This window comes from Typha latifolia, chromosome 7 (assembly GCF_019914945.1).
Source record: "Typha latifolia isolate L0001 chromosome 7, TyphaL0001v2, whole genome shotgun sequence".
Classification (NCBI taxonomy): domain Eukaryota; kingdom Viridiplantae; phylum Streptophyta; class Magnoliopsida; order Poales; family Typhaceae; genus Typha; species Typha latifolia.
Window position 1 is genome coordinate 3,326,524 of NC_133092.1, and position 64,636 is coordinate 3,391,159.

The 64,636-nt window shown below is 35.0% G+C and overlaps 7 protein-coding genes and 1 long non-coding RNA gene across 16 annotated transcripts in view; all 8 read left to right on the forward strand.

Moving 5' to 3' along the window:
• The first annotated feature begins 494 nt into the window (after positions 1–494).
• Positions 495–1,831, forward strand: LOC140792793 (uncharacterized). The gene is made up of 2 exons (XM_073143997.1): positions 495–789; positions 1,290–1,831. The coding sequence occupies exons 1-2, from the start codon at positions 595–597 to the stop codon at positions 1,716–1,718; spliced, it is 624 nt and encodes a 207-aa protein (XP_073000098.1). The 5' UTR covers positions 495–594; the 3' UTR covers positions 1,719–1,831.
• A 4,709-nt stretch (positions 1,832–6,540) lies between these two features.
• Positions 6,541–9,236, forward strand: LOC140792573 (WAT1-related protein At1g25270-like). The gene is made up of 7 exons (XM_073143648.1): positions 6,541–6,804; positions 6,917–6,979; positions 7,664–7,780; positions 7,877–8,129; positions 8,243–8,401; positions 8,497–8,648; positions 8,853–9,236. The coding sequence occupies exons 1-7, from the start codon at positions 6,608–6,610 to the stop codon at positions 9,046–9,048; spliced, it is 1,137 nt and encodes a 378-aa protein (XP_072999749.1). The 5' UTR covers positions 6,541–6,607; the 3' UTR covers positions 9,049–9,236.
• A 6,927-nt stretch (positions 9,237–16,163) lies between these two features.
• LOC140791839 (tubby-like F-box protein 8) lies at positions 16,164–19,899 on the forward strand. 3 transcript variants are annotated; one of them, XM_073142506.1, is made up of 6 exons: positions 16,164–16,352; positions 17,483–17,537; positions 17,631–18,093; positions 18,301–18,388; positions 18,743–18,875; positions 18,975–19,899. In XM_073142506.1, exons 3-6 carry the CDS (start codon positions 17,737–17,739, stop codon positions 19,699–19,701), a joined length of 1,305 nt encoding a protein of 434 aa, XP_072998607.1. In that variant the 5' UTR covers positions 16,164–16,352; positions 17,483–17,537; positions 17,631–17,736; the 3' UTR covers positions 19,702–19,899. The 3 variants fall into 3 exon arrangements, with proteins under 3 accessions (XP_072998607.1, XP_072998608.1, XP_072998609.1); XM_073142507.1 differs by having other exon boundaries at positions 16,227–16,496; XM_073142508.1 differs by lacking the exon at positions 16,164–16,352 and adding an exon at positions 17,152–17,286.
• Positions 19,900–22,251: 2,352 nt separating this feature from the next.
• LOC140792887 (uncharacterized) lies at positions 22,252–26,217 on the forward strand. Its single transcript, XR_012109839.1, has 2 exons — positions 22,252–23,283; positions 25,900–26,217. It is a non-coding gene; the product is annotated as an uncharacterized lncRNA (long non-coding RNA).
• Positions 26,218–26,779: 562 nt separating this feature from the next.
• On the forward strand, positions 26,780–32,564 carry LOC140791692 (uncharacterized). Its single transcript, XM_073142305.1, has 13 exons — positions 26,780–26,978; positions 27,108–27,173; positions 27,594–27,659; positions 27,771–27,846; positions 28,061–28,138; positions 28,700–28,797; positions 30,090–30,163; positions 30,410–30,500; positions 30,577–30,734; positions 30,930–30,972; positions 31,127–31,192; positions 31,783–31,860; positions 32,189–32,564. The coding sequence occupies exons 1-13, from the start codon at positions 26,880–26,882 to the stop codon at positions 32,267–32,269; spliced, it is 1,074 nt and encodes a 357-aa protein (XP_072998406.1). The 5' UTR covers positions 26,780–26,879; the 3' UTR covers positions 32,270–32,564.
• A 2,025-nt stretch (positions 32,565–34,589) lies between these two features.
• LOC140791840 (sterol 3-beta-glucosyltransferase UGT80B1) lies at positions 34,590–47,651 on the forward strand. Of its 7 annotated transcripts, none has more exons than XM_073142509.1 (15): positions 34,590–34,876; positions 34,964–35,236; positions 36,544–36,695; positions 37,066–37,308; positions 38,509–38,620; positions 39,082–39,252; positions 40,109–40,172; positions 41,044–41,101; positions 41,192–41,369; positions 42,760–42,890; positions 44,716–44,818; positions 45,355–45,431; positions 46,340–46,387; positions 46,870–47,019; positions 47,149–47,651. In XM_073142509.1, the coding sequence occupies exons 2-15, from the start codon at positions 35,005–35,007 to the stop codon at positions 47,341–47,343; spliced, it is 1,914 nt and encodes a 637-aa protein (XP_072998610.1). In that variant the 5' UTR covers positions 34,590–34,876; positions 34,964–35,004; the 3' UTR covers positions 47,344–47,651. The 7 variants fall into 7 exon arrangements, 6 of the variants coding, with proteins under 6 accessions (XP_072998610.1, XP_072998615.1, XP_072998616.1 ...); XM_073142510.1 differs by having other exon boundaries at positions 34,635–34,876; positions 34,997–35,236; XM_073142512.1 differs by having other exon boundaries at positions 34,642–34,876; positions 38,509–38,596.
• A 5,793-nt stretch (positions 47,652–53,444) lies between these two features.
• On the forward strand, positions 53,445–60,850 carry LOC140792697 (cellulose synthase A catalytic subunit 5 [UDP-forming]-like). The gene is made up of 14 exons (XM_073143848.1): positions 53,445–53,978; positions 54,390–54,585; positions 54,691–54,914; positions 54,984–55,068; positions 55,206–55,389; positions 56,051–56,317; positions 56,406–56,751; positions 57,237–57,374; positions 58,323–58,448; positions 58,576–58,788; positions 58,892–59,168; positions 59,255–59,448; positions 59,543–59,893; positions 60,001–60,850. The coding sequence occupies exons 1-14, from the start codon at positions 53,898–53,900 to the stop codon at positions 60,583–60,585; spliced, it is 3,267 nt and encodes a 1,088-aa protein (XP_072999949.1). The 5' UTR covers positions 53,445–53,897; the 3' UTR covers positions 60,586–60,850.
• Positions 60,851–61,855: 1,005 nt separating this feature from the next.
• LOC140792652 (protein YIP4b-like) overlaps positions 61,856–64,636 on the forward strand; it is a 4,029-nt gene continuing 1,248 nt past the window's right edge. The window contains exon 1 of the mRNA XM_073143770.1: positions 61,856–62,495. Coding sequence (XP_072999871.1) covers positions 62,004–62,495 — 492 coding nt within the window. The 5' untranslated portion in view covers positions 61,856–62,003. The remainder of the gene's footprint in view (positions 62,496–64,636) is intronic.

The window sequence follows — 64,636 nt, forward strand, 5'->3', positions numbered from 1 at the left end:
CAGCTGGCCCACTATTTCCAAAATAATAATAATAATAACGACGCTACTAATTAGATATAAACTAATCACTTCGCTTCCACATCATAACATCAACAATTCCAACTCGCTATTAGATTAGACTTGTAATCGCTGGCTCAAATGCCCCAGCTATTATTCCTTGCTTAAAGATATTCCAGTTCTAAATACTGGCGACAGTACATCACTTGACAGCATAATATTCTAAAATAAAATAAAATAATCCTTAGTTAATGTCAGCCCACCTAGCAATTAATTGCTTAAGATATAACCCATACTTGTATCCTACCTTCAGAAGCCAAATGTGAATCCCACGAAGTTATCCCACTGTATTCCAAAAATCCTCATATCTTTCTTTTTATCTACTATGTATACTTATAAATTAAAGGTCGCATTCCATTACGTCGATCACCGCATCAACTTGTATATATCTATTTCATCTTTCAAGCTTCCTCTCCTACCTTCTTTCTCGGCTTGTCTCTTCTTCTTCTTCTTCTTCTTCTTCTTCTTCTTCTTCTTCTTCTTCTTCTTCTTTTCATATCCTTTGAAAAGAAAAGAGAGGGCTAGAGAGAGAGAGAGATGGGAACGTGTGCAACAAAGCCAAGAGAAGTGAAAGAGAGTGATGCTCCTCCACCCATGGAGAAGAGAGAGAATAAGACATGCACAGAGAGGAAGGATAAGGAGGTGGTGGTGGCCAGGGAAGAAGAAGATGACGGTGAGCATGCGGAGAGCAGCCAAGTGTCTCTTGGTGGTCTCTTGGCAAAGGAGATTGAGGTATTAATCTCTGATACATTTGCTCTCAAAAACATTTATTATTACTTGCTCTTATGTAATCGGAAATATTGATATAAGTTGTGTTTTTTGTTCTTATTTTCTTTTCTCAATGGGAAATTATATTTACAGACCAAACAATTAATTGCTACATACTGCGTGATCTTTCCAAAATAACAAAAATACTCGCATACAATTTAATATAATGGATAAGTCTAACGAGATAAGGTATGAGTATATGTAGTATTTTTTTTTCATGGTGATTCTTGTTTATTTCGGCGGGAGATAAGCCACGTATTTTTGCAATTTAGCCCCTCTTTTTCTATAAAATTGGTATAGATGCAACACTATTGGCCCCTCCTCAAATTTCCTGAATTCGGATGATCGATGTGCACAAATTATAAAAAGTTCTCAAGTTGAGAGTCTATAATCTATATTAATATTGACAAAATGCTCACAAATAAGTTGATATTAAATAGAGAAGTATTTTATGATTGCCACAGATGGAAGTCAAAGCAGCGGATCAAGAAAAAGAAGAGCAATCTTCCCAGGAATTAATTGAATCTAAAACAGCCCAAATCGTGGCCGCCGACGAGTCGACTGCAGCAGTAGAAACTACAACCACTGAAACGATCACCACCTCCGAGATCACCGCTGTGGAAGTCGTGAAGGAGAGTGAAGTTGCCATTGAAACAATCACTACTGAGAAAGTCGTGAAGGAGAAAGAAGTTGCCACTGAAACAATCACCACTGAGGAAGTCGCGAAGGAGAAAGAAGTTGCCACTGAAACAATCACCACTGAGAAAGTCGTGAAGGAGAAAGAAGTTGCCACTGAAACAATCACCACTGAAAAAGTCGTGAAGGAGAAAGAAGTTGCTGCAAATAAGAAGGAAGCTATCGAATTGCCAGTCTCGACTTCAGTAGAATCTTGAGTTGAATCCCAAACATGGAAACTATGATCACTTGCTTAATTGAATCCTTTCAGTTTTTTTGTTCTTTTAAATCCTTCTGTGATTGTTTCATTAAGGTTGGGCATGGATCATGGTCTCTAATTTGTTGTCTTAATTGTTGGTTCAATTAATTTGTTCTTTCTACTAAGATTTTTGAGTTGTAAATTTTCCTCATCCTCGTTTTGGGCATGCATGCGTGTAGTGTGTACGTATGTATATAGTTTCAGAGTGCAATATGTGGATGTTTGGAGATCGATTGAAGCAGAAACTAACTGCAGAATGCCTGCATTGGATCATGTGTTTATTTACTATTCAAGCAGCATTATCATGGATATGAACTAGAGAGGTTTGTCTACTTATGTAATTATATCTACTACTACTAGTACCTTTAACTTCATGTAATTAGACCTTCTTTTTTGTTGCTTATCAATACCTACTATTAGCCTTATTCTACAAAACTTTCATCAATCTACCATTCACTACCTTTTAGAATTAATGTGTTTCAAGAAGCTGCGTCATATTGTTACCTAACAAATTAATGTAAGTACCAAAAAAAAAAAAAATCTTAGATCTTCTCTCTTTCCTTCTTAATTGCGTTAGATATAAATATGAGATTTGATTAATTATTTCGTGAGCTCCACATAAATCTGATATGAAATCAATATATGAGATTAGAAGTCTTGGACTAGATGTCATATTCCCCAAATGGAGATATAGCATCCCATCTAGAGGTGGGAGGGATAAAAACATTATTACTATATTGCTCCTATCTAAAATATAATAAATTTAGATATATAAATAACAAAACTAACAATCCTAATTACTCAATTTTTTTATTTTTTATTATTAGTATTTTATGTTTTATATTTACTTAAAGTATTAATATATTAAAAAATCATATTTATATATTTTATTATTAAACATTGTTATATATTTTATTCTATTATTTTGTATTACTTTTGATTTTAATTTTGATTATTTTTAATTGAACGTGATTAATTTTATAATTAATATAGTATAATTTAATGATATTTAATAATATAATTTCAGTTTGAGATAATCAATATTAGTTTAAAATAGAAATTGACCATACTATTTTTCTTTATTGAAGATAGTAATATAATTTTGTTTAGTTACTCCATATATAATATTGTATAAATCAAACAATAGATTAAAATTGTAATATAAGATTAGTAATATTAAGAGATATATTATCTCTTGAAATAAGCCTAAAGATAACTTATCTCCTCTTATTCACTCAGGACAACCAAACACACTCTATGAGTTACCGTGTGTTGTTATTTATATAAGAGCCCATTTTGGCGCTCGAAAAGGATACATGGTGAGATCCATAACCCAAAAATTAAATTGAATATTACACTCAATATGTGTATACTCACTTCTTCTAAATACATAAAATCACATAGCCCTTGAATTGCTCCTTCTTTGCATTTTTTAAAAAAGAAAACATTTTCACCTAAAATGGAAAAGAGAATAGCGAATAGCGAAGGATATTTTTTATGATCGATATGGTATCTACCATACTTTTGGAAGGTTATAATTGAAGAGAAAGTGGTCTTGAAGAAGATGAGAGTACCTACCACCTTTTCTTAATTGATCAACCAAAAGAAAAGAGGGAACAAGTAAACGAACAATTTGGCAACGAGTTTGTCATGAATTTGGAATAAGAATCACATCAAGTAATATTCATTTCAGGTACTACCTAGCGTCGTGTTGCTCACCTTTGTAACTCTTTATAAGCAACTTTTAATTGATGTTTTTTTATTTATTTTATCTCTCACGCGCTTTAGTTAATATATACTTTACATGTGCATGTAAATCAACTAAAGTTTGATAGCAACAAATGCTTAGTTTTGAACTAATTAATACTTTACCTACATATTTCTCTTTCTCTTTCCACGTGGTATAACTCGTGGATGAGCATGTAGAGATTGACCACTCTATGAGAAAAAAAAAGTTATGTATATATATATATATATAGCTACTCAATCTACTCTACTAGAATGGGAAAGAGAGGCCTCAACGTACCTTTAAGAAAAGCTAAGACGCGAGTGATGAAAGAAAGAGATAAAAAGCAAAAAAAACAACAAAGGAACGAGTATCTAGTGTTGCCACGTCTAAAGTTGCTTGTGGAAAGAAAGGAACGGATACAATGGAAAAGGAACTCATCGATCGGAAGTCTAATATTAATGAATGATCGAATTGTCCATGCATACACACACACACATACATACATACATACATGCATGCATTTCTGATGGATCTATCATCATCAACAACATCATCGAATGCATCATCTTCCATTTCAAACGTGCTTCTAATCAACTTTCATTATCTTTTACCAACCAACTCTCAGTAAAGTTGATAGGTAGGTACCTTCCTATAGACTAAAGAGGTCATGAGTTTAACTCTAATCTGAATAAAGTTATGGAGAAATTATTTGGTGGTCGGTGGTTGGTGGTTGGTGGTTTTGTAGCTTTGCTCGATTCGGTTAATGACTCGACAGTGCGGTTAGCTTGGAGGAACAGTTTAGTAATGTAACGGCTAGGAGCAGGTCTCGACAGTATTTAATTCGGAGCAATTGTTCAGTGATGCCTAAATATCTCTATACCTAGAGAGAGTTAGCTCTTTGTCTAGCCCATATTTAGTATTTCGGCTTATGAATGATAAAATATATATATATATATATATATATATATCATTATCTTTTATATACTTCTCATCAACTATTTGAATTATTATCTAAAAGTAATACGTATTTAGAATAATTTTAATAGTTTATGGGTCTAAGTATAATTAATATATAATTATTATACACGAGGGAGGGGGGGGCCAACCACGTGTCGACGCTACTTCCCGTAGTAGCAACAGATAACAGCAGCCGTGTCCCCACGTGTCATCATTTCAACACGTGCGGACACGTGGATGCAGCGGCTCTCGTGACTTCCTCCCCCACACTCATCGCTCTCCTCCTCCTCGTCCTCTCTTTCCCTCCACCTCCCAAATATAATACTTATTTCAGTATTCCGCGGCTAACTTAAATATGGAGCCAAATCTATTTTATGACGACTTTCAAATAGTTTAAGTTTAAGTTATACTCGGCTTTTAAAATTGCATAAGAACTATGGTGGTGTTTGATTATAAATTACTAGTGCTATAATAATTACTATTTTGATGTGATATATGAAAATTAATAAATTTAGGAGATAGTTTTTAACAAATGACTAAAATATTCTTTAGAATAGATTATCAAGAGGATAGAGAAGAGAGAAGTAAGTGTTTATGTTTAAATAAAGCACACAGTATAACTGCCATTATGCTAATTTTTCACAAATATTTATAGAATATTTCTAACAATAATTATTAAGGTAAAAAAAATACATATATAATTTTATCACTGTATTTTTTTCTTTCTTTTTAAAAAATAAAATTTATTTTATATTATCTATAATATTGGTAACATTATGTAGCTTTAGAACCATTTTAAATAATTCATCGAGGGTAAAATAGTCTTTTAACCATGAACAGTTAGATTTAATTGAATAGATAATATTATTTGAAAGGCTTTAATAATTTCGGAGGCAATTATCATATTTTGAAAAATATAGTGGTTATTGTGATATTTGGAACCTTCTCACAATTATGTAAAATTCCTTAGGTAAAAATATCTCAAACCTGAAAATGAGCCATATGATACTACTAAGAACAAGCCACAATTGGCTGAATCCATATATTACTATCATTATTCTGCTTGTTGATCTCCAAATAAAAATTATAGATACAAATCTAATGTAGAATAATATATATATATATATATTTGACCTCATCTGTTTTCATATAATTTACAGTCTTAACATCTTCTATATGGGATGTCAGCAAAATTGCAAAGTGTGGCAAGATATATACCCTAATTAATCAAACATATTTTGGTAATTCTCACATACACCTGTGACATTACAAATTAATTAAGGATAAATTTCTCCTATGGTTTAATTTTTCCATTTCATTTTTTTAACAAAGAAAATCAAATTACCATAATATCCCTAGAATATTAATAATCTGATTGTTTGAGTAAATATAAATTTTATACTCACATAATTTAAGGTGATTAAAAATTTTATTCTATGATTGTATATTTAAAGAGAGGTACATTATAATAGTTGGATAATAATTAAGATTTAAGACTTATTATCTTAGATAAGAAAATGTATAAAGGTTGAAAACAATTTTAATTTAAAATTAGGATACGATAAGTAAATTTAATAAAATGTGAAAGACAGTTGGCATTTTAGTATTTATTATGGATGAAAAAATTTCTCTAATTTTGGATGAAAAATTTAAGAAAAAGTGTGTTAAATTATAAGAATATGATAAATATATTAAATATAATATTATTTAAAATCTGATTGGTATTATTTCAGATGAGTTAAAATATTTATATAATTCTCTGTAATTTTACCTTGAATGCAAATCTTTAAATTTAATCTGTACTGAATTAATATGATGGAAAAAAGATAGTTTATTTTATTTATGACTACGAAAGAAAATTAGTACTTTTAAGTAGCAAGTAGTTAGGGTTTTATGAAATTAACCCAAAAGGTTAACATATGTGACTCCGATATCGTATTCCGATTCAGAACCCAACCCATCCTTGCTCTCCTATAAATATGGTCCCGAGACTTTGCCGGAGTTGCTCATATTCCATTGCAAGACGAGTAGACGACCCAAGTGAGAAGACGAAATTGAGACGTCTTCTTGCTTGTTCTTGAATTAATTCCTCCCTCTCTCTCTCTCTCTCTCTCTCTCTCTCTCTCTCTTTAAGGCTTAAGAGTTACAACTTATACGAAAAGATGGGAGGTAATCTCTGTGGGATGGTGGAAGGATTGAAGCCGGCCGGTGGGATGGTTTTGGTTCAGGTGGTGTTTGCCGGGGTGAATGTCTTCTACAAGCTGGCCATCAACGATGGCATGGACTTGAGGGTGCTGGTTGCTTACAGATTCCTCTTTGCCACTGCTTTCTTGGGTCCTCTTGCTTTCTTCGTAGAGAGGTACATACTTATATCAATCCCGTCATGCTCTCATTTGGAGCACTAACAAGCTTTCGTTGAGATCGACCGACGTTTCTCATGCACATTTGCTAATCCTGATTGATTCCACCAGGAGGAGTCGACCAAAGTTAACATGGAAAGTTTTGATGCTTTCGTTCCTCTGCGGGCTCTTCGGGTATTATGTTCATCTCCTCTAATCATTAATCTCGTCCTCAATTCTCAAAGCTACCTTTGCATACATGAATCCTTGTTTCGTTTTTGGACCTTTTGGTATAAAGAGAATTTAATGTACTTGTTGAGTCAAAAGAGAGAAAGGTCGAAGGGTCACGAGGAACGTCCAACACTAGTCACTTGTACAACCTCGGAGAGCCCTTCTCCTGCCTGGCACGTGGCTTCCACTTTGTTGAGGTTGCTTGGTCTCGATGGAGGTTGTCATTAAAGGGGAGGAAGCATTCAAAATCTTCCAACACCCTCCAACTACTGGAAAAACCCGGGCTCCTTGCCTTTCTTTTCTCCGGCTTGCCAACTAATTATATAATCTATACGTTATTATGGTGTAAATTATTTAATTTATTGCTCTACCACTTTTTTAAGTAACTAGTTATTTAACTGTGAATATTTTTTTTAGATAAAAGTTGACTTAAAAGCAGTCGTGTGTGTGTATGTGTGTGTGACCGATAAATTAGTATTTTAAGTAGATATTTTGAACACACACACACAAAAAAAAAAAAAGAGAAAATTTTAAGTAGATGAGTATTTTAGTTTTCACTTTTTTATCTATGAAATTTCAAGAGAAAAGTTTTGGTGTTAACTTTGGACACCTACAACTTAATCAAAGCTAATTTTGTTGGATTTGCAGGGGTGCCTTAGCACAAAATTTGTACGTCTACAGCTTAAAACTCACATCAGCAACCTTTGCCTCAGCTATGACAAACCTCATCCCTGCAATCACTTTCGTTCTAGCTGTTATATTCAGGTAATTATCTAATGCTTAACTACTTAAGTTTGGAGAATATAATTCAAGCAAAATTTTGTTTTTGTCTAAATTTGATATTAATTTAGACTCTCTCAGATTGGAGACTTTGGCCATGAACACCATTTCCGGGCACGCGAAGGTCTTAGGCACACTGGTAGGAATTGGTGGTGCAATGCTTCTCACTTTCTACAAAGGAGTAGCCATTAATCTTTGGTCTACTGGCATTAACCTTCTCAATACCCATAATGGAGGAGATAATTTACCTCCCAAAGAGCCCGGTAATCACGTTATGGGCTCGTTAATGGCCATCTCTAGTTGCTTCTTCTACGCTGTCTGGCTGATAATTCAGGTAAATCAATTGCGCGTTTATGATCCGATTCCGATAAATTAAGGCTGCTACCATAACCCTAACTATATACTGTGTTTATGTTTTTTTTTTATAAAAAATATATATATCTACAGGCGAAGGTGATGAAAGAATACCCATGTCACTACTCTACCACTGCATTAATGTGCTTCATGGGTACAATTCAATCTATTTGTTTCGCCCTTTGCACACAAAGGGATTGGGCTGAATGGAAGATTGGATTTGATATTAGGCTTCTCTCAGTTGCCTACTCTGTATGATTCTTTCCATCACTAAAAGTTCCCCTTTTTTTAAATCTGTCAACATTGTGCTACTATGCTAAGTGGGTGTACTCTTCTTGGCTTTGTAGGGTATATTGGCATCTGGGTTGATCCTCACAGTCTTGGCTTGGTGCATCAAAAGGAAGGGACCCCTCTATGCTTCTATCTTTAACCCTCTCATGCTTGTCACTGTGACCCTCTTGAGTTCACTGCTACTAAATGAGAAGTTGCACTTAGGAAGGTGAGATTTATTCATCCTTTCCACCTCCAAGTGGAGGCAGGTGTAGAACCCTAAATCCTAAATCCTAAACTCTAAACCTTAAACCCTAAATGCTAAACCACTTTAAGGAGCAATTCTAAAATTTGAAAGATGTTGATAGGTTACTGTTTTGAATAAAATATGAGAGACTCACCAAAGTTTCTGTTGTCAATTCTTTGTGTGCAGTATATTAGGCGCAGCACTAATTGTGGTTGGATTGTACGTTGTGTTGTGGGGGAAAGGAAGAGAAGCTGCAAAGGTGGGGGAGTTGCCAGTGGATGAGTCTATACAAGTCATCATTGATTCAAGGCAAGATGGAGGATTGGAACCTCAAGGTGCAACTGCAGTTGGGTCAAAGAACAAAACTATACCTTCAAATTAGTAATTAGTAGCTCTAATTACTCCTTCATGATCCTTTCTTTTTCTTTTTCTTTTTCAATTATAATGCTGGAAATTGTTGTAGGTAGATGAAATTTTGGAAATAGAGAACCAGGGATGTCCCTGATAAAAGTTTTCACCAGAATGAGGAGCTATTAAAAGAGAGAGAGAGAGAGAGAATAAAAAGGCATATGAATTTGAGAGAAAGATCACCTTCTTCTATTACCATTCACTCAAAGGAAGGAAAGCTCACAGACAGATTGAGCTTTCATTTCAGCTCAAGAAATTATAGATTTAATATAATTTAATTAAGATAAATTTTGAAATAAAATTCTTAAGACGGCCCCCCAACCTAGAAATCAGCATGACATCAAAAGCACAAGCACCTGAATAGAACAGTCAACATTACTAACTAAAGATATCAATCAAAATTAAGCCTTAATTGAGCCGAGCCTCACCTAGATCAAGTCTTAATCAAGCCTATTTTAAGCCTAAGCCTAAACTTTAAATGAGCCCCACTCAATCAAAAATTTAATAGTTATAAATGTATATATAGATCGACTCATTTAATAAACGAGCTATATTTTGATTCAAACTCGGCTCAACTTAAAATGATCCGAGCCAAGCTATCGATTTACTATGGGCTTGAAAAGATTTTAGATCCTACCAAATTTGGTAATCCACAGCCCACAGAAATTACCCGATGAAATTGAAAGAGATTTAGGAAGGAAAAAAAAACAGAAGAAGTAGGGAAAGAATTGGTATTTGGGAAATCTAAATAGCTAGAAAAAACTTTGACACCTATATTACTATGCCTATTAATTGGTTATTTTCTGTGGGCATTTAAGAGAGCTTTCAGTAATCAAGTGTCATGTAATTAGTCCATATTAGATACAGAACCAAATCTAGGGTTTAGCCAAGAAGAGAAGAACCCTAACTTAGTTGTTGAAATATAAAAGATATACTTGGTTAGTGAGATACTAGGCACAAAGATATTGATATGAATTGTACAACTTTTTTTAAGCAAGGCACCAACCAAAAACTTCACAAATATGGTGGACAAAGTTGGTGGGTAGATAATAATCCAGAAGCACCTCTTGATCATTCTGATATATATGTAAAGTATTCCTAACTTTATAATAAGAGATTTACCAATCTTATTTTGGGACAATTATAAAAGTATCTCTACATTTTGCTTTTATAATACTATATGAATTTTTATTTTAATTCACATCCTATCCAGGCCCTTACTATATAAATGAGCTCAATAAAATAATCTTAATACACCGAGTAAATTTTTTTAAAATTAAAGTAAAAGAGTAAAACGGAAACTAAATTTTAAAGTCAAATAAGGAGTATTTTAGTTTACCTTTATTCTTGAAAAGTAATGGAATAATCTTTTTTTTAATCAGCTAATATTAGGTTAAAAGTAACTCTAGGATATTTTAGAGTAAAGTATATGAGTATATGTATATCTATAGGTGGTGCTTTTAATAAAACTTTCCCCTTTTATTCTTAAGAATAAGCATGCATGTCATCTCTGATTAATTTGTTTATTTAGATGGTGGCATGAAACAAAGTGGGAGTAGCTCGGATGGCAATGCAATGCAACCAATGCCACAAACCATCATAATAATTAATATGATGCCCCTCTTATTTTGCTATTATTATTTTCATTTCACCACGACCTAATAATGCAATCTTATCTTAGCCTCGTTACTTGAATGATAACGTAACGTTTCTAGTATATATAATTAATGTCTTATCCTCGTTATTTGAGAGAATCATTAATAATAAAAGTTTAATGTCCTAATTTCATATTTGTTTTTGTGTGGAAACTTTCATATTATTTTTCGCATCTATAAGTTAAAAACTTTAGTGATACTCTTAACTGACATAAATATATACAAATGACAATAAGAATATTCTATATTTTTTATTATTAAATCAGGGTAATTTTAATAGTTAAGTAATAATTAAGTGTCTTAATAGATACACACGCAAGTATATTTATTTTTTAATTAATAATAAGAAGCTCTAGCATATAAATTGACTATAAAAATATGTATCGACCATAACAAATATATACACTTAGTTTTCAAAAATCTAATATTATCAATTAAAAATCCAAACAAAAAAATAAGAGAACCTAATAAAAACTTACATAGTTTAATATATGTATTGCTTTACATGATTTCATGGCATGTAACATGTTGCATTGAATTCTTATTAATAATCCCAACATGTGTTTATTTTAATATGTCAAAAAAAAAAAAAAAAAAAAAAAAAAAAACTTTCAATATTGCATCTATATATATATATATATATAAAATGATACATTCGAGGGCATCTCATTCTCTCCAATATTTTTCTCAATCAGCATATAAAAGCTACGGCCTAATGTTCCTTTTAGATTTATTACTTGTATAAGTAATAATAAATTAATATATTGGAGTTGAACACAAAGCATTGGTTGCAGAGCAAGTTGTAATTATTAAAGATGGACTACTCTGTTACGCTTTATTTGAATGTATGGTGACTCACATGCCAAGGTCTACAAAAAGAAAATGGTCCAAATTTACCAAATTGCTTAAGGGGATTTTCTTTTTTTCTTTTTCATTTTCACACTATTATTATTCATTTGCCTTCGATTTCTCCATTAATATTGTTATATCTTAAAATTGATGCACGTAAAAATTTTGAATACAGTTAGAATCTTGTGCTCGATTTGAGTACGTTATGATGAAACCCACTCTAGTGAGTCTATTTATTTGATTCCGCAACGTGCCTATATTTTAGTTTTATTATCATCGCTCTCTATCATATAAATATTTACTATTTAATTTTTATATATTACTTAAAGTACTTAAAAAATACTAATGGAAATGAGAATATTCTATTATTCTCATCACGTACCTACCAAAAAAATTAAAAAGAAAAATTCACTAAAATACTCGGCAATATAATTGTGAATAGAACATATAATACACATGGAATCTAAATCCATTTATCCAATTAATTGATGTGATGTCCAAGCTATAAATATATATAAGTAGTGGTATGTTGTAATTGAAGTCATCATCATATGATATGAATCACTCGTGCACCTAATCAAAAACTTTCATTGAAATGCTCAAAATATTCGAGTGGAATGGGCCCTCAAATCCCAAATGCTAAATGCTAGAGAGCAATAATGGGGAACAAAGGGACATCTCTTCCAATATTGGGGCCATTTAGAGTTAGTGCTTCCTCATATGCCATAATTCTATCGACATCCACTACCATAACTTTCAGGACAAGTACTCAATATATATATATATATATATATATCTGGTCAGGCACATTTTGATTTTTGGTTACATGTTGGATTCTTTTTATTTTTATTTTTATTTTAAACTCTGCAGAGAAGTGAAGAGATAGATAGACTTTTGATGTGCATCTAATATAATGTAATATTTTTGTACTATTTTTATCAGTAAATATAAAATAAGAATGTCTAATAATAATAAATTATATAATAAAGCTATGAAACTCGTAAATATATATATATATATTTATTTATTTAATAATTATGAATTATGTACAAAAAAAATTATAAAACAAAAAAATATAGGTGTTCAATAACTACAAAAAAATAATAATAGAAAAAGACTTAAGGGACCAAAAAATGAAAATCAAATGTATTTTTTTTATCACCCATTTAAATTTAAAAGAGAATTTTTTTTAAGAACATAGGAAATGGTTCATATAGATCTCTTGATTTTGTTTAACTCTATTGTTACTTTTACTAACTATTCTTAAATATTAATTAAATTTATGAAATATTGAAAAATTCTTTAGAAAAATATAACGATAGTAGTTTAGAAGTTGAGGAAAGAAGAAAAAAAAAGAGTTAGACAAAGGTATTTAAAAAAATAATTTCAGTATCCCTAAGGGAATATTCTGTAAAGTTAACTCAGTATATGATATCAAAATTGTAAGGAAAAAAAAATGTATAGGATAAAATTATAAATAACTGGAAAGCAGGGTGTTGATTACAAAATCACTAAAATATAGGGAGTTATTTAAAAATTTCTTGGCTCATATCTTCCCAATATCGCTCACCTAAATTCTTTTCATGAAATATTTTCGATACTAATCAAAATATTATTAGTGGAAGAGGAATTAATAATAGTAATTATAAACCATCAATGAGACGAGGCAATCTTCTTAATTTACTTCTAACCTCTAACCAAGCTGAGTTTTTATTTATTTATCTTAATTATGTCTTCCATCAGTCACCTAACTCAAGGTTAACGAGCAATTAAGCAAATAAACAACAATATTTTTCATATTTTATTTTCTTCAATAAATATAAGAATAAACTATCACAGTTTTTCCATATCTAAATATAATTCTTTAATTTTTACTTAATTTTTGTTAAAAAAATTAATTTATAGGTCGTGTCTATAGGTTAATTACAAATTATACATCATAAAAACTCTTTTAAAAAATAAACTATAATAGAGTCAAATTATGAGCATATGTAATGTTTTGGAATTGAACGTAACCTCACGGTGAACTACGTGAGACAAAATTTAGCATGAGATCAAGCCCGTGAATTGAGGATCAAATGGGGGACAAATTGATGACCAACAATGTCATCTTCTGATTAATGAGGTAGAGACACTGCCACGTCTATCCATAACGTCGTCACAGGTGTATTAACTCGTAGTTTGTCTCATTTGATATATATATATGCAAGCATTTGTATAATGTCAAGTATTTTCTTGTCTCTTCCTATTGTTTTAATCCATATGTTCCCGTGTCCTCTTTGAGCTTTAAACACTCTATATGCTAATTACTCTTTTATTATGTCTTTGGCTTAGCTCTTCTATTTCAAAGCTTCATTAAATGAGCAATAGCATATTGATTGCGTGTATTTGATGATTGTATCGTACCTAAAATTTATAAAAATAAATAAAAATTAATGCATCCACATTCATCTAATAATATGTTTAGACCGATTAAGAGGGAATTAGCTCGTAGCAAACTCTAATTTGTTTCTTATAGCAACTAAAAAGATATATTTAATTTTTATAGCTCACTACTATAACAACTATATTTTATTATAGTTGGCTCTCAAAAAAAAAAGAAGAAACAATCAATTGAATGTTACAAATCGCTCTGTATTTTACTTATTTTATAATTTATAATTATCTGTGAGTATTTTGTAACTTATCTTTTTTTCTATAATTTTTATGTAATACTTTGATATTATTTCAACTAATTAATATTAATCAACTTATTAAAATACCTTCAACACCAACCACCTCCTCTAATGGTCATCCCCAACGCCACCATCTTCTCCATCATTTTCTTCTTTTTCTTTTGCCCTATTTATTTTCTACTAATCTCAAATAAGAGGCACGCATAATTTGAGTATTTTATAAAAAATTTAGTATATTATAATAAAATATTTTTTTACTAGTATCATTTATGTTAACTTAGGATGATAAATAAAAAGTAAAAAAAAAAAAGAATCTAGTTATAAAAATTTTAAAGACAGACGTGAATTATAAAATATTAGGTATGATTTTATATAATTCCTCTTAAAAAGTAAATATCGTACGAATAAATTATCCTCAGATGGTTAAAGAGATTTATATTGTACGAGTATACTTAATAAACAAAGCCCTTAAGATTAAATATAAGCTCAATATAATTGCACCCAGGGTAACCCTATTAAGAACAACTTATTATGTCTACTTTGTTTAGGTACTAACTACCACCAAACACTAATCTCCATTTAATCCTCAACCAATGGGCTCTCTCAAAGGCCCACTGGCCCACCATATTCTTCTAATTAAAAAAGTTTTCGTCCTCCAAAAGTCCACGTGGCTTCAGATGATGTGATCTACTAATACTCGTAGGGGTATATTAGTCATTTAGGCATCTCTAACTTTCATAATTAGAGCGTGCTCGCCGTCATCACCCGACCCAGTTCATAAATATTGGAAACTACGGGGAGTAATAATACCGAGGACCGGAAAGCAACAGAGACCTTTCTCCGGGTACCAAAGTGCAAAATACGTTTTAAGTTATACCTTGGGGGATTTCCTCTCCTAACAAATCCAGCGCTAGATCGAAGTGATCGCGTCCGTTGGCTTCGTTGGACCAGGATGAGGTAAAGGACGACGAGGGAGCACTTGACAGGAGCTCACGGAACGGAAAAGGCTCGAGGGTCACGCGAGGGGGAGAGGACAAACGGAGCCGTTCCGCGCGCCCGTCTGAAATAAAGACACGATCGTCGAATTACTACCCCAAAACGCGACCGCTGCTTGCTTTTTAGTAGCCTCGACAACTACCCAACAAAAGCTGAAAACTACTTTATTTGCTTCTAGAGTGCTTTTATTTACAAAGCTACCCCTGTAAAGAACCGTTGCAGGTCTTTTATAGTATTTTTATAATGTAGTTAATTTAATTTTCACTCCCTGTATATTGTTTTGAATAAAACTTTGCCCATAAAACAATATTCTATATAAAGGCGATTATGTGTCATCGCTTTGTGTATTGAGTACGAGTCATGTTATGCATGCAAATATTCTACAAATATAAACTACGTGGTAACTATTAATATATAGAATGATGTCATATTCAAAGCGTAGAAGTGTTTATAGAATGTTTGTTAAATGTTTATGAGTATAGCAACGTTTTTTTGCTTTAATAAAAATGACTTATAGTTTCAATATCAAGAGTTTTTTTTTTCATCATTTTTTATTTATAATAATAAAAGTGAGTATTGATATGCACTATATTATAATAAAATGTGCATGTATCGTAGAATATATATATATATATATATATGTCCTTAATTTTTTAAAATCCAATCTTATTTAAAGAAGAATAAGTGTAATTAAATTGTAAAATTCCCTAATCTACTAGTTGGTGATATGTTTTCATATCCACTGTTTAGTTGTTGGGAAGTAATTGGGTTACCATCATTGCTCGCCGCTCCGAAGAAATCCCGGCATTGGTGGCGTACACAGCGTAATTAGTTTGACGCCGTGAGCATCCAAACCGCCGTCACGTTAACGGAACGGAAAAGTCAACTCAGCTCATGAACGGAACGGATTAACTAGTGAGCGCAGCTGCGCAGGCGCAGCTCCTTTTCCCTTTCTCTCTCTCAAACTCCATTTAAACAACCGTCTCAGATCCGTTTTTAGAGAGAGAGATAGAGGGAGTTGAGTGGTGGTTCCTATCGTGTGATCGAATCGAAGGCGGGGATTTTAAAGTACGGGGCTTTGAGGTTGTCTTTGGGGATTCTAGGTTAGATCGCGGATTCTAGTCTTCTCTAGTGAGGATTTCATCTCTTGTTTGGCGTTATGTCTGTTTGCTGAAGAAATCGGAAAGAATCCTTAGTTTCTCCTCCGGTTCTACTGGAAGTTTTTGTGATAAGTTTGCTACACAAAGGTCTGGTCTTGGAGTCGTTTCTCGTTATTTTCTTGCAAATTTCTTGCATTTTTCGAAAAGATCTTTTTTCTGATCAGTGGATTTGATCCGTCATTTCTATTTCTCTTTCTATTTTTAATTTCTCACATTGGGAAGTTTAGGGTTCGAAAAAATCTCCTTTTTTATCCTCTTTGGGTTATTTGGAGAGTAGCCCCTTGATTGCGAAGCCTCTACCTTGCTTCCGAGGTGAAAAGGGTGCAAAAGAGTTTATCTCGACATCTATATTCCAAAAATCTTTCGTTTGCCGTGTTAGTCGTTTCAGACTATGTCTTGTAGGAGATTAGCTTTTGGTTGCGCTTTTGCTTTTTCTTCCTTGGCTTGCTAAATTCTTTCGCGTGCCTTGTGATTCCTTCTTCATTTCCTTACAAAAAAAGAAGAAAAAAATAGGATTTTTTTCTAGAAGAAGTTATTCCAGATGAGTTCCTTTTTTTTTTCATAATCTTTAAGTTTGTCCAAGTAATACAAGCGCTGTTGGATATTTTTTTTGTCAAGCCATCTCTTGCCATGTACAGAAACAGTTTACCAAGTTGTATTTTGTGTGTGTTGTCATTTGCTTTTAGCATGAAAAGCAATCTCCTTTCCGTATTATCACTTTGCAGTATTGTGAACTGTTTCAGGCCCGGTCGTTTTTCTATGCATTTATTTCACTCGGTGTTGTAGATAGACTCATGTCATGGCCTAAGGATAAGCTTGGAGAAGCTTTTAAGTTTCTCAAGTAATATTTGGTTGACATCAATTAAATGATTCCATGGTCGGTTTTTATTTATTTTTATTTCTTTTGCCCTTTGGGTATCTCACTTTATGGATATGTTTGGTGATAATTTTTTTTTGTTTTTTGTGTGCATAATATTGATAAGTTCTGATTGTTAAGGGCTTCTATTACTTTGTCATTTGTTTCTATCTTCCCAACCTTGTATTTATTTTTCTTTGTTTTTCCTGTTCTGTAGGGTGAGCCTTTTGGTATAGACATGTGAATGCTCTCCGGTTGCAACGCAGAACAAGGTATAAATGCTATATTTATGGATCTATTGTATAGAATTGTTCCTACTTTGATCCTCTGACCACTTTCTGTTCATTTTGTGTCATATATCACAGGCTCTGGTTGTTATGTAATGTTGATCTAAAGGGAGTTGACTTTTGTATGCTTGTTGGTGGGCTTGGTCTACCCTGCTTGGATAGGTTTGTAACTTTGATTGGGTAGATGTCATTCCGCAGTATAGTTCGTGATGTTAGAGATAGTTTTGGGAGTTTATCAAGACGGAGCTTTGAGGTGAGGCTAGCGGGCCTTACAGGCCATTACAGAGGAAAATCTCAGAGTTCTGTGCATGAGCTGCAGGACCAACCTCCGGTGGTTCAGCAGAGTTGCTGGGCTAGCCTTCCTCCTGAACTACTACGCGATGTGATTAAAAGGTTGGAAGCTAGTGAAAGTACTTGGCCGGCTCGCAAGCATGTTGTTGCCTGTGCAGCTGTTTGTAGATCATGGAGGGAAATGTGTAAAGAGATTGTTAGAAATCCAGAATTTTGTGGGAAGCTCACTTTTCCGGTTTCTCTGAAGCAGGTAATATTCTTCATTTTCTCCTTTAAGTAACTTGCTGATCTTTCAACTAAGTTTATCTTCTGTTATATTATATGGTGACAGTCATTTTATGCTAGGTGTTTTTTTAGTTTAGAAAAAGAATGAATATTGCTTAACTGGATTTCTAGCTTATTTGGTGCTTCCACAAGCAGTAGATAACTGATAAACTTTAACACATTCTTTTTACAGCCTGGGCCTCGAGACGGAACAATTCAATGTTTCATTAAGAGGGATAAGTCAAAATTAACTTATCATCTCTACTTGTGTCTTAGCTCTGGTGAGTTTGCCTCTCCCTCAATCCTTTAGTGACGCCAATGATTTTATAATTTTTAACTTTTTGCATCAATCATTTTAGATTACCTTAATTCCTGTGAGTCTCATTATCAGTTACAGGTCTCGTAATGTTTCATGTAAGATTTGATGATAAACTATCAATTTGCTCACTGACAGTAGTGGCAGTTATAAGACAAACTTTTCATTGCACTATTTATATGTTGTTGCATTATCAGCTTCGATCTTGGTGTTGAAAAGTTCTCATGAACAGAAGTAATAGTCATGGGCTTGTTTTTGTGGAAACCCATAAAAGTTTTCGTGCACACGACAAACTGACTCATGATTGAATTTTGCACAGCTGTGCTTGTCGAAAATGGGAAGTTCCTCCTATCAGCTAAAAGGAACCGCAGGACAACCAATACTGAGTACATTATTTCTATGGATGCTGACAATATATCAAGATCAAGCAGTTCCTACATTGGAAAGTTGAGGTACTGGAATTTTGGTTGTTAGTGAAATGCTTTGTGAGGTGCACTCTTTAGAAATATAAAGCATGAGATCAAGACCAAGCAATTCCTTTTGTTATGCAGGTCAAATTTCCTAGGTACCAAATTCATAATTTATGACACCCAGCCCTCATACAATGGGACTGCCGTCTGTCAAACTGGTCGGACTAGTCGCAGGTTCTACTCCAAGAAAGTTTCTCCTAAAGTTCCCTCTGGTAGCTATAACATAGCTCAGGTGACATATGAGCTGAATGTCCTCGGTACACGGGGGCCAAGGCGGATGCACTGCATTATGCACTCCATACCTGCATCAGCCCTGGAGCCTGGTGGCACAGTCCCTGGTCAGCCTGACCAGCTTGTTCCCCGTTCACTGGAGGATTCATTTCGCAGCACCTCGTTCTCCAAGTCCTCCATTATGGACCGTTCCATGGACTTCAGCAGCGCCCGCTTCTCTGACATCATTGGACCAACCCATGAGGGGGATGAAGAGGAAGGGGCTAAGGAAATGCCACTGGTGCTCCGCAACAAGGCCCCTAGATGGCATGAGCAGCTGCAGTGCTGGTGCCTCAACTTCCGGGGTCGGGTGACCGTTGCCTCCGTGAAAAATTTCCAGCTGATAGCTGCAACTCAACCAGCAGCTGGTGCCCCAACTCCATCGCAGCCTGCACCAACTGAGCATGATAAAATCATCCTGCAGTTTGGCAAAGTGGCGAAGGACATGTTCACCATGGATTACCGCTACCCGCTCTCCGCCTTCCAGGCTTTTGCAATCTGTTTGAGTAGCTTCGACACTAAGCTGGCCTGTGAATAAAACAGAAATTGCAACCAAGAGAACGGAACAGATAATTACAACATTTCCCACGATAGATTTGTGATTTGTCGTCCTCTATTCTTCTTGGTTGTCAGTGTGCTTGCTGTAACCTGAAACTGGATTACTAAAGTGACTACTTACGGTACAGCTTCTGCATATTGTAATCAAGTCGTAATTCCATTCTGTGTTTTAGTGTCATCTTCATCATCTTTATTCTTCAGGACTCTTCATATCGTATTAAAATTACTCCTCTATAGGAGTAGGAAATCTCTCGCGGTACATTCTGAGAAGCAAATTTCATGTCATTGTCCAGGAATAGTAGTAGTGCTTTCTTAACGGTGGCACGCCGACGTAGATGTTGGCCATAGTAGTGGGACAGGCTGCTGGGGGCTAAGTGGAAGAGTAAGTGGTGTGGATATTGGGGTAGTCATGGGTGATCACAAGTTTAGCATGATTGCATTTGAGTTGGTTGTGTCCTCCTTGTATTCTTATATTGTGCTAAGTGGAGAATAGACTTGTCTATCTACCCCACTTATCATCTTTTATCTTTTTCTTGAGTAAAGTTGTCCATCATCTTTTTGCCAGATCTTCTACATATATAAAGATTAAGACTTATACAGCTGGGGGAATAAAGCTAAAAGGAAAGATGATGCTCCCATGATTAAAGAGACAATTAAAGACATATTAAGATTTGGTACCATCTAAGAGGAAAGGTTCTAAAATGCAGGCCCAGGCTGATGCGGGACCCCGATGGATAAGTCCTTAGGATGAATATTAACTTGTTGATCAAATGCTTGTGAGAAATTGATGAAAGGATTGAAATCGTTGACAAGCTGAAGCGAGAATACATTTTTTTCGATGAATACTAGGAATAATGGAAAATAGAACTCTAATAATTTTATTTAATCTTCAGTAATCCCATATTATAATCTCTCAGTAATATAAAACAACTTAAAAGGGTAAAATTATAAATTAGCAAAATTAGCAAAAATGAGACAAATGTATAAAAAGATGAACTAATCGTGGAGATCCAAAAATATATAACAATCATACAAATTCAAAAAAAATTTCTTCTAAAATAGCATGATTATGATTGAAATAGGACAACAAAGAACATCACTAATTAATTAATTTCTCGCTCCTCTTTCTTTATAAAAAAAAAATAGGACATAAAAGAGCCAGTAGATTATAGTAGGCATGATCTTGGCTGTTCTCATATTTGGAGGTTTTAACCAAAGTTTTGATACCCATAAAGCTTGGCAAAGCATATATTGTTCATAAATAACCAAACTGAATATAATTAGATATTTTCTTTATTCACAAGGGGTCAGAGAGAATGAGCCCTCTAAGATGCAACTGAATCTCATGTTTCGACCCCAATTGGTTAACCAATATGTAGATTTATTAGCATCTTAATAGATATGACTAATATTATAGATCTAATACGAGAAAATTAGAAAAAAAAACAATCATTAATAATTGGAATGATTTTCTTTAGAATATTCACAGGAAGGAAATCTAGCTTGATCTTGAGGTGGGTAATATTCGGAAACTAATGGATACGAAGGGCTTTATATTAAAGATAAAATTTGGTAAGGCAATAAATGTCATCAATCAAATTGTCAATGGCTTGCTTGCTTGCGTAGCTTTGTGAACTCTTTTGAGAATGTTGGCAAGCAATAGAGAATCCATTTCAGTAACGAGGAAAGTTAAATTTTTTTGACGATAATGAGCGTTTCACATATTGCCCAAACTTCTACCTCTAACACCAATCTGAACACCTTGCATCTATTACCTGTAATGATGATATGAGAACTATTAGGCAGTCGGGCTAAGAAGCCAAACCCCTATGATGGATCAACGAAGAATCTATCAGCTTTGATCTTTGGGAGCTCCCACCTAAGAAGGAAGCTGGGGATTGAGCTTCTTTGGCCTAACATAAATCTGCTCAAAATATTCGTAAGTTAAAAACAAAGCTTTCTCCCTAGTATAGACAACGCATCATTTTCTTCTCTTCCAGATAAAGCTTGGGTGACCCCACCAAAGCCCTGAACAAAGCGAGTACGTTTCTTAGGTGGGCCAACGTTAAAATAAAGTCAATTTCGTATGTTTCCATTTAGTTTTTAAAATAATAAAAATGAGATATTATTAGTTGTGCATTTCTTGTGTTATAAAAATGTATGTATTTATTTAGTATCAGAAAATATACACTTAATTCGTTTCAAGACCTCAAATATGTTCATTATTAAAATCTAACAGTCCCCCCCCCCCCCTCCAAAGATGACGCATGTATATAATTCACGAAATGAAAACCGATAATGGCAGTAATGAGAATTAATCGAAAGAAACGGCCGTTTATTAAAACCACAGCTTGGCTTTAATGGTGAGCTCTTACCTCTGTGCTGCCCTAAAACCCATCTCGCCGTCTTCGATCTCGCTCGCCGACTTCTTATATTTCTGGTGGTATTTGGATATCGCATTAAAATGCTTACCAGTTTAATGTCTTTATCGTACTACGATCTCTTCTTGTATATCTAGTTCTTGTTAATTGAAACAGATTTAGCTCTATATTTTTCTTGTCGATAATTTTGGAGATGTAGTACGTCTTTATGTTTGTGGCTATTTCTTCAGTTAGAGATTTGTCATGATTTTTTGTTTCCCTTTGGTATTAGAAATCTTCAGCACTGAGCAGTTAGTTTGATCTGGGAATGGGTCCTATCGTCAATTCGTCATATCGTCATTGTTGTTGTCGCTCGTAGCTAGCTGTAGATATCCCTCAAATAAGTGAGGTGAAGCTTGTTGTTTTAGCTTACCAGGAAGGTTGATGGTGAAATCACTACTTTTAAACGATTCATGTAGCTGTAAAGAAGCACTCTTTTGCTTTTGGTTAAATGATGGTGGTAAGCGTGAATATTATCTAGCATTTAGACATTATTTGTTCCTATTTTCTTTTTTTTAATTTTTTTGTTGTTTTGCTTTTGAGTTCATCATTATATTAAAAAGTCATCATGGAAGATGATTTAAATCTATAATGAATTACTTGATGGTAGGTAATAGTAAATTGCTGAAATTTGTTGGCATTTTGTGTTTATCTCAAATCGTTAGATATGATTAACCTCCTTGGTTGAGTTACTAACGTTAATTCTTACTCAATAAGTTTTGAGTTTGACAGCGATTTTTCATTTGATTTGATGTGCCATTTGTTCTTTACATTTTGATTCGAAAGCCTTTACACAGAAAAGGGTCGAGCACTTTTTATTTCTTGTTTTCATATATTTCTCTCCCTTTCTTAAAATGCTTTTATAGGAGTGCCCTATGATGGAAAATAATATTTGTGGAGCGGTTCCATGGTTTTTCTAGTTGAGCAGAGGCATTTTGCGAACTCACCACCCTCCCCTCCACCACCACCAGCTTGGCTGCCATTCATCATCTGTCATCATCGCCACCACACTGTCATTATCATCCCCATCATCTCCATATTCTTAGAGGCATGCTTCCAGTGCTCAACTTGAAAAACTATTGTTTGAGCCGACAATGAATGTCAAAAAGCTATGAGATCTGAGGGCTTTACTATTGAACAAAGTAAGCATGCAGATAGACTAATTTTCTTTTAATAATTGTATAATTGTACTTTAATGATTTTTCACGGATATTTATGCCTTTTCTTCTTCATAATAACTTTATTTGCCAAAACGAGGAAATTATATTTAAGTAGTTGGACCTGTATTATTATGGTTTATTTTCTATGTCATATAGTAGAGGATGTTTTGCTACTTCTTATGTGATGTGTTACAACTAATACCCTTCTGATATTAAGTCCTTTTGGTCATGTCTCTGTGCTGTAAAAAGTGCTGCCGTTGGAAGCACTTGTTCTGTTTTCCTTCATAGTATGTGATGCCCAATGATGGAACTTTTAGGAACTTAGTGGTCACATGCAAAGCATTGGACTGAGAACTAGAGTTAGAAAGTTGGTTATCCATCCTCCAGAGAGGGAGTGGGTTTGGCTAATATAGAGAAGTCCGATTATTTAGTAAAAATCAGACAAATCACTTCCTGTAACCAAATAATAGATAGTGTGAAAATTCCTGAAACTACTCACTTCACTTCCCTCACCACTCCTACAGAAAAATCAAACGAACAACTTATGAAATGAGCATTTGAGTGGTTTTACATATATGAGAGGGTCAATTTATCACAAACAATATATAAGAGAATTTATGTGAAAATGGTTTATAATTTAGTGTAATTATCTCCTGTATTTTAATTTTAATTTAGAGTCTGCTATTTTTATATATTGTTTCAGATTTGAGCAATTTCATATTTGTTATGATATTGTAATCAAATATGTAAATATCCAATACCGGACCAGTTTCCAACTCTAGAGATAAGGTTATCTATTCATCAAAACCTGAAACAGTCAAGATGATAGTGTAAATAAAATTTTCAAGTCCCTCTTAACTCTCGGGCATGCTGACTCTTCCAAACATATAGTAGCCGTTAGGGTCACATCAAGCATTCAAGAAACTGGAGTGATTTATCAATTTGCTTATTGTTAGTGTTCTCTTAAACAATCTTTCTTGAAGAGATTATTTGTGTTAGTGGTGCTTCTATATTCAACATTTTCTCTTATATGATTAATTATTTCGATTTCTTTTATGTTTACTTAGCCTTCTGTTCTAAACAAATAGCTCAGGTATGGCACTAAATTTCATATATTTTTTGCATTTGCATTTGTTTTCTATGCTGCTTACTTAGTACCAGTAATTAAATTGTCTGATCCATGTAATACAGAAAAATATCCATTATTTTGTATTGTGAATTGTGCTAAAAAATGCCTTGTGATATCTTTAAACGTTTATTTGGTTGCAATTTCACTTTGTAGTAAGCCATACAGCGCCCAGTGATGGAAAACTCATAATTTTTGAGTGGCTACATGGTTTTCCTCTTTGAGCATTGGAGCATTATGCAGGCTCACTGCTTCCATCACCACATCCATTTATATTATTGCACCATTATCTCCTCCTCCTCCTCCTCCTCCTCCTCGTCATCGTTATCATCATCATGTATGCTTCATTGCTCACTTTGGAAAACTATGCTCGAGCTTCGGTGAATATTAAAAGCTATGAGATCTGAGGGCTTCACTACTGAGATTTCATATGTATATGCCTATAATATGTTTTTTTTTCCTTATTCAATAATGCTTCTTGTGTTGCGATTGTGGATAGTGGATGCATTTGAGTTCTGATATTGTTTTCTCTTACTTATTTCTGCATGGATACATTTGAGTCCTTCAAATAGAATTTCAAGTCCCTTGTAACTCTTGGGCACTCTGACTCTTCTAAACGTATAGTTGCCGTTAGGGTCACATCAAGCATTCAAAAAACTGGATAAATTTGTCAATTTGTTTATTGTTACTGTTCTCTTAAACTATCTTTCTTGAAGAGATTACTTGTGTTAGTGACGCTTTCTACATTCAACATGTTCTTTCATGAGATTAATTATTTCAATTTCTTTTACGTTTGCTTAGCCTTCTATTCTGAGGAAATTGCTAAAGTATGGAACTAAATTGCATATATTTTTGGCATTTGTATTTGTTTCTATGCTGCTTTCTTGGTACCAGTAATTAAATTGTCTGAACCCTGTAATACAGAAAAATAACCATTATTTTGTACTTTGAATTGTGCTAAAAAATGCATCTTTAAATGTTTATTTGGTTGAATTTTCACTTTGCAGTAATCCATACAGTACCCAGTGATGGAAAACTCATAAATTCTTGAGTGGCTACATGGTTTTCCTCTTTGAGCATTGGAGCATTATCCAGGCCCATTGCTTCCATCACCACATCCATTGATGTTATTGCCACCATCCTCCTCCTCCTCCTCCTCCTCCTCATCATCATCATCATCATAGTTATCATCATCATGTATGCTTCACTGCTCACTTTGGAAAACTATGCTTGAGCCTCGATGAATATTAAAAGCTATGAGATCTGAGGGCTTCACTACTGAGATTGCATATGTATATTTGCATACCTTAAGATGAGTTTTTTTTTCCATATTCAGTAATGCTTCTTGTGTTGAGGTTGTGGATAGTGGATGCATTTGAGTTCTGATATTGTTTCTCTTATTTCTGCACGGATATTACTAGAAACTGCCTTTTGCATATTATTAGCTGTACTCCCAACATTATTGATTTCAGGTAATGCTTATGCTCCACAAGTAGTCATTTTCCATTCTTGTATTCAGTTGAATGCTCGGTCATGGAAAATCTACACTGAAGTGCTCTAGCAATCCAATTGCCTCGACTGCGGGGAAGCACTAAACAATCTGGTGTCAGCTAAAGATGCAGGCGTTGGCTTGTTAACTCTTTTCTACATAGTTTTGAGCTATCAATAAATCTTTGCTCTCTTATTTGCAACTTGTAATCATCGACCTGTGAATGTGTACTTCAGTACTGAGCTATAAACTACATAGTGTGACAGATTATACGATGCATTTGTTCCTCGAGTGTTTGTTATACTCTTGGTTGGCGTAATTCTTTTCTAATTTCTTTTTGGCAGATGTATCAGATGTTCTCGATACACACTGATATGCCATCTGATGCTGGTGCATCCGACTGTATAACTAGAATAACAACAACAAACACTGGTAGAATAATAATTTTTTGTTTTTCTGGTGCAAATCTCTTTATATTAGTATATAACTAATCCAAGGTTCATCTTAATTTTAATTTATTGATACCTGCGAACTCTACTCCTTTTTCATCTAATATTTTTTTTATATTTTTTAGTTATTATTTTACTCTTGAAAAGATACTATTTTATAAAGTATTATTTCAACCATTGTATCCCTTTCTTTACAAATATTATTTTAAGTATAATATAGTTAAATTAATATGAAAGTTATTCTACCGGCAAAAAGCATTTCTACAAGTGAAAGGCGTCAAACACAAGGCCAACAAGGCCAGCCAACCTAGTTCCAATATCCACGCCCATCAGCCTTCCAATATAATTATTATTATCATGTGACTGAATTAAATTGAGGATATAATAAATCGCCTGTCTTAAATTAATACTAGTACTAATTTTGAAAGCTATAGTGGTTTTATTATCCAAAAGCTCGAAGCTCCTGTAGAGAAAAGTATTGTCATCTGAGTTTATTCTCTGAAGCCGCTCAAAAATGTTGGAGGCGAAGAGCCTTCGCAAGGCAACCATCCCGCCTTCCCTCCTCCCCGATCCCTCCCCCGGCAATCTCCAAGCCACTCGCCTCGCTCTCCATGTAAATAAAACCTGACCGCCAACTCCTAAACCTTAAACCCTAAACCCTGTCCTCCATTGCTCCATTTGCTTCTTCCCTCTCCTTCGTCGCTTGGCTAATTAATGCGTTCTTCTCCTACCCCTTCTGCAGGTCAATGAAGGCGGCTCGTCTTGCTCCATCTACATCGCTTCCGGGTGCCGGGTCTACCGGATTGAGGTACAGATTCGGTTTGTTGTAGATATGCTCTCTTTGGTGTATAACCAATTAACCATATAATCTTCACAGTTCTTATGGAATTCTTTAGTTTTGGGCTGAGTTGAATTCTTTGTCTGGTCTGAAGTCTACGTCCGTCTTTATTTTGCTCGTAGTTAGCTGAACTCAATGGCCTGTGGAAAATAGTATATTCTTGTACATTTTATAAGGGATGGAAACGAGCGACAAAGAATGTACTGATTTATGTAACGAAAATTGGGCTTGACACACTTTCGTTTCTTCATAGAATAAATTATGTCTTTTTACTTTTTTGTGCATTCCACATTGAAGTATTGAACTGTACCATTTCAATTAGTTTTTCTTATTTGTCAAAGAAAGAGAAAGATAATAATAATAACCTTATGTTGCCTAAATGGTTTGTAGATATCTATGGAAGATTTCATTATTTCTAAAGGAAAGGAGAGCCTTTTGATTCCTGTTCATGCTCAGGTGTATATGTCGCTCCCTTTTCTGGCAAAATAGTTATTGAGGAGGGGCATTTTATTACATTTTTATTTTCGTTGTTTTGTTAATATTTTGGGATGCATTTCACCTATGAAGGTCATAAACTCATCGATAGTTGACCGCTGTCCACATCGTTCTGAGATTCAAAGTGTAGTTCTTGCAGAAGGGGATGGTAAGTTCTTTTATTCATCACATATCTTAATAGGTTGGTGGAATTTTCTTTTCACTTATTTCTATTTGATAAATCTTAGGCACTCTATTCTGTATTGTTTTATTTTTTGAAAGAACCTCAGTCTGAATATGTTCCCATGTTATATCTAATCACATGATCTTTCGTAATTTGTATGTCTATTCAGGCTTACACTTCACATGTTGTGACACCACAGGTGATAACTGCTTGGTTTTGGGTACAGTCGACTCTTATGGTCACCTTATTGTGTCCCGTATGGATGTAATTGATGCTGGTACCATTTAATTTCTTCTCTTTCTCATATTAACTGCTTGAATGACTCTTGTTCCTCTATCATAAACTATAGTGTACTTATTGAATTATTCTTGAATGACTATTGTTCCTCCATCATATATCATGCATGGTGTACTTATTGTATTTTGATGCTTACATGGTTACTTGTTCTGGATACTATGTTTGTCAAGACTAGTCATTTATTGCTCGTTCGATAACAAGCCTTGAAAGTACATATGACCTACGAGTTGAATGCTGCTCCAAAACCTTTTGAAATATCTTCTCGTTCTGGTCTCGTGTTCTTGTTCCTCTTATACGCTGCATCTAAACATTCTTTTTGTGAGCTCTTTACTTTGGAAAATATTGGTGTTTAATAACCTCATCAATTCTGAGTATGGCCTAGGGTCATGATATTATAGTAATTATGAGTACCTTATTTTTATTGTTAAAATTTCATGTACTAACTCTGTAAACAAGATGCATATCAATTATTGAAGTTAAGTTCAATATCTAAAGATAGAATTTCCTGTTTTATGGAGGAACCAATATTGAATTCTCTCAGACATTGACAGGCTTTCATATTCGGTACTGCCCCGTGATTCTGGTGTTGGTGAAGGGAGCTGGACTGGGATCTGCTTCAGTCCAACTCACTGGTCAACGGTATGTCTTTCCTCCCTTTCTAGTGAACCTAATCATTCTTTTTTGTTGAATCTTGTCCATTATTTGAATATTCTTGTGTGTTGTCCCACACTCTCTTTTTGCACTGTTAGTAATTATATTAGTAACTACCTTAGTTGCACTGGTTCCTTAGGCCAAGATTTTTAATGTTCTTTTTCCAATCTCAGGAGTCAGTAATATGTTAATACTAGATCTTGATTAAGAAGGACGACACACTGCAAGCTGGATATTATGTGTAAAGTTAATTTACTTATCGACCAGTAATAATAAATTTAATTGACATTTATGATAGCTGGTAATAGAATATTGGATCCATTCCACCAGAGCTACCAAGCTAGCAAACTCTCTCAGTTCCTTTTTATCCCCTTTCCTTAAGTCTTGAATGTGATGAACATCCAGGCCAATCTGTTACATGAGCTATCTCATGCTGTTTTTTATGCTCATGTACATCATACTTCTCACATAATCAAATTTAAACATTACAAAGCTGAAAAATACAAGATGTTATAAGAATAACAATATGGATTGTGATCTGTTTGCACTTTTGACGTCAATTAGTCTCAGTTATATTTATACAATATCGTGCCATGTCTTGACATATTGGCATGCTTCATGCTGTCAGAAATTCTTTCTATATAAGGGCTGTATATATATTCTTTGAGTTGTGAGCATGCAGAGACAGACATTAATACATCTTGTGTTTGATTCTAGATGCTCATTTATCGGCTTCTTATAAGTTGGAAGGTGCTTCCAACAGATTATAATTGTTGAAATTTGATGGTTATTTTCACACTTTCTGAAGCTTTTTATTTGTAGAAACACTAGTTGAATGTTAAAATCATCAAATACTTTTTTGCTCTTCATCCCTTGCATTACATTATATCTTTTGGTACTTCCTTTCCTTTGAGACTAAACCCTTTATCAGCACATTATTTTGGCTGTATATTTCTGTTTTGTGTCTGAACAGAATCTGGCCTACTTTATGGAGATTTTGGGCATGTGTTAACAAGAAAATCTTTCCAGCATTATTTTAACAATTTTTTTATTACTATATCTTCGCTCTTTGGCAACAGGCGTGGTAAGACTTTGTTTTTATGTTAGTGGGGGGAGAATGGTAGGACTGTGAGCAACTTTAAGATATTAGACACAAAAGACATGATCTTTTGTAGGAACATTTCCTTTTTTTTCTATTGTATTCTGTTCATTTACACTTGACTGAAATTCTTGCCTTAGTCAATGGTTGTCTGTCTAAGCTATCAAATTTCTCTTCACAGGCAGCAGTTGCTCGGGGCTTGTGCAGAAGTGTTGATGTTTATGATCAAGATATCCATCTTCGCAGTTTTCACACGTAAGCTACCGTGCTGTCTGACTAAAGTAGCTTTGTTTTATAAGTTTTGGATTTAGAAAATATGCATTTCACTGCTGAACTAGGATACCTTGTTCTTAACACTGAATTCTATATTCTTCCTGTTCTTGTTCTTACTTCAAAAAATCTAACTATTGTAACATGCTAAGCTCCATACTTGTGCTCAATCAATGAAAATCTAACAAGTAACTGGAGGGTGACTTGGATGCTCTAAATTTGCCCTTTTAGGTTATGGTATCCATCTTGTCTGAACTTTTTTCAGAGCCCTCCATATGGGAATGGTCATACCTCTTTACTTGCTGTTGCTGAAGGTTCTCAGGTTAGCTAGTTTAGGTTTATCTCTCTTTATATGCTTGTCAGTGTTGTTTCCTTACTCTTCTATGGCATCTTTCCAGTTATCTATATGGGACCTGAGAACGAACCATAATGGTGGTTGTACACGACGTGTTTCTGGTTCCATTGGAGATGTCATCTATACAGTTTGCAGTTTGCCATCCGGGGAAATTGCTGTTGGTGGTTCTGATCGGACTGTCACCATCTATGACCCTCGGAGGTTGGTAACTGATCTTGTGCTTGATTTAAGCTCCTGATAGGAAGTTTGACCAAAAGGCAAGCCAATTGCTTCCTTTAGTTCATCTGCCTTGGAAAAATATAATAATAAGGTTACATGACATCTTCTGAGTTCTGAGTTATGAGGTGCTGAGAGTTGGGGAAGAAATGCATCTTGACCTTTTATTCTTCGATACAGGTGGTCAGCCCTATCAAGATGGGTGAACTGCTCCAAGTATGAGGTCTGAATATGTTTACTCATGAGTCATGATATTCTATATCCAGTCAACAACATTAATCACTAGCCTTTCAAGTATGAGGGGTAAAGCATCGATGTATGGAGGCTTGACATCAGGATGTTGTAGATTTGATTTTCTTTTACTTTTACAACTGCAGATCACAGGTCTTTCATTTTCATCAGTCGACCCTGCTTATATATATGTTCAAGGAGTAGATTATGAGGTGAGCAATCAAATAATAAAATGCATTACAGTATTCCTTTTCTTGTTACTTAATGGTTTCTACCCACAAACAGTAGTTACTTCCATATGTCAGTGCATTGTCTTTTCCCATTTGGGTCTCTAAAATCCTCCAATAATGGATAAATAGTTTGAATAATTTGTTCTGCTGCTACAAGTTGTGGATTTCTTCTACCCTAGCAAGATCACTATCAAGAATCCATGTAAACTTGTCCTCTTTGGCGATCAATCAATGTGATGATTATAATATATGGCAATTATCATATCTTGCTATCTCATATATCCAGTCTGACTGGTCAGAATTCTTAGATTAATTTAGAGCAACCACAACTTACTTCTTCCAAGAGACTTTTGTTTTTTGTCTAAACATATTCCAAGGATGCTAATTATGTAATCTCATCACGCAATTTTTCTTTGATGCATCTTTGCTATGCCCAACTTCTAGCAACCTCATGTTGATGTTATATATCTTGGCCTTAACCACAAGTATCATGAACATCTGTTTCATGTGTTCACGGGTGAAATGAATTAAGAATTTTTCTAACCCATGTACTACAATTGTTCTTTATGCAGGTTATGTGTGGGCAATGGATGGAAAATGAAAAGGCTTTCTCATTTAGAGGAGATTCTAATTGGCTGGGCTTCAGTAAGGTATGCTCTTTTCCATTCTTATTGGTAAAAGATGTTGCAGAACTTTGTGGGGTTGTTAATTGTTCCTAAGGAGGTTGAGCAAAAACCTGAGATCTTGGTTAAATTTAATATTAGGCATGGCCGAGTCTCCTGGTACCCGAGCCAAGTAAGAGAAAGGGTTTAATAAAATAGAATGGAACCATCATTTCCCACATTCCCATAGTGCATGAAACTGGGAGTGTGTGGTTGTAATGAAGATAAGATCTCTTAAAGGAGGTAGCTAAGTTTTTATAACTTTTTCATTGAGCTGCTTGTGATTTAGCTGACCTAGTATATCTTTTCACCACAGTGCGCAAGTAAAGATGTTCTAGCTGGGTGGTGCGAATCTGGCAGTATCTTTGTAGCTGATGTTGTCCAGGAGCAGCTCTAAAGCCCCTGTCAGACATTACCTGGCGTCCTCAAAATCCTAATTACCACCATCAATAGCCTCCGGAAAATTCCGTCTATAATTTCTTCAAAGATAAGATTCTCTCCCTTTACTGTAAGAATGTAGTCACATTATTTCTCGGGAAAAAAGATGAAGAAAACAATGTATTTGTATGCGTAGCAAACCATTCTCAAAATGTCTACAGGAGATAAGTCCACTACTAAATGGAAGAGATAATGCCACCCATACTTGTAGTTGGATTAAAGTATCAAATTGGCGCCTTTAGTTGGGATATTCATATTCTTTCTCTGCAATTAGGACCACATGAATTGCAAGTTAGGAATAATTGATACCGTAGGAAGTGAATATTCGTCTAATCGTGTTGCATGTATTAACGCTTTTCACGTGCATCCATAAATCCGATAGCTGTCTTATTAGGTGTCCATTTATGACAGTTTGTCACGATGATGCATGTTGCACCCATTCCACCGATATATGTAAATTGATACAGTTGTTCAATTTATATATGGGTGAGATGAAAAAAATTAAAATGTTTATCTAAGCAACTATATACCTATGGAATTATAATCTATTAAAATATATTTAGGCAATATATGACTATATAATAGGCAAATATGTTTATCATGTCTATTACCCCTTTAATGTACTTCTGGCTCCATTAGGCACTGGAACTAAATGAGTTCCAATTTTTTTTGTAGTTTTTTGTTTTTTGACTTTACAGTGGGAATCCAATAATTTGAGTCAGATTTTGATTGAATTAGCCAGATGAAATGGTCAATTGCCAGTGAGTAATGCCATGCCCACAGACACTATCTTCATTTATGCCACCGCAAACACTATATAATAGAAAAACTATTAATGGCAAGATGTTCTATTCTGATAGAGAAAGTTAGCTACTTAACTAATAAAATAGTAACAGCTACCGAGTGGCAATAATTGTTATGCCCACAAACACTCTATAAGCAGCCCCCCAATTGGTAACATCATCTTGTCCACTAATAGTTTCTCTATTCATTTTATAATTATCAATATTAATAGAGAATATTAGCTACATCTAAAGCTTTTATAGAATATTTGTGGGCATAGCATTATTTATTGTCACTAGTTAGCAGTTACTATTTTATTAGCCCACTGATTTGAATTTAATTAAGTAGCTAAAGTTTAGCTGGAAGAGCAAAGAAGTGACAACTAATCCCAGTCTCCAGCAAACAGCGCCTGTTATCGAATGAGACAAGCTGTCGCTAGGATATTGGCACGAATAGAAGTCCACGTCATCCTCCAATCATTAATTAGCTAGATGAAACCAATACTTCAATGCTTAGAAAGCGACGAGCCTCTCATTCGTCTCCACGCCTTCCACGAAAGCGGATCGTCTGCAGCGCGGTCTGCATAAATTTCCTGCAGTTGCGCCGATATAAAACCGAAGCGGACTCTTTAATCTTTATCAACTGAGCCCACGTCACTGTCGAAGCACGTGACAATTTAGAGCACTGTCGTAAGTACACGCATCTAATAACTTATGATCGAATAAAAAATACAGAGAAAATAAGATTTGACACATCCAAGGAGGTGCCCACCAGATCCACATCTCCAAATCCCAACCCGATAAAATTATGCATAAGTTTTCTAACAAATTTATTATAAAAGGCTAAAATCTGGTGTCAATTTTATAGCACCTGTATGCACTTTACCACTAAAACCATTAGCTTATATATTTATAATCCATAATAAAACTGTCTCTCATTAATTATAATCGAGATCTGCCAAGTAATCTTGTAGATTATCAATTTGTATAACTACATTTCAGAGTTTTTGATGACTTTCAAATTTAATTTATTTTCTGAGTCTTAGGGGAAAAAAATGTCATATAAAACAACTTAGACTTTACATTTAACTTTCTTAGATAAATTAGATACCTACCGTAGGAAAAAAAGAAAATGGAACACTTAATATAGTCAAAAGCTCCTGCACTTCGCACATTATTCCACGTGACCTTTTCAGCCCGGAAAGGAATTTTTTGAAGCCATTTGCGAGAAAACCCTCGTCATACTTTATATTAGAAAGAAGTAATGCCGATGTATAAACGGTAGAATAACTGTGCTGGGCCTCGGATCTTGGAGTACAATCCACTGCTCCGCCGGTGTACGTTAAAATTGCTTCCTGAGTATATTATCCACTGTGAATGAAGGACCGGTCTGATCTCTGCCGTCCATTACAGTGGTACAACGTAAGCGACGGCGTCGAGGACTAATTCGTAATTTCGAGTCTTTCAGAAACTTTAGGCCCAAAACGCCATCTTTTCGGCGCCCAAATGCCTAATAAATTTGGCGGTCCTCTCCTCTCCTGTGGTCTTCGCCGCTCGTCGTCCACGCGAAACGGATCTTTGCTCAAGTTTCCCGTTTCCCTCCCTACGTATTGGCGTTTCCCTTTCATCTCTTGCCTCCCATTGCGATCGAGATTGGAGACCTGTGCGCGATACTCTCTTGATCGCTCCCTTGGTTACGCGGTTTAGGGTTTCCTAGGTTCTATATAGATACCTCTCGCTTTGATTTGACCGGTTGGTGGACGTGATTGCTTCTTGAAAGTTTGGTAAACTCTAACTCGTTCCTCTGTCAATCTTTTGATTATTGCATTTGGGCGGGTTCGAGCTCGAATAGTTGATATTTTGGATGCCAGACTGTTTATTTTAGGGATTTGATGCGACTGCAGTGGATGAGATGGCGAATAATGGGGTAATCGAGGGCTTGGAAGAGAGCGAGGTGGTTGAAGATGGCGACTTGGGGGAGCGAGGAGCGGTTTTGGAACCGGAAGTGGCAGCGGAAGGGAGTGAGAAAGAAGGAGGCGGCGGCTCTTCGGATGTCGATGCAGTCGTGGAGTTTGTTGTTAGTTCATTGGAGTCGAGGTTTTCTGGATCAAGGGAATCGGACTTTTGTTTGTCGCCGCCTGCAGGTTAGTTATACGTCGTGAATTAGTTCGTTCTCACGGTTACTTTAGTGTTGGAATTACTGCTGATTATGGTATAGGTTAGATTTAAAATGGTAACTGCTCATTTAGCGTCTTAAACATAGTCGAATGTTAAAGCTTCTTGCAGCTCGGTATCTACTTCTGGTTGTGCTTGGATTTATTGTTAACGCTGTTGAAACCTGCAGATGAGAAGGATATCATGAAGAAATTTTCTTGCTAGTGTTGACCTGCTTCTTAACGCAACATTCTGGAGCTCTCTTTCTTTTTCCTTTTTCCCCACACTATCTTTCTAAGTAAATAAACCATATCACCGAAGGGATCTTCAACAAAAAGGAGTCCAATGATATAACTTTCTTGCACTTATTTTGTTTAGGTTGTGTTAATTGAGCTCCAGATGCTTCTGCACACATCTGCTAAACAGAAAGCCTCACAATGGTAGCATGATAGTTGCATGTCAAACTTCTCCTCAGACACGTAATAAATAGAGAAAGGATTGTTGGGGTGTTTGCCTTGTCATTTTGTTTGAGATAGATGATCTATGCCATTAGATTGCATCTTTTTTTGCAGCAGAACACATTTTAGGAGCATGTTGTGGCACCTGATTATCCGCTCTGTTTGCTGTTCACGCATGAGCAATCCTTGACTATGGGTTGCAAATAAGCATCTCCAGGGGTTTGGTAGAGCACTACTTACAAGTCAATTGTTCTATCAAGCTGTGGAATTATTATGATGAATTGATCACTAGTATCATAACCTATATATTGATTCTGCATCATAAGGAATACAAAAACCATAGAGGTAAATGAAGCACAATGAAATATGTTATGTCTAGCAATTTTTACAAACATAAATTCATGACAAGTTGGCTGAATGGTGCAGAGTTTCATGTATAAATTCTAGGCATAATTTCTATCCACGTAATGTTTTTTTTTTTGATATGGTGTCAAATTATTATTTCTTTGACATTTCAATACGTGACACGAAATTCATATGTTCAATAAAATTCGCAAACAGTGAGATATGCTGATGTAATTCCATCCTTTTCGCTTTTATACTCAGTTTTAATTTTTCATGATACTACATTCTTGCTTCTTGGTTTACTGGGACTTTGCAAGTCTTTCCATTCTTCTTTCCTCCCTTGATTCTAAAGCCTCATCAACAATTCAACATTTATTCTAAAGTTTCTACAACTTGCTAAACTATGAGATATCTTAATTCATTTCCTATTTATTACAGTAGTTTATGTTTTACTCCCTTAGCATGTTGTTAATTGCTTGTGCTTGTAATTTCAGGCATGGAGTACTCTAAAACAATGCAAGTACAATCTCATAGTAATAATCGGTCATTCAAAGTTCAGGAGCACTTATTAACCAAATCAAGTACTGATAAGAAGGAATCTCCAAAGTACGACTTAAAGTTGGACAGGTTATCAGAAAGTGAGAAGGTAAACGTTTTCAGAATTAATCTGGTAATATCTATTTATATATGCAATTATAATCTAATATGTGTTCTTTATATTTAATTTTGAAATTGCACACGATTTTGTTGATTTTTGCTATGTTTGAATATTATCAATATAATTATGCAGTAACTGACACTGACATATTCTTCATTTTGTTGTTTGCTGTTCGTCTGCTTTAATATGCACTAATTTTTCCTTAGTATGTTTGATGTGTGAATAATTTGCATACCTGTACCAGAAAAATGGCCTTCGTGAGTTCATGTATTGTTTTGCTTCTCACACAATTTCCTTTGAAAAATTATTATTTTTTCCCACCAATTATGTAGCTAATAAACTGAATCATATCTTGCAGAAAAAGATCATCGAGAAGCTAGTGAAGATACAGAATGATGGTACGGTGGAGGTAAATGTAACTCGAAGTGCCCATGTTGCATCAGAGCTATTAGAGCTTGATGCTGTTGATTCCGCCTCGGTTGATATTGGAGAACCTGTCTTTGAGCATAACAAATCAGTCCCAAGACTGAAAATTGCAATGCTGGTTGTTGGAACTCGAGGAGATGTCCAACCTTTTATAGCATTTGCAAAAAGACTTCAGGCATGTTTATTTATATACTTTACTCTTACTGCCTAGCCAGCTGATTATCATATTAACCTAATCGATAAATGACTTTGGTAGCTTACGATGCTGAATGGATACATATTATATATATGTATATATGTATCTAGAGAGACGCTACAAATTTTATGGTAAAACTTAGGAAGAATGTTTTAACAGCTTGTTTTCTATTGAGTATATGATGTGATTCACAAGTCATCACAAGGTGGAGAGAGATTGAATACTCTCATCTTATAAGTTGCTACAGATCCCTAGAGTACTCAATGAATACACTATGGGAGGGAGGCTGGGAGGAAGAATGTGGAGGAGATTATGCATATTAGATAGATGATTGAGTCAGGGCTGAGAGCACTGCTTGATTTATCATCTCTCATTTTCATAATCCTCATGGCCTTAGATCACCCATGTTTGTGTGCCTTGTTTTTCTCTCCATTGAATGATGTCAGCTGGGAAAACCATCTAGAATCTCTGCTAAACTGATGGCATGTCGCAATCATGAAATTCTTGGAAGGGAAAGCCACCAGCCCAGTGCCTCACATTCTTTGAGTAGCTTCTATTTTAGAAAGATACAATTACAAGTGAACATCCTTGGTTTTTCACTACAATTTCCATATAAGTTCATCTTTATATTTTTGGGGTTCATACGTTATTTTCTCTAGCAGAATCTTGAAACTTACCTGTCATGGCACACTACCCGGAAGGATGGGATAATATGTTGGTCACATATTCTAATATAACATATGATTCTTAAGCACAAGATGGATCTTCACTATGTACTTTGTGGGGGTAAATCGGGTATGACCAATCCTGCAATTTTGACAGCATCACAGCATTGCTTTAAATGAAGGTTAATCCATATTGTAGAATTTACACTTTTCTCAACAAATATATAAGTCCTATGCATCCTGTCCTTAGTCTAACTTTTGATTTTTTTTTTTACCATCCTTAGATAGGATAGTTTATTTCAGAAATTGTTCGTGTTATGATGTTAGACTATCTTTTAAAGTACCACACATATAGAAGAAATACATTATATTCAATGCAATAGGTTTATAATCAGTGGCTGCAAGTGTGTCTACTATATGCACTGCTACGTTCTTTTTGAAACTTTTTCTTATCATACTTTCATAGTTTTGCAGAAAAAGTATCTAATTGTTAAATTAATCAATATTGTTGTAGGAGTTTGGTCATCATGTTAGATTGGCGACTCATCGCAATTTCCGTACTTTTGTGAAGTCCGCTGGTGTGGACTTCTACCCCTTGGGTGGTGATCCTCGAATCCTTGCTGGATGTACGATTTTTTATTCTCATTAAGATCTAGATTTTTTTTCCATCCGGTTTATAGTATTTCAACTTTTATCTTGAGCAATTATTTTTTCTTATCTTATCTTGTTTTACCAAGTGGTAATTTTTTACTATGTTAGACTTGATATTTTGTCAAGGGAAAGCTGCCAAAAAAGGCGAACTTAAAAGAATGTTAATGTCCAGGAAATCTATCAATCAAAATAGAATCTTAATTGTCCATCCCCGCTATTAGAAAAAAAATGATATTGGGTCTAAAGATGATTCTGAAAGGCTTATTTTAGCAGGTTAATGGTGCTGTTATTTTCTATATCTAATTACTTGTCTTATTTAATTTCAACCCAGCATTGTAGCTAGATACATCCATCTCTACTCTTGTTTACTGTTACTAATTTTATAAAGCTAGTGACAGACTGTGTACTTAATTAGTAATCCACATTGATAATACAGATATGACAAGAACCAAAGGTTTTCTGCTATCTGGACCAACGGAAATTTCTATACAGAGAAACCAGCTGAAGGAAATCATCTATTCCCTTCTCCCAGCATGCACTGAACCTGATTTGGATTCTGGTGCACCTTTTAGAGCTCAGGCAATTATTGCAAATCCTCCTGCTTATGGTGAGAATATATTATGAAATAAAATTTTTTGGTTCTATTACATTTTTCCCTGAGAATTCTTTATTCATCACAACATTATTTGTCATCTGAAAAGCAAATCAACAAATTGTGATTCCTTTAGATATAATTGATTTTCATGTCGATCATATAAATTAATAAGGCTCTTTCACTACCTTGCACTCCTTTAATATAACTTAATTATTAGCAGTTTTCCTTTAATTATGTGCTTGCTATATTTATCCATTCATAAGTTACTCTCTTTTGCCTTGTCTTGGAATATTCAGAAGCCAGTTAATCCTTTTGAAGCTATATACACATTGTTTAAAACTTTAAACATTCTTTTATTACAGAAGCTCTAGTCACCAATTGCTTGTTGGCATATTTTTGTGATGCAATCAGATTGCAAACCTCGGTTAAATAAGCTTCATTTCTTAAAGAAAACTGCATTTTATCTTGATTTATTGGAACTTCTGTTAACAGCATTTAGAAGTCGTGAAGTTAGGGAGACAATATACTATGTCTTGTCAGGAAGAAAAAGAGATACTTGTGAAATTCTTATAGGAACAAATCACTAACATAAACATGCCTTACAGTGTTCCAAAAATCACTACTCTTATTCTTGGAAAGCCACAAGATTTCATAATTGAGGAACTTTGTCCATCAGTTTTATAACTTTACTGAAATAACATGCTAGGAATAACAAATTGCTGAGGCTGAATTATTAAGAAATCCTTCCTTGTCATACAGATGAACAATTTTATTGTTTATAATGGCTCTAGCAATTCTTCAAAAACAAAACAAAGAGTTTACTGAACATTTTTTTTCTGGTTATTCTGATGTGTAATCATTCTTACAGGGCATGCACATGTTGCTGAAGCTCTTGGGGTACCTCTTCACATCTTCTTTACAATGCCATGGACGTAAGTCGATGTTAATCCTAAACAAAAATGAACTCGTTCAAACTTTTTTAATATTTTTTATGAAAACTATTCTATAGATGTTGCAGTCACATTGCCAATTTTAATGATGTGCTTCCTGTGGCGCTTTATTCATTCTGAAATGCTTAATGCGCTGAGAACATGGTGCCAAGTTCATTTGTGTGATCTCTTTAAATTGAGTTTGACAGTTATAGTTTAAAACCACTAGGAACATTCTTCTTTCTCCTACTCAGTTCCGTTCTTATTCAGGACAGAACAATTTTCAGAGAAGGAAATGCTTTGTGATTTTGCATGGGTTGGGTTTCTAATATTACTCAAGAAGTCGGGATATTGTAGACTTGACGAATGTGTTGAAGATGATCTGTTTGCATAAGTAATGAATGTTTTCATTGGAATGTTGTTTCATACAATTTACAGTAACTTTTATTGAAAACAGTCAAACCTATTCAGATTTCATGAGTCTTTTACTTGTACTGCTTATCTTGTTCAGATTCTCATGCCATATATTGCTTGACAGATACTTGCATTCGGGTCTAAAATTTTATATAGTTTATCGATCTGACTGCATGGACTGACCTGGTCTATCCGGGAAGGCCAGTTAATTTCCTCATTCTATGACTCTGCTTTTGCTGCTATTTCCGATGCTAAGTACCTTTTTCAAAGAGCCTACATGAAAATGATAGCAGACATTTTGTTCTACAGATGTGCGGCTAGCATTAGCCCATAGTATCTCACTCCGGCCAACTTCAACATCTATTTTTTCTTCTGCAATTTTTTGATTAAGCAACTACTACTGTCTTAGATGTATAATTTATTGGTAATACTGCATCTTATTGCTCATACTTATAGGCAGGCCAACTAATGATTTCCCACATCCATTTGCTCGGGTGCCCCAGAGTGCAGCTTACAGGGTACTCTCTCTCTCTCTCTCTCTCTGAATCTTCTTTTCCTTTTCCTTCATATAGACTCTCAATTAAACAATAATATTTTTTACTATTCAGCTATCGTATCTTACTGTGGACTTAATAGTCTGGTGGGGCATTAGGGGATTCATAAATGACTTCAGAAAAAAGAAGTTAAAATTGCCTCCTATTGCTTACTTCAGTACGTATCATGGATCCATATCACATCTACCAACAGGATACATGTGGAGCCCACAACTTGTGCCAAAGCCAAGCGGTAAGTTGGATTTTTATGGTATTTTTGGGTTCTTATATTTATGGAATTGATGCTAATTTGCTTAGCAATTCTTTCCTGAAATATTTTGAAGAGTTATTGATTTACAGATTGGTCATAGAACAAATGATGTCAGCTGAGATACGTTAAGTAATTTCTGTGAATATTCTGAATCAGAATCCACGTCACATTCATATCCTTGGCATCTCTCATGCATAGGACAATGTCCATTTATGATTTATGCTGTGTACTTTCAAGCCATACCAAGTCACTTATCTTGCACTTAGAAATTGTCCATTTTGTTCATAGTTCTTGCGCAGTTGGAGAACTTCTGGAAACACTAGGTTTTCTTTCACAGCGTTTTAAATTTTAATTATGAAAGTCATTTTGTAATTGCCATTTGTGGCCTAGGATAAACTATTATAAGTAAGAAGTACTTTGAGTTAATTTGTTAGTGAAATTGCACTTATGTTGGTTTTATCTTACATGTGCCTTATCTGCACATTTGTCATACTTTGACACTCATATTGCATCTGACTGGAATCTTTTCATCTCTTAGGGAGTTTAGAGGAGTTGGTATGTGATTGCATTTTGAGCTTAAGCTAGGAGCAATGAAATTTACTTTATAACTAGCCTTATAAGAATGGGATTTTTAGCCTCAATTTGCTCATGTAGGTATCTGGCATCGTCAGTTGAATTCAGGTGCATAATTTAAGATCTTTTCATGGAGCATTCCACTTGTTCATAGCTAAATAGATAATGGAAAAAAGGCCTGAATTATGATTCATTTAATTGTAACACTTCACGTTGATTGGTAACAATTGCATGGCGATTGGATGATAATATCCGGGGAATGTTGTTTAAAAATTAGAAGTTGTGGTAAGTTAATGCAAGAGGCTAATTAGGGACTGATTGTGTACTCAATACAAAGAGTAACACCAAAAAAAAAATTGCAACATGATTTTGAGTTTGTTTAAGGAAAAAAAGGAAGAATCTTATTTTAATGTCTTTTGGAACTGCAGGCTCAAAGGGTAATGACTATATGTAAAAGCAACCGTGAAGGATTCCCATTGAATTCAACATTAAAACTTTAGGGCAAATAGCATATGTTGATCTGTTTTTCCTTCTGGTATTTCTAATAACTTAGACATCTCAAAATTCCTTAAACTAGCATTAAACATGATTTTGAATAATGTGGGTCATGTTTTACATAGAAGAACTTGCTATGAAAACTAATATGTTGAAGTTCAAGTTCTGCTCCCTATACTCATTTATTCATTGAGGTGATAGATATTCTTGTGTACAGTGCAATGCACAAAAAAATTAATAATTTTCTTCTTTCATAATTCCCTTTTTTTTCTGATTTGACTACGTTTTTCCATGCTTTTTGCAGATTGGGGCTCTTTAGTAGATGTTGTTGGTTATTGCTTTTTGAACATGGGAACAAAGTACCAACCACCAAGGGAGCTTGCGCAATGGATCCAGCAAGGACCAAAGCCTATATATATAGGGTTTGGTAGCATTGTATGTAACTCTTGCTAACAAACTCCATAGCCATTATCAGACAGTCAAAAAATCAGTAGCTTTCTCAGATTTCCATACAATCTTGTAACTTTTGAGGAGATGTTTAGTCCCAATGATTTCATCTTGCTATAAGAGTAGAAGACACGATAAGCAAGTTGTTGGAAATAGTTTGTTTTGCGCTCCTATTTTAAGTTTTAACTTAACAGGCTAGTGTTTCTGTTAGGGTGAGAATTCTTGACGAAAAATAGACAAATCCCCCTTTTTCATTTGTCAGTTACAAATTATTTTGCTATAGAAATATGGGAATTGGGAACATCTAGATATATGTTTTGAATATTAAGAATGCAGTTATATGTGGTATCTTGAACAGCATTGGTAGAATGTCAAAAATGCATACTGCATATTAGATGTTTGAGAGCAACACTAGCAGCTTAATTGAAAAAGAAAAAAAAAAAACATCTTTTCAAGATTGCTGTGCCATTTAATTTGACTCTACCACATTCTTCAGATTAATTAATTTATCCTGGCATCAGCAACTCTTGAAGATTTGTTAAGTTGATTGTCATATAAGTTGGATTTTTTTTCTGTAAAAGGATCCATGTTATCTTATTTCTTTTGAGAAATAATCATAGCTTTTTATAATTTTATTAAATTGGGATCACTTTATAATCATTGATTCCCTTACATTTCATACTTCTTAATCCAAACATGGTATGATTTTTTGATATCACATAAGAGTAGTCTTTTTCTTTATTTATCGAATAAATGAACCGTACCTGGTCAATATGGTCAGATAATATGTAGGTATGATATGGATATATGAGCAGTCTCTCACTTTCATCAAATAAGTTTGTAGTGTACTTCTTAACTTTCTTAGCATATCTTGATGTACACACCTGGGTCATAGTTTATTTAGTGTTTTAAGGTTGACGGACAAATTTAGAATTGAAATATACTTACAGTTTTCTCTTTTTCTGTGTCCATGTTGCAAAAGAACAAATCGTACGAAAATTTGGACATTACTGACTAACTAGAGAAATCCACTGATTTGCTTTCAAAACCTGAATCTAGCTCAGCAGCCTTTTATTTGTTCTGATTAAACTTTGATTTGTTTATGTTATATCCTCTTATAATGGAAACTAGATAAATGTACTACCTAAGAGGGGAATATTTTCCAGAATATTTTGCCAACAAGGGCTGCATGTCATGAGATAGTAGAACAGGATGGGTTGTGAAGTATTCACTGCAGAACTCCTATCAACAACTGGACAAATGAACAGGGATAGTTCAACATGATGTTGTGATATGGGAATGTTGCTCGATGATATTTTAAGGACTAGGTTACCTTCTCTTCATCAAATAAGCTGATGAACAAAGACTCCACACAAATATATTGTGATCTGTATATGTCAACGGGTGCCCAAGAGCATGACCATATACCGAGGAAAACTATATTATCTGATCTAAATTCTAAACGTAGATTTGTAGGGATATAATGAGGTTTTCATTACATGTAATGACCTTGTAGCACTGTTGCAGTACCAATTTGCCATGATGGCATGATTTTGAAAAACAAATAACTTTGTCATTCTAAGAAAATATCCAAAGACTTTTTTTAAGTTTGCTTTTAGCTGATATAAAGGATTGTTCTGAATCATAGCAGATGAATAAACACTGCAGATGGGCAAATGTCTATAGCACAAATATTTGGCCCTTTGGAAGATAGACAACACTTTTTTCTTTCTTGTGCATTGCACCATGAGCTTGAATATCTAGCATAGCTGTAATTGATATATTATGATTGAGTAATTTGGTGTTTGTGAAGCCTCTTGAAGATGAAAAGAAGATAACGGCCGTCATTTTAGATGCCCTGAAAGAAACAGGACAAAGAGGTATCATTGGCCGCGGATGGGGAGCTCTTGGCAGCTGTAAGTGTTCTGTGCTTCAGTATTCAATTGTAGTGTGATTTCCTTGTTTGGACAAATTTAATATATTAGTATCCAGGAGGGTTAATTTGCTAGTAATCTTGTCTGTTAATCATGATGATATATTAGATGGATTTTCTCGCAGAAATCAAAATGATTTATGGTTTTTGAATGCCAATTATATGATATATTTTAAATCATTTATTGTTCCATTGCATCATTATTGGCGACCTTTGATGATTTATTGCGCATCATAATTTGTGTCCCTTCTTTTTGGTTCAGTAGCAGCAAGTTGAATCTTTTGGGTTAACGTCTAGTTGCCTCACAGTGATGCCTTGAACATAAGTTTTTGGATTGTTATGGAATCTACATCTTATCCTATTTCTGACAATTATATAAAGATTTTCTTGTCTATATAAAATTTATGCTAATATCTTGTATGCTTTTCTTCTATCAAATGATATAGTGATTAGTAGCCTTTAATTAATTATTTTCAATTTTTTCACATTATGCATTCTCCATCTAATTCACGAATGCAGTTTCTGAGGTTCCAGTAGGTGTTTATCTTCTTGAGGATTGCCCCCATGACTGGTTGTTCCCTCGGTGTGCAGCGGTGGTGAGCTCTAAAGTTTGTCTATCTATATTTGTTTGCATGATGAGATAACATTATGTGCATAAAACAACTGCCTGATGTGCTAACAATTCACTAGTAAAACAAAGAAAACTCTTTCCAACACTTCAAGCTTACCTCACCTTATGTTAGTCTTCATCAAAGTTTCTTGAACCATTAAGTTGACTTATCTGACTCCAAGGTGGTTTTTGATCTTAAAGTAATTCAGTTGCCTTTATGGGAAAGTCTTAATCTGGGTAAGGGTTGCAGAAGTGCTGATGTAGTCTCCTGCTACTGTCAATTTATCGAACTGTACGAGTACTTATGTACATTAATGTATTGAAAAGTAGAATATGAAAATTCTAGACAATAATAAGCTGTTATATGTTGAAGGATTGATTAAGAGTTGAAATAAGATGCCTATGGAATAATTTTGATCTGTAATTTCTTGATGTGGCATGGAATTATTTCCAGTATGTATTTTTTAATGGCCATTATATAACTGGAGTAACTGCCCTCACATATTTTTTTTCCAGCATTCATCTCACTTCTGTTATTGCCTGTTGTATGGGGCTATAATAGATAAAAGTAGCTGTTATTAGTTATACCAGATTTTGTTCTTATAAAAACTATTAAATGACATTTATATTCTGATGAGTCATACTGACCATAACTGTTACACTGTAATGGTATATTATGCTTGGATTTTTGCTACGAACTGGTTAGGTGGTTCTTTAGTGCATATTGTCAGGCCTGAGCCTGTTAATCTTTAAATTATATCTTCTTATTCGCTTATCATGTTTACATAGGCCAAGTTAACAGAATTAGCAGGACAAGCTAATTCTGAAATGCCTCCTTAACTTTAATTGTCTTTGAGTCTCCTCTTACTGATAGTTTTGCTTTTAAATGATCAGGTGCATCATGGTGGTGCTGGTACTACAGCTGCAGGGCTAAGAGCCGGGGTAAGAATTTTTTAGACACTTTCCTTGTTTACACTTAGTTGCTTTATACGCAGATTAGACTACATGATCTCTGGTAAATCTTATCGGACCATATAATCTGAATATCCAATCAAGACTTTGCAAGAACTCATGTTGCTTCGTTCTTCCGAAAACAGATAAAAGAAGTATTAAGCAAACTGTGGGCATCGGATTCAGCAAGGTGACAGTTTAGTGGATATTCAACTAGATTAAGATGACAATTTTAGTAGTTGTAAACTGATGTCCAAACAGCATGCTCTAGCACTATTACATATGACTTGAACAACCAGCAATAAATCAGTATATAAAACCGGTTAGGCAAACACAGTGTAATGCCTTGTAGTCAGAAAAAGGCTTGACGGTTGCCTTGTTGAAGTTGTTTAGACCATCGTTGATTTTTTTGACTTCTGTGCAGCCTGCTTCTCCTTTAGCTTCTCTTTTAGCACTTCTTTTTTTACTTGCAGTGTCCAACTACCATCATACCTTTTTTCGGAGATCAGTTTTTCTGGGGTGATAGGATTCATGGGAAAGGAGTGGGACCTGCACCAATTCCCATATCAGAGTTCAATGTAGAACGTCTTTCGAATGCTATAAGATATATGCTTGAACCTGAGGTAATGATAATCAATGATCATATTGTTTTTTCTTTTTTTCTTTCAGCCTGCTTTTTTAAACTCTTAAAAGCTTGAAAGAAGTGGCGTTCACAACTTGGATCTCATCTTTGGTTTTCTTAATGTCTGAAGGTTAAATCACGAGCGCTGGAATTAGCAAGAGAAATAGAAAACGAAGATGGTGTTGCAGGTGCTGTAAATGCATTCCATCGCCATTTGCCCCCAGAATTACCTATCCCTCCTGCCCCCGCAGAAGACCTTCCAAGCCCACTCCAGTGGCTTTGTCAAGTCATTGAAAAATTTTGCTGTCATCCATTCACCTCATAGCCATCTTCTGAAATGTAGATGTAAATTGCATATCCTTATTTTTATCTGCTTTCACCGGTCATCATTTTTTGTATTCTCATTCATTCCCCTGTGAATATGAGCAATAAGAAGGTTGTTTGGTTTTTGTTTTGTTTTTCCTTTTTTTTTTTTTTCTTTTGAGTTAGTTGAGTGTTGCATGGCTTTATAGGTTCTGGCACGGTGGATAGCTTTTCTTGTAATGTCTAGTAATGTTCTAGACGTTTAGAGAACTAAACTCCACAATTAATTTAAATATTTAGTTTGCAATAAATATGATCATATTTCCTTCCTACTGTTATTTCTTGAAATTTGCAGTTTAATAACCAGCTCGCGTTCTGTGGTTTAAACCTACATTAAATGTACCTTGGTTTGATGGAAATACCTTTTAGCATCCTTTATATTGCCATCAGGTTTAAGAAACTGATGCCGTGGAAGTGACCATGCAATGATTATTTTCCTGCCTCATTTTACTTCAATGATTCACTAATGTACACAAACTTCTACAGCGATAGGGGTAAAGAACTCTTCCAAAATGCAAAAGTGGAAACAGGTACTGCTTTCTACTTTCAATTTGAAAACTGAAACCTTTATACGGTGTTTACGCTTACATTCTTCTTTTGACCAAACCAGCTCGGTCTCAGATTATATTTGCTAAAATGGACTGTCCTCCAAATGTAATGTTTAAAATGGCATATTTTACTGTAGTTGTTAGTTAAAACGTTTACAAATTATGTTTTATTTTTAGATAGAAATGCCAACAAATTTAGTATTTATATTTATAAATTAATAAAATAAAATGTTAATTTTATTAGCAATTTATATACGTAAAACACTAAGTTTATCAATAATTTATTTTAAAATGTTTAGATAAAGCACTAATAGATTCAATTAAGTCTGTATTTTTTTTTGCCGCACATAAAATGCTGGTCATATCGGTGTCTCATAAGAAGAAACTCTGAACTTATTAGTATTTTTATCGACAACTTTAATTAAACAGAATTATTTTAGTATTAAGCTTAAAAAGTGGTTTATTTCGTTAAAAAAAATATTAAGAATGAGGGCTAGTTTGGTCAAAAACTCTAGACTAGAAAAAGCGTTACTCTTTCCTTGCTTTTTGTGCCTGCTATATTTATAAGGAGTCTCTTCTGGTTGTTATTTATTTATATATTCACGTGGTTGGACGACTGGGCTGGCATTAAATTTCGTGCTTGACTGTCCTCTCCTCTATCTCCATATACGATATACGTCTCCCTCCAGAATGAGATTTTTTACAAGTTTAAAAAAAAAAAATAAGAAAATAAATTTAGGTCTTTAGCTTCTGCATTGGGTTTTGTCCATTGAGGATTAGTGATTCAAGTTGTAAAGTTAATCGGCTAACTCTGGCCACTCACAATTCCCCATTTTACCACATGATTGAGGGTTGACCATATTGTCAACATGATTTACATCCATTTACTTTGATGATATATAATTTCCGAAAAATTAAGTAAAATGTTTTCTTTTTCTGAAGAACTCTTCTATTTTCCTTTGAATAATTTACACATTCGTAGGATATATATTAGGCAAATAATTAAATAATTAGGTTAGACAACTGAGTCGATCACTGTAATTCAAATCTAAACTTCTAATTTTTTTAATTGAAGAGGTATGAGATCAATCACTGTATAATTAGAAAAAAAAAAGTTATAAATTAATGAGCGTATCCTGAAATTAAAAAAAAATAAAAATTAGAATAGAGACCCAGTGAAGCAAAAGGTGGGATATCTTTTGGCCAAAGAAGATGTCTGTCATAAAATGGAAACAGATCCCATTTAATGTCTTTGAACTCTTTTTAGCGTTACAAACGTAGGAGTGGAAGGTAGGCCATTAATGTCATCCAACTATTTACAATTTAAAATCGTTATATTAATTTACAAATGTAAAGTCTCTCTCTCTCTCTCTCTTTGCGCCAATTATTCAAAAGAATTGATTATTCCCGCCCTTTTTTTAGGGGAGAAAGAGTCTTTGCCGAATAAATCCGAGAATAGTGTTTATTCTCCTGGGAATAACAACGCCTTTCTAGCGATATTGACATGTCCATGACCAACCAGCTGGCACATCGAATCGCTTTGCCGCGTATTCGTATCTTTTCTCGGCGTTTCCAGTACAACGGGCAGCTGCCCGCTCTCTGAGGTCAAAATCTCGGTCAAGATCCGTCACAGTCCTGGTCAGTAATCGGTTTAGTTTTGGATTATTACTTGCCTCTACTAATTCATTGGGTTAAATACTTACGTATATGTATAAATATCGATCTTATCCATAATCCATCTCATCACTTCAGTTGCGTTGGTTTTAAATCCTATAATACCATTCTATTCTCTTTTATTTTATGATAAAAGAAAATCGGGATCTGACATACTATCCCCCAAAATTATGTAACCTTATTCATACTAATGCATTGACCCTCTCAATATATAAATTTAAGAGTGAGACTGACTGACTATAACTCTATAATTCTATAAGTAACATTGTCTGGAGTTACAGTGAGATTAAAATTTCATATGGACTTAGTAATACAAAATATATATAAAAAATATATTATGAAGAACATAAAAGAAGTTATGGATCTAGATCTACCCTTAGACCTATTAAATCACCAAACATAATTCAAAACCCATGCTATATATATCACTTATGACATCATGTAATCAAATGCCAACAAAATGAATGCTGTTGATAATAATTAAGTTCCCTTGATGACGAAGATTATCAATAATAGGCAAGTCTTGCATTCCAAGCCCTCCTATTTTTGGCAATGCTATCATCAATTAGCTTCAAATCCACCTTCTTTTGTAACCCCAACTTTTCAAAGGATTAGGTCTCAAGCAAGCAAAGTTCTTTAATTTTGTCCGCCTAAGACGACACTGCATCTAACTACTATTTTTTTTTTAAAACTTTTTCTTAATTATTTAGCACCTCAAAGATTAAATATAGACTCAAAAATAAGTCAATCCTTTCTAAACAAAAAAAAAAAATTTACTCTATATCGTCAAACTTAGTCAACACTCTAAGCTGCATTTAAAAAAAAAACGAAAAAGAAAAATTAAAAAAAAAAATCCTTCCAACTACTGTTTGCTTCTCGGGGAAGGTCACATCCATCATCATGACACTACACGCACTATGGGGCACACGCCTCGATTTGTCATTGGCTGAGGATGAAGGCCACTCATCCGACCATGATAGCATCCGCTCTACGGGAACCGGACAGAGTGGCCATGGCCCACACTGCATCCTCTTTTGATGATTTTGGGACCCACTGATACCCACGATAATTTCAGTAATAAAAAAAAAATTAAACTCTTTTATTTAACAATTAAATGCATCTATTTTTTTTATTATGTATATATATTTTAACTTTATTTTATCTCAATTTATTATCTTTCTCTCTTTTCTTTTTTGTAATATAATATTGAGAAAAGGAGGAGTCTAAACCTAATTAGCTTTGCCAAAGGCAGTGAGTTGGATATTCCTTTCGTTAACTGCCATTATTTAGATTTAATCAAAGTTAAGCAAGGATTTGGGTGGCTAAGTGGCACGATACTCTTGAGACTGTAAAAGGTAAAGTTAATTATTCGATTGCAATAATTTTGCATCATTGCATAAGAAAAGGTGGCATCTAACTTTTGAAGAGAAATTAACTAGTATAATAAGACAGCACTTTAACAACTTAAAAATTAACATTGAGTACTTAGGATACTAGTTGGGTACTCACCAGAGATTATAAATAAATAAATAAATAAAAGTTATTGGAATTCACACGCGATTAGTAGCACTAGATCTCGCTCTGATACTATTTGTTATGCACAATTTAACATCCGTAAGAAAAAAAATTTAGTTATCTTCACCTAACACAAAATTAAATAAAACAATAAGGACAAATATTTTTATGAGAACCTCTCTTTATTAAAAAAAATTAGAGAAAAAATCACTAAGCATTAATATCTTGGTTAAATTAGAGATATATCATTATCTCCCAATATAATTAAATGAATTATTACTATCTCCTACTTCAATAAGGAGAAATAAAGTATAGATGAACTAGTATTTTAATTCAGATTGATGAAAAAATAATTATTTGTTACATATTTTCAAGTTTATTCATACTCAATTATGTTCGTGTCTAATAATATCAGACACTAGACTCCTTTCAAAAAATATTTTTTTTTTGTTGAAAAAATACATTAGGAGTGCATGCAAATATGTTGGAAAATTTATATGGAAATTCCAAGATGATGTTAGAAATATGCACGTCTTCTTGCGGTCATATTATTTAACCTACTAATTAATCAAATGAAAAATATAAATAATATTTGTAACAGGGATGGATGTACATGGAAAAAATCCCCTACTGTAACGGCTACAATCAGTATATATAAAGATAATATAATTTCCTTTGTTGATTATTAGTAGACAACGAGAGTAGTACACAAGGACGAAAGGGACGCCATGGGGATCTAATAATCTAATTAATTCCAATTGTCCTTGACACGTGTTTCATTTGCAAGGCGGAAGTGCCTACTTTTCTAAGCTACAAAATATGCTAGATAAACTAAGAACGCATGTAGGCCATGATGCAGCCGGCCCTAGCAAAGTGCTGTGTTAGGGTTTGGATTTTCCTCTCCCTCTCCCTCTCCCTCTCCATTTGAAGCTCCATTTAAGCCATTTGGTTGGGTGGATGGGAGAGTGGTTTTCTCTCATAATTTCCTAAAGTTGGGTGGTCTAACACATGTACATCAAAAGTCTCTGTTTGTTTGGTTCAAATATCTTTCAAAGTTGTTAAAACTACAATTTGAAAACATACATCTCTTTCATGAATCTTCATAAAACTTGTGTATAAGCTAGTATAGATTTCAGCCATTTTTTACACACTTTTCATGCTTTAAATATATAAATATTTTTTTTTTGTTTTTTGTGGATAGGAAACAGAAAAGGGTTATTGGAGAATGACCTAGATGCCATTGTGACCCTTATATGACTCTTTAATTAAATTATGATAAAAAAATGATATATATATTAATATCATTGATTTCTCCCCTTCACCGTCGCCGGACGCCAACCACCTACGTAGCCTCTCCGTCGCTTGCTTGTTATAGCTTAACACCAACCTGCCAAACCATATGCAGTGAGGGGCAGCGTCACCAGTTGGCTAGCATCAACCAACATGGCCTCCCCTCATCTTCTCATTCTCCCCTTTTCCTATCTCATTGTCATCGTCTAGAATATCGATGGATTCGTTCACTGATCTTAAGGAGGAGCTTTCGCTTAGCAAGGGTTGAGGACGAATCCAGGAGCTATGAGGTAAGGCTGATGGTAAGGGTGAGAGTGAAGGCGACCAAAGACGACGACGCACTAGACCCTTTTTTGGCGATATAAAGGGTAGACATGAGTGACTCCTTGAAGGTTCTTCCACTGTGGGCTCGCCGCTAGTGCGGGATGATGGGGAAAATGTTGGACATGAGGCAACAGGGTGAGGAGATAATTAATGATGCTATTTATGTAATTTTATAATTTTATTTTATTATGCTGACTAAATTAATGAGCTCATTAACTCATTAGGAGTATAATTATTGTTAAACATTTTTTATTAGCGTCTTTAGCCATTTCACTTTGTCCCAAAGTTTAGGAGAGACATAGTAATCTAAAAAAATTTAGAATGCCTTTACGAAAGCCAGTAAAGGGTGTGGTGGTGTAGACATAACTAACCCGATAAAAAATACATGACTTAATATATAAACTATATTTAAAATAATATTGATCAAATTTTTGTAAAGAGATTCGATAACTATATCAAACATATGTATAGTTTTGTCGTATTATTCTCATATAAAATTCGATTGATATTATATTAAATAATTATAAAACTGATTTAATTATTAATTATTTTTAATTTAATCTAAGAATCAGTTAAATATGATAAAAAGAATCATCAATTTAAATATAATTATAAATGAGTAGAGTGACACAAATAAAATTAAACTTATCTAGAGGGTAAAGTGTAATTTTCCCCTACCATAAATCTTGATCCTTTCCCCTCCCCGCCCCAAAACCGACGAACGCAGACGCGCCTCGGCCCAGCTGGCCACCACCTCTCTCTCTCTCTCTCTCTCTCTCTCTCTCTCTCTCTCTCTCTCTCTCTACATTATTTTTAGACTTGTCCGGATCTCCCGTGACGCGTATAAAATTTTACTCCCTTTTATTTTCCTTGCCCTTCTTTATAAAAATTCACTCATCTCCTCACTGCCTTCCTCTCGCTTCTGTCCTTTTCTTTACCGCGTCCGCCACTCTTCCCTTCCCCACTCCCTCGTCTCCGGCTTTCCGCCATTCCGTTCCCTCGCTAGTAATCGCCTTCCGAAAGGAGGGAGGCCTTCTGCTGTGCAAGAAAGAGCGAGAAAAGAAAAAATCGTTTTTTCCAACTTTTTTTTTTGATGGTTGCTTAGGACGGTATCTCTTGTAAGGGAGCGGTCTCGGATTTGGGTTTTGATTGGGTGGCGTGGGAGATGGACACCGGAGGGCTTCTCGTGGCTGGTTCTCGGAACCGGAACGAGTTTGTGGTCATCAATGCCGATGATTCTGGGAAAGTGAGTGCGCTAAAAGTCCCACCTTTTTACCTGGATTTCGTTCATGTTGCGGATCTTTGATGTGTTGGTGTTGATTGGGGATGATCGGTTGAGAAATTTGTTTACGATCGTAATGTACATTACTGGAATCTTTTTGTTGTTTTCTAACAGTGTTAGTTTGTCGTGGATTCTTCTATTTGTGTTGTATTCGAGCATGGCCGTTTCCTTTTTTGGGTTTAACAATTGAATGATGGCAATAGTCCGTTCCCATCTTCTCTGTAAGATTATGCGTTCTTTAGTTTTTTTTGGAGTTAAAACTTAGTTGTTTATGTATGAAGCCAGATGTGTTTTTTTTTCCCCTACTCTTCTATCTCCGCTTCTCCAAAATTTGTGCCTCATGTTACTTTCCTGTGAATCCTTGGATTTCTGCAGCCCAAATCTTCTCAAAGTCGCAACGGGATTTGCGAGATATGTGGAGATGACATTGAAATATTAGCAGAAGAGAATGAACTCTTCGTTGCATGCAACGAGTGTGCTTTCCCTGTATGTAGGACTTGCTATGAATACGAGAGGAGGGAGGGCAGTCAAGCATGTCCTCAGTGCAAGACCAGATACAAGCGTCACAAAGGTTTTTACCTTTAATAGTATCTTATTTTGCGAACGGATTGTAGAACAGCGAAGAGCTTTGGCAAGCATCAAAATGGTGAATATGCTGAAGAATGATATCTTGCAGGTAGTCCTAGAGTAGAGGGTGACGAGGAAGAAGATGGTGCTGATGACATCGAGCATGAATTTGATTTTGGTGGTCATTATGGGGACAATAAACTGGGTAGCTTTGATTCAAAGCTTCACAGTCAAATTAGTGTCGGACAAAGCTCTAGTAATGGGTTCGGCATTGCTGCCTCCATTGTGCCCTATACTGGTGCCAGCATCCAACTTTTGACTTATGGTGAAGAGGTAAGCTACACATTGTTTATTTAAGTGTTTATATATATCCAGGTAATAACTCTAGGGTTATCTGCGCAGGTTGCTGAGATTTCTCCTGATCACCATGCCCTCATTGTTCCTGAAAATGTGGGTTGTGGAGGACAAATCGTAAAATCTATTTCTTGTAAGTTATTGTTAGTTGGTTCCTTTTCCTTCCCAGTGATGGAGATTTTGGAACCTGTTAGTTTGTCTTCACTTCATGAGTTTATCATACTGAGTCTGAGACTCACGATCACACTCTCTTATTTGTAATTTCTGCAGCACAATCAAGACCTATAAACCCCAACAAAGACATATCAATTTATGGCTATGGAACCGTTGCTTGGAAGGATAGAATGGATGAATGGAAGAGAAAGAAGTTTGATAAGATCCAAAAGGCTCAATCTGGAAGTGGGGATGCAGGAGGCCTTGATGGCTGTGAGTTGGATAACCCGGATTTGCCTATGTAAGTGTCAAATTACTATTAATAGTTGGTTTCATAAATTGCATTGTGGTGTGTCTTACTGTTATATAAGCTGTTAGGTTTTACCCTTGAAGCTTTTAAGTTATTTAGTTTAAAAGCAACACTAATGGATAAACTATGAAAGGGGTAGTGGGGGGGTAAGATAATGGACATCCCCTGTCTCGAGGAATTGCTCTGGATTGAAAGGTTACCGTCATCTCATGGCTCACAAAATTAAGAAAGAGAACACATCAGGAGCACCCTTCAAATTCTATCACTAAAATTAATCTTTAGGCAAGAAAAATGAACCATTCTGTATGCTTTCTTATTCTTCTAAAACTTTTCCAGCTAAAATTGAAAAGGTATTACAGGTATTATTCTCTTATTTAACTTGTTTTTGAAGTTTCCATCTTCCCTTGGCCTTGGAGTCACACTGAATATTAGCTAGTACTCTGTCAGAACTTGGAAAATATTTGCACTTCAATTTTCTGACAATGCTTGGAAAACACTGCCTTAATGTCTTCTATACTATCTATTTTTGTGATCATCAATGATGATCTCCATACCTTTTGACAGTTGTTTTATCATTTTTTGCCTCACTATATCATCTGACATTTGGTAGTCATACTCCTTTCTTACAATTGTCACCAATGTGCATTACCAGGTATGATGAAAGCAGGCAACAATTGTCAAGGAAGCTACCAATTCCTTCTAGTAAAATTAGTCCATACCGCATAGTGATTTTCTTGAGGCTCGTGATTCTTGGATTCTTTTTCCATTATAGACTTTTGAATCCGGTTCCAGATGCTTACGGATTATGGCTTACATCTGTTATATGTGAAATATGGTTTGCTATTTCGTGGATTCTGGACCAGTTTCCAAAATGGTATCCAATAGAGCGAGAGACATACTTGGATCGTCTGTCACTAAGGTGCTCTTTTTTTTCCAAATGTCTTGGAACATCTACTTCATCATCTTCATTTTTTACTTTTTGTGACCATCCTGCTTTATGATCTCAGGTATGAAAAAGAAGGGAAGCCATCGGAGCTTGCTGATATTGATATATTTGTTAGTACAGTAGATCCTATGAAAGAGCCTCCGCTAATCACTGCAAATACAGTTTTATCTATTCTTGCTGTGGATTACCCTGTTGAGAAAGTTTCATGCTACGTCTCGGATGATGGTGCTGCGATGCTTACGTTTGAAGCACTTTCAGAAACGTCTGAATTTGCAAGAAAGTGGGTTCCATTCTGCAAAAAGTTCAACATTGAACCTTGTGCTCCTGAATGGTACTTTGTTCAGAGAATTGACTATTTGAAAGATAAAATTCATCCAGATTTTGTGCGGGAGCGCCGTGCCATGAAGGTTAGTTCATTTGAAATTACATATTTGCAAAAATTCTCTCAAGTTGTATTTGTGAGAAAAAGTTACTTCTGCATTTATTTCTTTGCTTATTGAGTTCCGTTAACTTCTCTCCAGTGAAATGCTCTCATATATAGCACAGAGGTGAGGCAAGATAATTGTGCATTCTCAGTGAATGCTTACCTAACACTTTGTGATCCATTCTTGAGTTCTCTTCATATCGAAGATGCATCTCTTTTGGAAAAAAATAAAATAGACCACCATGCAAAAACAAACTTGTCTTTATATGCTTAATGCACACCCTGGCACTTTTAAGCTGGAATTTAATGGGCTTCATCTGGTTGTGCTTTGATCTATCTGTTACGCTCTGTATGTAATGATAATTCCCAGTATTAAATTACGTCAGTTATTGAACATATTCTGGTATATAGATTATACACTCCTTTGTTTCATTGTTATTATCTGATCTGTCTGTTTCTTGGATGCAGAGAGAGTATGAAGAATTTAAAGTTCGTATTAATGGATTAGTTGCCATGGCACAAAAGGTTCCTGATGAAGGATGGTCATTGCAGGATGGAACTCCATGGCCTGGAAACAATGTCCGGGACCATCCAGGAATGATACAGGTTGGTACTTATGTTATCAACTTTTATCAGAACAATTTATTCTGAAACTTGTCATCCAGTATTGTGATGCTTTGAAGTTTAAAGACCCGGATTATAGTTAATATGACTGAGATATCACTGTAAAGATGATAGAAAATGATGTCAGCATGTCTTTGATGCTTTTTCCCTCCATATTCAGATTGGTGGACCTCTTATATATTTTTGGCATGCAATCTTTTTTATCATGTACTTAGATGATGCCTTCCAGTTAAAATGTCATATACGATAGTTTTTCAAATGCAGAAAGATATTTATATTGTAGGATTCTGAGGGCTATTATGGCATCCACACTAATTTATTTGGTAAATGTTTTTCTATTATTTGACCCATTTGTAACTCATATATCTATGAAGGTATACAAGAAATCCTTTGTTCTCATGCTTCTTTATCTATTCTAGGTAAGTTGTCTCCTCGTTATCTCCTTCACAGTTTTGACTCCATTATATATGTTTCACATGAACTTGCCATCGAAGTTTGTTCTCTATCATCTTGCCATTAACTTAGAAACTTGAAACAAGATCATTGAATTGAATAAACTCCCATATGGATTAAAACCATTAGAATATATAACCTCCATATTTGATCTAGCTTTTACTGCATCACAATGAATTGAGTTTATAGTTGTGCCCTTTTTCTCTAATTATTATTACAGTCCAGTCTAGCATCTGAAAATTGGTTTTGAATTATTGAGGTAAAGATGATAACTGCATTTTACATAAAATGAGAAGCTTTTCATGCATTATTATTTGGAGTTGTCTATTGGTGTGAAAGTGTTTACTTGACTTAATGAATGCAGACTTGGATTCACTTAGTCTTGTGCAATGTAGATGTATCTACAACCTATCCTGATCTGATGTATACTTTCTTGCTTATGTTTATCATCTACTTTATATTATATGCTCCAAACAGGTCTTTCTGGGTCACAATGGTGTACTTGATGAGGAGGGAAATGAACTGCCACGTTTGGTTTATGTTTCACGGGAGAAAAGACCAGGATATGATCACCACAAAAAGGCTGGTGCCATGAATGCATTGGTAATGCCATTGTTCTCTGCAAATTTTATCTTGTTTTAACTCTTCTATATGATCCAAGTGGAATACAATTGCCATTGAAGTTTCCTGTCCAACGCTTTCCTTCTACTGACTAGTAAGCTGATTCCAGGTGCGGGTCTCGGCTGTTCTTTCCAATGCTCCTTACATTCTGAATGTCGACTGTGATCATTATGTAAACAACAGCAAAGCTTTACGGGAAGCAATGTGCTTTTTGATGGATCCATTGTCAGGAAAGAAAATATGTTATGTACAATTTCCACAAAGATTTGATGGGATTGATCGACACGACAGATATTCAAATCGCAATGTCGTGTTCTTTGATGTATGTAAAAATTCTCTCTTTCTGATTCTCCGTCCTTATCTTGATTCATTGTAGATGGACTTTTTTGATGCTAATCACCTCATGTCTCTCCTTTATGTAACAGATCAACATGAAAGGGCTTGATGGCATCCAGGGGCCAATATATGTAGGGACAGGATGCATCTTTAGAAGACAAGCTTTGTATGGATATGATGCTCCTGCTAAGGAGAAACCCCCTGGTAAAACATGCAACTGTTGGCCTAAATGGTGCTTCTTGTGTTGTGGATCTAAGAGGAAAAATAGAAAAGCTACCCAGAAACAGGACAAGAAGAAGAAAACAAAGCAGAGGGAAGCATCTACTCAAGTACACGCGCTTGAAACTATTAAAGAAGAAGTTAGAGGTTAGCTGTGTACAACTGATTGTTTGTGTTGACAAATTAATTCCCAACATTGCATTAGAACTCACTAGAACTACTATTTTTTGCAGGAGTAGGAAGTGAAAAATTACCCTTAGTTCCCCGGGAAAAGCTTGAGAAGAAATTTGGGCAGTCCCCTGTTTTTGTGGCTTCCACACTACGGGAAAATGGTGGAATTGCTAAGTTTGATCTTTCTGATTGTCTTAATGAGGCTGTCCATGTTATAAGTTGTGGTTATGAAGACAAGACTGAATGGGGAAAAGAGGTAACCTTATGAACACATCAAAAATCTCATGCCTACGGGAGAGATTCAAACAGATTACCCAGTGGTTTGTTACTAATTCTTCATATGTGTTCAGGTTGGCTGGATATATGGATCTGTTACTGAGGACATTCTCACGGGTTTTAAAATGCATTGCCATGGCTGGCGGTCTGTTTACTGTATCCCTAAAAGACCAGCATTCAAGGGTTCTGCTCCTATCAACCTTTCTGATCGCCTCCATCAAGTTTTACGATGGGCCCTTGGATCTGTAGAGATATTTCTTAGCAAGCATTGCCCTATATGGTATGGCTACAGAGGCGGTTTGAAGTGGTTGGAGCGGTTTTCCTACATAAATTCCGTTGTCTATCCTTGGACATCAATTCCCTTGGTTGCTTATTGTAGCTTGCCAGCGATCTGTCTTCTGACCGAGAAATTTATAGTACCTGAGGTATTCTGCTCAACCCATGCATGTATATTCCTTTCAAATTGATCACGACAATAGCTTCATGACATGAAACTTTTTTTTTCTGGTATTTTTCTAATTGTTTTTTCCAGATTAGCATCTACGCAAGCATAGTGTTCATGGCTCTCTTTGTCTCAATAGCAGCGACATGTATCCTTGAGATGCAATGGGGAGGTGTGGGAATTGATGACTGGTGGAGGAATGAACAATTTTGGGTGATTGGCGGTGTCTCATCACACCTATTTGCACTAGTCCAGGGTCTTCTTAAGGTCCTTGGTGGTGTTGAGACTAATTTTACCGTCACATCCAAAGGAGGAGATGATGGAGAGTTCTCAGAGCTCTACATGTTCAAGTGGACCTCCTTATTGATTCCTCCAATGACGCTGCTCATACTAAACATTATTGGGGTTGTTGCTGGAATTTCTAATGCCATCACCAGTGGATACCAGTCATGGGGCCCGCTGTTTGGTAAACTATTTTTTGCCTGCTGGGTCATTCTTCATCTCTACCCATTCCTCAAAGGAATGATGGGGAAGCAAGATAGAGTGCCTACCATTGTAGTTGTCTGGTCTATACTTCTCGCCTCTATTTGTTCACTTTTATGGGTCCGAGTTAATCCTTTTCTGGGCAAGTATGATGGCCCTGTACTAGAAGTTTGTGGTTTGGATTGCCAATGAGATTGTGCATGAAGTTTTAGATGGTTTTTGTAGGTGGGAGTTGCAGAAATTTGCTTCACTTCCTATAGAGTGATTCTTATTTTCAATTCGTTTTCCTTATTATTATTGCTAGATATCTAAGGGAACAGTGTTGAAGAGTGAAAAAGAAAAAAAATAGTGAAGAGAGTAAAGAGAGGAGTTATAATCCTGTGATTGGTGTAGATATTGTATGTGACTCACTGTTATTCTGCTATTTATAATGAATGTTTTATTGATTCTTTCCAAATCTCTTTATATAATTCTTGTTTGTGCACGAGAATGATGTTGTAAGATGTTCATATAAAATATAACGAGAAGTTTTACAGCTTTCATAATTTTCTTTCAGAGACCTTATACTGCTGCCGAGACCAAATAAGTTCAATTTTATCTCTTTTCCTGAAGTTGGTTTCATCTTTTACTACTAATTTATTTACCTCGTTAAGCTGATTTAATGGTGAAAGATGGCTATTACTGTCCTCATGGGATCAATTTGCAGTCATAGAGGCATGTGTTTGATATTTACTGATACTTCTCTTCTGTTTGAGGTGAATAGCCAGGCACCTAATTGTTATAATCCTTGTGAATAAGTATGATTACCTAAATACTAGTGTTTTAACTTCAACATTGCTTCAAAATTCTCTATTTATGATTTGAGAAAATTGCATTTTACCTGTGGCGGTCCGGATTAAAATCTAACTATTAAACTGTCATTAATAAAAAAAAATGAAATAATAATTTTGCTCTTATATATGTCACGGCAGAACAATGGTTCTTGCACGTTACCCTTCATCGACCCTCATGTTAGAAAACATCTCAATAAATTATCATTTATTAATGCATTAAAAAAGATGTGATCACCTACTACAAAAATACCTAATATTACAGACTTACAGTAATACTAAATGCTAGCCATTAACACTCGAAGCTTTTCAAATATCACAATTGCCATCAAAATATCCTAATTATCTAGTTTTATTCGGGAACAATTTTTTTTAAATATAAATTATGTACATCTATAATTTTACTTACCTTAAATAAGTTTACATAAAAAATTATATTTAATTACTAACTATAAATAAATATATTAATTAATTTTGCTTGTGTATAACTTTATTATACTTTTATCTGTGATTAAGATTTTAATGCATATGATAAAACTTACCTATACAAAATTTAATTAAAATATATAATTATAAATATATTTAAGAAAATTTTAATTTATGAATAAGTATGCTTATGTACCAAACAAAAGGCCAAAATATGCTTTGATAACTCTTCCACCCCCGACCCGTCCTCGTACTCGAACTCGAACTCCATTCCAGATCTACTCCTCTCTGATCTCCAATCCCCGATCCGTCGCCGTCGGAACCCTAACCCTAGCTCAGCTTCCGTCCTTGACGATGTCCATCTCCCACGGAGACACCGTTCCCCTCCACCCTTCCTCCCAATCGGACATCGACGAGATCGAGAGCCTCATGTACGCCGCCCCTTCTGCCACCGTCCTCCCCGCTTCGTCTCCTCCCCCTTCCATTCCTGTCTCCTCCTCCCCCTTCCTCCCTTCTAAACCCGCCTCCGCCACCTCTCAGCTTCCGCCGCCGCCTACAGTCGTCGTCCCCGTTGCCGCCGCAGCCGGAAATCATGGGGGCGTTGGATCTCGCCTTGGGATCGCCTCCGATGGATTTGGATCGGCGCCTAACACGCTTACCGAGCCCGTTTGGGACACGGTCAAGCGGGATCTGTCCCGGATCGTGAGTAATCTGAAGCTGGTGGTGTTCCCGAACCCGTTTCGGGAGGATCCGGGGAAGGCGCTTAGGGATTGGGATCTGTGGGGCCCCTTCTTCTTCATCGTCTTCCTAGGGTTAACGCTCTCTTGGTCCGCGTCCGTCAAAAAGGTGAGATTAGTATCTAATGGTCAAAGCTGAAGACCAATGAGATATTTAGATCTGTAGAAATGCATATCTATGATGGTTATGATGAGGTTTTTCTAGTGTTTGGTGGCGAGGTATATATGAAATATCTAGTGGCACTGGGCATTTGGTGAGGTAATTGCTGTTATTGATGTTAAGATTTATAGTGTAGGTTATCTCAAGTCTATTATCTCCTGCATTCCATAAATTGGTGCTTTTGCTCTGCTGTGAAGATGAGGGTAGATTTTCTAATATAGAGGACGGATTGACTTATCATCTTTTGTGCCTTGACTTTGCTAGTAAAGGGTGAACATTTTTCTGTTTATTTTCCGTCATGGTGGATTAAGTTGGGCTTTTATGAGAAGAGCATTTCCAATTTAGTTAACTCAGAGATCGCTCTATTGTGCCTGCATGATGTTGCATCTTCAGTTTATTTCTCTATATAACCTAGGGGTCTATCAAATTCCAAGTTCCACCTCTTTTATAGTTTTATGTGAAACAATAGGATTTATTACCATGCTCTCCATGCTAAATAAGCATATAACAATAAAAGTAGTGGTATTTAGAATTTTATAGACTTTTTGCTATATGTAGGATCTGTTGTGGTGATTGGTGAATCTGATTATACCTTTTATATGAGATATTTTTTCCTTGTTTCATACGGTTAATGGCTGAACCTGTTAGCATGCTTAGGTATGGTATAAATTTTTAATGTGAATGTTTTAGTGCTAAAGTCTTCATTTCTGCGAAGAATGACAAGCACCAAATTCACGATTGAATCAAGTAGTTGAAATCTAGGAAAAGCAAAGGGAGAAAAATTACAACGGCACCGGTGCATAGCATACACACTCGAGCATTCCTTTTTGATAGCGAGAATCATCGTGCTCCATTGCATATTCTTTTGCATTGTGAATCATGTAAGCTTTACTGACAGATTGAAGTCTCCATGCTAATATTTGCATCACATTTCAGCTTATTTTTGTTAAGATTTATGTTTCCAGGACTTCTGTTCACTTAGAAAGTAATAAACTATGAAAAAACACATAGACACACGTATGTATCTAAACCCTAGGCAATGATACCACTCCTTTACTTAAGTAAAAACGAAAGAAATATTAAAAAACAAAAGCAAAGATGAACGCTAAGATTTTAACATGGAAAAACCCAAACGGAAAAAAAAATCACGGATCCAAAATCGGATCAAAATCAATCACTAGAATAGTAGCGGTTACAAGACTGGCTCACAAAACAACCCATCGATCCACACGACTTTGTTCCTCTCAGTTTTGCTCGCTAGAATCCACGATTCACCGTTTCTCGTTATTGATATCCAACCTCAGTAGTCCTCGAGATTGATCTTTCGTCTAGATAGCCTTTAAAACGAAAGTTTAAGCCTTGTAGAAGAGACAGACCTTGTTGGTTGAAGAAACGATGTAGCTTCAAGAATTCTCCTTTAATTGTCTTCAACCAATAAGGTCCATCTCTTCTACAAGGCTTAAACTTTCGTCTTAAAGACTATTTAGACGAAAGATCAATCTCGAGGGCTACTGAGGTTGGATATCAATAACGAGAAACGGTGAATCGTGGGTTCTAACGAGCAAGACTGAAAGGAACAAAGTCGTGTGGATCGATGGGTTGTTTTGTGAGTTAATTTTGCAACTGCTACTATTTTAGTGATTGATTTTGATTCGATTTTGGATCCGTGATTTTTTTTTCCGTTTGAGTTTTTCCACGTTAAAATCTTGGCGTTCATCTTTGCTTTTGTTTTTTAATATTTCTTTCGTTTTTACTTAAGCAAATGAGTGGTATCATTGCCTAGGGTTTAAATACATACGTGTGTTTATGTGTTTTTTCAAACTACATGTGACGTATGGGCTTGACACTTGGGTATAAACTATAAACTATAAACTCTCTGGTAAAAGTGTAAAAGCTTGCTAATCGTAGGAAATTCTTGGCCGTATGGGCTTGACACTTAGGTATAAATTATAAACTCTCTGGTAAAAGTGTAAAAGCTTGCTAATCATAGGAAATTCTGACCATTTTGTTTCCATGATCAATGAAAACTTAGTTGTTACTTTAGCTGAAAATTATTTTCAAGGTGATGGTGTATGATAGTTGTGTAAGAG

Bases quoted from the DNA above. Each gene is read 5' to 3' on its own strand.
- LOC140792697 (XM_073143848.1), top strand. From the start codon at position 53,898: ATGGACACCGGAGGGCTTCTCGTGGCTGGTTCTCGGAACCGGAACGAG. The intron at 53,979-54,389 runs GTGAGTGCGCTA...GGATTTCTGCAG, and splicing joins ATGCCGATGATTCTGGGAAA to CCCAAATCTTCTCAAAGTCG. The intron at 59,169-59,254 runs GTTAGCTGTGTA...TATTTTTTGCAG, and splicing joins TATTAAAGAAGAAGTTAGAG to GAGTAGGAAGTGAAAAATTA.
- LOC140792793 (XM_073143997.1), top strand. From the start codon at position 595: ATGGGAACGTGTGCAACAAAGCCAAGAGAAGTGAAAGAGAGTGATGCT. The intron at 790-1,289 runs GTATTAATCTCT...TGATTGCCACAG, and splicing joins TCTTGGCAAAGGAGATTGAG to ATGGAAGTCAAAGCAGCGGA.
- LOC140791840 (XM_073142509.1), top strand. From the start codon at position 35,005: ATGGCGAATAATGGGGTAATCGAGGGCTTGGAAGAGAGCGAGGTGGTT. The intron at 38,621-39,081 runs GTACGATTTTTT...TTGATAATACAG, and splicing joins TCCTCGAATCCTTGCTGGAT to ATATGACAAGAACCAAAGGT. The intron at 45,432-46,339 runs GTGAGCTCTAAA...TTAAATGATCAG, and splicing joins TCCCTCGGTGTGCAGCGGTG to GTGCATCATGGTGGTGCTGG.
- LOC140791839 (XM_073142506.1), top strand. From the start codon at position 17,737: ATGTCATTCCGCAGTATAGTTCGTGATGTTAGAGATAGTTTTGGGAGT. The intron at 18,389-18,742 runs GTGAGTTTGCCT...AATTTTGCACAG, and splicing joins CTACTTGTGTCTTAGCTCTG to CTGTGCTTGTCGAAAATGGG. The intron at 18,876-18,974 runs GTACTGGAATTT...TTTGTTATGCAG, and splicing joins TCCTACATTGGAAAGTTGAG to GTCAAATTTCCTAGGTACCA.
- LOC140792573 (XM_073143648.1), top strand. From the start codon at position 6,608: ATGGGAGGTAATCTCTGTGGGATGGTGGAAGGATTGAAGCCGGCCGGT. The intron at 6,980-7,663 runs GTATTATGTTCA...TTGGATTTGCAG, and splicing joins TTCCTCTGCGGGCTCTTCGG to GGGTGCCTTAGCACAAAATT. The intron at 8,649-8,852 runs GTGAGATTTATT...CTTTGTGTGCAG, and splicing joins GAGAAGTTGCACTTAGGAAG to TATATTAGGCGCAGCACTAA.
- LOC140791692 (XM_073142305.1), top strand. From the start codon at position 26,880: ATGTTGGAGGCGAAGAGCCTTCGCAAGGCAACCATCCCGCCTTCCCTC. The intron at 28,139-28,699 runs GTACCATTTAAT...GAATTCTCTCAG, and splicing joins TATGGATGTAATTGATGCTG to ACATTGACAGGCTTTCATAT. The intron at 30,164-30,409 runs GTAAGCTACCGT...TTGCCCTTTTAG, and splicing joins CATCTTCGCAGTTTTCACAC to GTTATGGTATCCATCTTGTC.